This window comes from Notolepis coatsorum (genome assembly GCF_963971535.1).
Source record: "Notolepis coatsorum genome assembly, chromosome: 8".
In the NCBI taxonomy this organism is placed as follows: Eukaryota; Metazoa; Chordata; class Actinopteri; order Aulopiformes; family Paralepididae; genus Notolepis; species Notolepis coatsorum.
The window spans coordinates 165,318-237,406 of NC_140172.1; positions in this window are offsets into that span (position 1 = coordinate 165,318).

Here is a 72,089-nt window from a genome sequence, read left to right on the forward strand (position 1 = left end):
CCGCCTTTTTTTGTTATTTTTATCCTTTATTTTTTTTTGGTTGTTTGATTTTTTTTTCATGGTAGATTTTTTTTGAATTTAATTAACCTGTACGTGCAATTTCCTGCAATATAGAGCCTTCAATCTTGACCAATAAAGCTGCTCTTTTCACTATAAAAAACGTAGTTATGGTTAGATTTATATATTGGGGGGGGATATATCATATTTTTCATATGATCAAAAAGTGGTGGAGCAAGAGCATACCTTTGCTCCCCCAAGTTCAATAGTGGGAGAGCAGAGATGCTCCGAATGCTCTTATGGCCAGGCGTCTATGATTCACTGATACAAAGTAAAATAGTGCAGGGCAATAAAATAGTTAGTAAAATAGAATAAAATAATGCAATAGTGCATTGCAATAAAATAGTTATCATCGTATTTTTTCGGGAGGCCGATAAGGAGTGCATTACAGTAGTCGAGTTGGCTTGAGATAAAGGCATGGATCTGGTTTTCAGCGTCCTTTTGATTTATAAATGGCCGAACTTTAGCTATGTTTCTAAGGTGGAAGAATTAAGTTTTTGTCAACTTGTTGATTGTGATTTAAAGCTTAGACTTAACTCACTCAAATAAATACTCACTCAAATACAGTTAGCAGCTGGATAGACCACAGATGGAAATTAGCTTCTGCTAAATCTGGTGCAAACATATTGTCATGTAACAATGATGAATTGTCAAAAAAAAAAAATAAAATAAAAAAAAATTTAAATAGATTCTGGGCTTTTCAGAAAACATTCGGGGCTTGAGCCCAAGTAGCCACCCCCTAGCCCCGCCCCTGGAGGTTACGTAGTAGTACCTGGGACTGTATATTCTAGGGTGACCATATTGTGATTTCCAAAAAGAGGACACTGCCCAGTGCCCACAGCCTCAAGATACTTAAAGTGGACTCAAAGATGCCTTATCATTTTAATATATTTAAAGTATGCCTCCTCTGTAACTATGGATATAAAATTATTATTTATATAACTAAATTATATCTCTATAACCAAAGTTACTCAACATGCTTTATTATGCCTAGTCATTTGACAAATCTCAAGAAAATAACTTATAAATCAACCTATAAATAACAAAATAGCTATTTTCTTTCAAGCCTTACTAAATATGAATTCATGTTCTAAATAATACCTCTTTCTATATAAAAGATGCACCTTTAAAAAATAAAGCTTCGTATATTTCCAATGTAATGTAAATTATAACAGTAACCTCACAAAGATACAAATTAATAAAGTAACTAATAGTAGTAACTTAAAGTGTAATATATGTGTTAATACTTAATGCCACACAGCGTTACGTATGCCTTTGTTAATCATAATGTTGATGATGCAGTAACGTATGGCTTAGTGTTTGTTGGCTGTAAGTTACGGACATTGATAATAACAGCAGCAGTACTGCACACATTGAAATTGCGATTCTAATTTAAGGCCCGTTTAAAAACCCACTTTTACTCCATAGCCTTCGATGAATCCTGATTGTCCCACACCCTAACCCACACACTCCCATGCAATTTTACCCTGCCCCCTCCCTCTTGTATCTCTTCTTGTGCTCCTCTGTCCCCGGTGTGCTATACTGTACTTTGTGCTCCCCTATCCGCTTGTCCTATTTTTTTAATGTACTGTCCTGTCCTGTTGTGCCTTTTTGTATTTGTGTATTTTATAGGACATTGATTTTATGCTTTGACTGTACTGTACAGCACTTTGGTTGGCTCTCAAGCTTTTAAATGTGCTCTATAAATAAATTACTTGACTTGACTTGACTTGACTAACATTTTCAAATCGATGCAGTTGAATTGTCACCTTAGGTTACTGTTAATCAATCTGTTGGTCATTAATTGTGTCCGTCTGGCTCACACAGTCACAGTACGTTAGCTAGGTGTCACGTGGCTAGCGTTAGCAAGCGTCAGGGGGCTAGCTATAGCTAGCAACAGACGGGCTAATCCACCACACAAATGGCTCCATGATATACTAGTCCATACAAATTCAGTCATACTCATATGGTGCTAATGCATTTTTACATTTAGTCACATAGGCAGTGGCGGCTCGCCACTGGGGGCGCTAGGGCGCCGCCCCCCCCCCCCCCCCCCTGGTAAAGAGAGCAGGAGAAGAAGAAAATGTTTTATTTAAATTTTAATTTTAGACCCCTAAAAAAAAACATGTTTAAAATGAATAATATTTACTCATTTTAAGTATGTTTGTGTTTCAAATGCACAATATAACATTAATATATCAAATATAAATCATTGTTTTGTGATTCACATGATGTCACTGTCTGATATGAGAGTAGACTACCTCTGAGGCTGGGTGAGACGTATCGCGCACACAGTGGGCACACTGGATGCAGCTACCAGCTAACGACGGTATGGACTGTTTAAACTTTACTGGAGTTTCTTTTTGAGTGGATTTAAAAAAAAGTGGATTATGGCTTGTTGTGGACTGGACACAGTGGCGGCTCGCCACTAGGGGCGCTCGGGCGCCGCCCCCCCCTCAGGCCCCTGGTTATATGAGAGAAGAACAAGAAAATTATTTTTTTGTTTTTTGTTTTATAGCCCTATAATTAATATAAACATGTTTAAAATGAATAATATTTACTCATTTTAAGTATGTTTGTGTTTCCAATGCACAATATAACGTTAATATATCAAATAAAAAATACTCGTTTTCCTGAACAGGAAGTGACTCACTTTTTTTTATTTATTTATTTTTTTGTATTTCTCGGCCCGGGCTAGACGCAATATCGCTCTGAGTGCGCGTCACTGTTTGATCGCTGTATCCGTCGCAGCCAATCAGTGCATAACGCGTTGTGCGTTGAAATATGACTATTATGTTGGAATCCGGGCGCGATTTGAAGCGGTCTAGGCAGCAGCGTCAAGAATTTCTGTACCCGCATTTCGCGGAGACGATCTCTGATTGGCCGAATCCAATTTCTATGTTCCAATTCTAGGTTGGTGGTAGATAGTTGTTGTTGTTGTGAGATGCAGCTGTTTGTCTTAGAGCGTGACGTTAAGCTTAGGCACTCTTTCAAAGTTGGTTAAGGTTAGAGTTTGTCTTAGAGCATGGCGATAGAACGCCAGGTAGTTTGCAGTCTGTTCGACGCGGAAATGGACAAAGAAATTAAGTACTTGTGTTGTGTGGTGCTAACTGCTAACAGCTAAAACTTGGCTAACAAGCTATATGGCGGATGCAGTCTGAACAGTGGACAGTGGTCTGGAATACATCAACAGTGGATTATACACTTTATCAAGCCCTCCTGCCCTGGACGTTTCAACTAAACAGTGAGTCTCTCTCTCTCTCTCTCTCTCTCTCTCTCTCTCTCGCTCTCTCTCTCTCGCTATACACAGCTGTCTCCGAGAAATGCGGCTACGGAAATTATTGACTGTGCTTGCTGAGACGAGACAATAATAGGCTAGCGATTCAAAACGCGCTGCTGTGTTGTGAACTATAACATTAATTTAGCTGCTGCTGATGCATAATGAATGAATGGTGAGTTGTTTAAAATGACAACATACATGTGTTAATTATTTTATTGGATTGATCCGAGAGACAGAGAGAGAGATTGCTCCAGAGCATCTCAGAGCATTACATTTTCAACTCGACCTAACGTGAACTGCGACCCACAAGGCTGCGATAGTACCAGCCGCTACTGATTGGACAGCTGATTATCTCGCCCCATTCAACTCTTGTGATGGTAAGTAAGTCTTGTAACGATAGCTTGGATTCCACGTCATGCTGTGTGTGTGTGTGAGAGAGAGAGATAGAGGGGGATACTAATTAATTTCACCGCGGGGGGGCATAATCACCCGGGACAATATAATGGTAACTTGTTTAAAATGACAAGATATACATCTGTGATTATTATTGGACGGATCTGAATGAGAGAGAGAGAGAGAGAGAGAGAGAGAGAGAGAGAGAGAGAGAGAGAGAGAGAGAGAGAGAGAGAGAGAGAGAGAGAGAGAGAGAGAGAGAGAGAGAGAGAGAGAGAGAGAGAGAGAGAGAGACCTGGGCGTGCGTGTTTGTGTAGGGCTATTGGAAACGTGGCTGCATTGACTGACTGTGATCACATATTGATTGATGACAATGGTGATAGTTGTACTCTACCTACTTAAATATTCGTACCTTGTGGTTTCGCCGAAGCTCTGACGTGCACAGTAGGCTACTCAGTCTGTGGTTTCGCCAATGCATGCCTAGGTACATGTTTGCAAAATGTTTGGTATAGCGCCCCCCCTGGAGAAGAATTCACCAGCCGCCACTGCACACAGGATGTACGTTAGCTAGGTTTAAGCGTACTTATACTTCGTGAGCCAACCCCGGGCCCTGTGAGCCGCCACGTGGCTAGCGTTAGCATCAGGGGGCTAGCTAGTAGCTAGCAACAGACGGGCTAATCCACCACAAATTCACTCAGTCATATGGTGCTAATGCATTTTTACATTTACCTGGATTTCCTTGTGGAATGTCTTCAGATGTCGTTTGAGATTAGTGGTGTTTTTTCCCTTCATTCGATGACCACATTTCTCCCCGGGCTGAGCGGGCTCTCCTCGTGTTTCACTTTTTTCAACAATACATTCTGTAGCTCCTTCGAGCTCTATATATCTAAAGTATGCCCAGAGGTCTGGTCTTCGTTTTCTTACAAGCCCATGGGATAATGGATCATTGTTGAGATGACCCTGTTGCTGTTGGTTCGCGGCCGCCATTGTCTGTCTGAGTGAGGGCTGAGCTATTTGATAATTCCAGTATGCCACCTACTGGGCTTTCGACCTCCGTGCTTGTGCTGTGTCAGGGAAAGAATGAAAGGCCCACGCACTGCGTCACCTGCGTGCTTTGGCTGCAGAGACTCACGTCACAGCCGGAAACGGAAATACTGAAATAATAATTCGAAAAGTTATAATTATTTTGTCTCGTCTTGTTTTAGTCAACAATATCAACATACATGAAGAGAAATTTCGTCCTGGTTTTTGTAAATAAAATGTTTGTGTCCTCAGTTGTGGTCAACGATATGTAATTAACTATTTAGTCGCGTTGGCGTCTCGTTCAATAACGTGACGTCACGTCTCGTTTTCGTCATGAAAAAAACCTTTGTTGACGAACATCTTTCGTCATCATTTTAGTCAACAAAATTAACACTGACTGATGATCTGTCACTGTTTACATGTGTTTGTTTACTCTATGATGATCTGCCACTGTTTACATGTGTTTGTTTACTCTATGATGATCTGTCACTGTTTACATGCGTTTGTTTACTACTATGATGATCTGTCACTGTTTACATGTGTTTGTTTACTCTATGATGATCTGTCACTGTTTACATGCGTTTGTTTACTACTATGATGATCTGTCACTGTTTACATGTGTTTGTTTACTCTATGATGATCTGTCACTGTTTACATGCGTTTGTTTACTACTATGATGATCTGTCACTGTTTACATGGTTTGTTTACTCTATGATGATCTGCCACTGTTTACATGTGTTTGTTTACTACTATGATGATCTGTCACTGTTTACATGTATTTGTTTACTCTATGATGATCTGCCACTGTTTACATGTGTTTGTTTACTACTATGATGATCTGTCACTGTTTTGTCAAAACCAATAGTATCACTAGAGAAAATGTCCCCTCCTTTCAAACACGTAGGATAAATTCAAAATGGGGACATTGCTCCCAGTATCCACTCGAAAAGAGGCAGAATAGTCTGAGGGTCTGTTTCCTGTTTGTTTTTATGTTATTCTTTTTTGAATTTTGTCAGTTTATGAAGGAACTAGTCATTTTTATTGTGATTGGGAAGAGGGCTCTCACAGTACTTATTTCTGAAGCCCATTTTTTGTTTTAACTTTTTTTTGGTTAGACTGCTCCGTGACTTACCTGTGAAGGACATTTTTCTTTATAATTTGTCTTACATACAGTGCCATTCTACACTTCTGCTGCCTTGTGTCTGTATATTGCAGAGTCATTGCTTGTCTGTGGGTTACGTGCACATTCTGGTTTTGTGTGTTTTAAGTAAAATTAGGTCGATGACAAGTTTAATGTGTGATTCATGTACCCAGGTAGTGTTTAGAGAAAAATAAGATTCTCTTAAGGATACTGAAGTATCTCTCTGTTCTTAATTTATCTCTATATCTAAGTTCAATGATCGTATAGTTTTCTATATCACCCTTCTCCTGCATTGGTTAGGTAGTTCTCAGATGTTCGGTTCAAGTAAAGAGAGGAGCTGACAACGTGGTCAAAAACAACTGCGGTGTTTATTAATACCACAGCTTAGGAATTAAAACAAGTACATCGTCTCTTTCATTCAATCTAATCGTCTCTTTCATGTGGCTGTTGTCCATGCTCGGATCAGCTAGGGTGATCAGAGTTTTCTTCTTCCGGTGCGGTTCTCTGGTTGTTGTCTTGGTTTCCAGGCCAACACGCGCCTTCTCTCTCGTGGTTCGCTGGTCTGGTTGTCAAGGCAACCTGGTCTCCTCGCCGATCAGGCAGGGAGTGCTTGATTTCGTATCGGCGGAGTCTGCTATGAACCTCGGCTCGGCCATCTGGTCTCAATGGCTCTCTGTGTCATCGGCTCTCCCGTAGCCGGCTTGGCGAGTCTCCCTCTGTCGGTGGAGGTTTTCAGCGCTCCAGCTGCTAGGCGATCTCTGTCATTGTCTGTGTCCATGGCTCTGTGTCTCCATGCTCTCAGGATCCTTCTCGCTGTGTCTCAGGCTCGGCTCTCCAGGGATCCTTCTCCGTCTCCTCTCTCCCGTCACCGGGGGGGTGTCCTCTGAGTGTCTTGCTCGGCTCTCGAGTTCTGTGTGTCTCTCCAGGTCCTTTCTGGTGTGTCTGGTCTGAATGTCTCTCTCCGTCCCGGTGTCTCCGTGTCTCTGTCTCACCTCCATCATTCAACCTGCAGGTTTTATAGAGAAGAGAGAACCCCCCCCCACCCTGGCCCCATCTAGTGCCGTCACCCCAGAGAGCCTGTTTTTCTATTGGCTAGAAGGTCTCCCCTCTAAGTGAGTCATTTGGGTCTTGCGGAAGAGCGTTACAAGGTGACCTTACAGAGGGGACAGGAACTAGTCTTCTCTTAGAATGATCTACCCAAGTGTCCCTGAATGCGACCCTCATACAGATGGAAATATAGTACCCACTCAACCTAACAGTGGGTATCACAGAATGGCCTGTTTGGTCTGCTTAGCTAAAGTAAACAGAACTCGGGTGCTGGCCTTCAGGCCGTCACTTCTTGACTTAAAAGTTAGTTATTGGGCCCTTCATCCCACTTTGTTGTGTGGGGAAAGAGGTTTCATCCTGTGGTCTCAGTACATCTGTATGAAACGATCACCCTTCCTTTGAACTGTGGGACTGTGTAGTCATAAAATCTCTTCTAAACCTTACACAAACACGTTTTTTCTGCTGGTCTCAGCTTATTTGAAGGCTATCCACATTTGTCCTTCCCTGACCTGTATTCAGTGTTTCCCCTCCGTACATCTCAAGGTAGCTTTTGGCCATCTTTCACCATTTAGACTGAGGCCAGTTAACAGCCTTCTTGTTGACTCAAATGTATGGTTAACCTAACAGGTGATTTGGCATGGCTGTGAGTCTCTAATTTTCTAAGAGAAAATAACCTAGTTCTTTTCTATTTCATATATGTGCATAATTTCTATTGTTTAATTTACAGGTTTTATTTAGATAAATATACGACAATCCACCCTTAGTGGGTTTCATAACCCACTATATAGCACCAATATGTTCTAAATTAAACATGTTAAACCATAATTATCATTTTTGCTAATATTTTCAAAATTTCAAAAAAAATCCAAAATTGACCCAAATCGAACTACAAAACCCCTTTCCATCTGTACAGTTACAAAATCATCATTTCACCTACCTCTTCTTCTTGCACAGTTATACACATTTATCAGTTATTATTATGACATCCAGTCTAAGAAAGCTGTTCCTGTTTTTACAAGAAACACTCTTTCAATAATAGCTTTTTTGTTTAGACTATTTTATCCATGTAATTAGCTTAAATGTCTATTTTGTGTAATGGACTCTGCAAGAAAAGATTAATACATCACACCACTAAAATATTAACACTCTAAACATTTGAGGGAAATTCAAACAAGCAACATATATAATTTCTTCTTCTTGAAAAGACCACTGAGGCCTCAATTACCTCCCTGTCAGTTATCCCTATTTCAACCTCCTGAGGCCTTTACTGCTAACTTGTTTTTGACCGTTTTCTTCTTGTTGTATTTTTTGCTAATCACCGCCTCTTCTTTGTTGTATGCAGGTATTGGTACTGCTCCGATTCTCCACAGAAGGAAACGATTTTCCCTCTGTCCTTTTTGCATTTTGGATTATTATTTACAAAACACACAATAGATTGGAAACTTTTATTTTCGCAGATACATCTTTACCGTTCTGCATTTTGACAATACATTTTTCTCCAAATTAATTATCTATGTATTTCACAGCTTCTTACGTTAGCATTCAATCAAATCACCTTTGTCTCATTTCTTTTTGTGCTGTACTGTTTTACTAGATTCAATATCTCAAGATCAACACAACTACCTCCACCCTTGAAAGTGGAATATCCATTATTTCACTATCAAATACCTTGTTTCCCGACAGCTCCTCGGTCCGGACAGTCAGCTCTAGACGAGGCCAATCACCAACAGAACCTATGTGCATGTTCAACAAACCACAGTCCCTTTAAACACACATCACACACACTCCGCCAGCTTTCAACAAGCCGGTGCAGAGTCTCCCATAAGTCAATCATCAAATTCACATGTCAGCACCCTACATGAACACTATTTCGGCCAATTTCGACCAAAAACCTACAGAGCTTCCTATAGACAGAGAAATATGTTTCCCCAACCCTTACCATAACCCAAAAAGTGACACAACCGCCCAGATTCTACATCTGGACTCTTAATGAGCGGAAAACAAACCATGAACCAGCTCCCGTCCATTCCCAGTTTCCAGCTCATTATATCAGACCTCCAACCAGTCTCGCTGTGTCACCACCACCTGCTATCCCTGACCGGCGAGAGATCCCTCCCAGCCAGCCAGTTCCTAAAAAAAATATAGTCAAACAAAAACAAAGAAAATTGTAAATAAACAAAAAAATGAGTGAGTGCCTACATGCTACACACCCATCCAACAGAACTTAACTATCATCTAGAGGCATAAATACCCCCGCAAAAACTAAGACAGCAAAATAAAAAATTCAAAAAGAAATAAAATAAGTAATGAAATAATAATGTGCGTTTTTTTTTTTTTTTTTTTTTTTTTTTTTTAAGTCTACTGGACCACCCTTTGATCAAGGATGCAATCACCACTATAAATATTCCTTTGTTTTTAACTCTGTCCAATATTAAATGTTCCATTGTTCCTGTCTAAAGCCATTAATTTTGTTAGTCTGATTAGCCCAGGCAATATTCAGTTATGTCATCCCTCTATAGCCCCAACTTACCCTGGTTAGTCTTCCAAACCATTTTAGTAACTTGCACACTTAATCAAACCTTATCCATGTATCCTCGTCTCTATCCTTATTCTAATCAGTCTCATTTTCCACTTTAATTTATCAATAACTCTATTTACTCGAGCACTTTTAGCTTTGTTTTCGTGCATTCCCGCTTCGCTCTTATTCAACCTATGACCTATGCAGACACCCCCTATTTACACCCCCTCTGAAAATGTCCCAACTCTCCACATTTCCAGCAACTCCCTTCTCTGATGGACTCTCGCCTTCTACTGGACTTTTGCTGAGCCCTCCACCCTTTGTCACATGACCGAGCAAAATGGCCAACCTCCCCACAATTCCAGCACACAGCCGACGCCGGCCATCCCAGGGGTTCCAGTTTACCACGACTCCCGCAGTCTCTCGGCTGGCATCCCACAGTCCTCGCCAGGTCCACCCCTCTCCTGTCCTCTGGTCGCATGTCCTGTTGCCTGGAGGAGAGAGGGGCATACCTGTCCTTTTCTGCTGCCTCTCCTCGGGCCTTCTCTTGTTGGGAGGGGCCTAGAAACTCACCCCTCCTGCGGTTCTGTTCACCCTGTCGCGGCCCAGTTCCCTGTCCGGGCAACGGAGCACAGGGCACTCTTTGATCACGGCGGCCTAGGTCAGATGCCCGAAGCATGATCTCAACAGCTGTCGCTTCTAGTAGCGCAGCCTTTCTTGCCAGTTCTCGTTCCAATCTCTGAGTCTCATGTGCGGCTTGACCGATCTCCAGCTGTGTCTTCATCAGATCTCGATGAACTGCCTCGTGTTGTTCGAACGCTGTCACAAACGCTCTCTGTTGTCTATAGTATGCTGCCTCTTCCCCCATCTCAGCACTGGCGGTTTGACTTCCCATCGCTGGGCTCCGCCTCTCATCTTGGCTTTGGTGCTGAGGGCAGGGTGGACATGGGAAACGGGTGGGCTGTAGAAACTGTTCGTGTAGTATTCCATACCTGCTGTCGGTCTCAGTTCCAGCCCTCCGGCCAGAGTGGACTTCGTGGGACTGCTGTAACCTCAGTCTCTTTTTCTGCCCCTTGGTTAAACCGCAGTCGCCTGCAATGGACACTCCAGCTTGAATCGGTTCTGGTTGGAGTAACACCGTTATCACTGGTTCACTCCCCTGTATTGGAACCAAAGTCAACATTTCAAGTCCTTCTGTCGTACTGGTCACATGAGAGAAGTCCCAATCAATCAGATTATCACTGGTAAAGTCTATCTGGGAAATGTCTGCAGAGGCTCTCGGCCTTCTCCCCCCAATGGCCTGATCACTAAGGCCCTTCTCCATATTGTTGTTGTTATTCTATTGTTATTGCATCTAACGCTTCAGTTATTCCTATCAATGTTCCACTAAGGTGAACTTCCTATGTTACTGTCATTCACTCCACCCTTTCAAACACTCCTGCAACACCGTTTGAAAAAACAAGTTTCTCTGTCTTTCACTATTTCTACTTACTTGAGTTAAAACACTCACACTGTCAAATTTTTACTGTGCAGACAAGGATTGATAACTGGCTTATCATTCATACTTATACCAAGGCTCATTACAGCCGTTTCCCTAGATGGTTATGGAAATCGGTTAGAGCTCCTGTCCGGCCGAGCACCTGTACAGAAAGAAAGCAAAAACATCCAGACTTAATACAGTGGCATTTCCCTATTATTTCCACTATTGGTTATGCATTGGAAATGTTGGGCAACACTATACTAAAATATTTAGAGAGACACAGTGTGATCTGTTTGAAAATAACGATACAGCTTATCTTGATTGTCCGTTCCTTCAACAGGAACACTGGAGGTTTCCAATCCCCTGTGTGTTCTCTCCACCTGATTTTCTGGGAAACATAATCATTAGTCCCATGCCTATCAATTGTCTAATAATCCTTTGTAAACCTGGCCTTTCATCCGTTCCAATCTCTCTTTGCTTGATGAATCTGTTCATCCTAATCTTATTTCTTACTTTAAATGCCCGATTAGCGTATCGACTAAATGTATTATTCGCTTTTGCTTCACACTCCTCATACAACATCAATTTCATTCACACTCCTCATACACAACCATTACCCCCTCACAACACTTAATAAAAATCAATTAGTGTTGTTACTGCTACCAACCACCAATCAGGGAAAACAATAAACTTTTAGCAACTTAGATCACCAAAACCCGACCGTCACATAGTACAGCTGGCCATGTTAATAAATTCACGGACACCCGCACTATGCCACCGCAATATTCACCCAGTTCCCTGAATACACAAAGAACCGTCAACCTACAGCCCAAAGCGTCCTCCCTTCAGTTTCGAACCTGAACGGAAACACCCCAAACTTCCTACCAAGGAATATCACAACTCAACCTACCACCACCTGCACCTAGACAGGCCAGCGCCCATCCGGTACCTACCTCACATACACAATAACAACGTAGTTCAAATAAACCTACAACCCAATAACCACAACATGCCGCAAAACCAGGGATGGTGAACCACAGGGAGAAATACAAGGAGAGACAGAGGGGGGGCGGAGGGAAGAGCAAAAGGAGGGAGGGATACAGGGATACAGGGACTAAGGGGAGGAAGGGGGGGGGGGGCACACAAAGCAACATTAACTAATACCAAAACCGTCTACACTTAATCAGCAGAATACCCCGTATTGCCTGGTCCCGTTTACCCACAGGACTCCAAACACATCACCATCATCTGCTGCCAACTTTAACTTAAATCAACCTTAACTTCAATCAGACCAAAAGAATGACCATGAATATTCTATCTATCCTTATGTAATCCTATTTTAGCAAGTAACACTATACTAATATAACCAACACTCCAAGCCCACCATAAAGACAATCCATCCTATACAAAACTCCCTTTGCGCACCCGTCATCTCACAAAGTCAAGCTGGGAGATAGGGATGGAGCGGAGGGGGGCGGGGGGGGGGGGGAGGAGGGAGAGAGGGAGGGAGGGAGGGAGGGAGGGAGGGAGGGAGAGAGTGTGAACGAGGGAGGAAGATACAGAGGAAAAAGGGGGGGGGGGGGGGTTTCACGCAAAATCCCATCACCCAACGCCATCATACTTGGCCCATAACAAATACAGATTTATAATCAAACAAGTATACACATTCATCATCAACAACTGAAAAAACCGAATATAAAGAATTTACAAATCCCCACAAATGGTCGCTACTCAAAACCTATAATAATCACAAACGTTCTCTATTGCTCACTGCACCTCGTTAACCTGTGAAGGGGAGGTGTAACTATCAAAGAGGCAACACTGCCCTCCACTGGAACGTTCGCTCATCACCCTTATTGCACCACAGTTCTCACCACGTCCTGCAGGAGGCGCCCACGCCTCCCCCGCAAGTGCGTCATTCACGCCGTACCACACCAAGACGCCAACTTGACGTTCCACCTCAACCACAAAACTACAATTCCCAGAATACCCTACACCGGAAGTCCCTGTCCACCGCCTCTCTAAGATCCCGCGCCAGCCACCAAAGAGTAGCAACACGCGATATTCTCCGAGAGTCCAATCATGCTATATTGTTAGCACAGGTAGCTTAGCATCCTAGCTTCGTTAGCTCAGTACCGCTAGCTCCTACTAGCTTAGCTTAGCATCCAACATCACTCCCCCTAAACGGCCCAGTCTCCTGTTGATCCGAGCGGCACAACACATCGCGACGTTTACACAACCCCAGCTATACCCCGTAACACAACTTTAATCCTATTTAGCCCCCGTTCACAGAACATATATCATTATCCTTATTCTAGTACGCCCGCCCGTTTGGCCCCGCCTGACCGAAATACACAGTATATCAAACGCACCCCCAGCCCCGACGCTCCCAGTGACGTCATCAGCTCCAAAATCTCCGTTTCTTTTGATCGTTACTACATTACTTATAGACCTCAATACCACCGTTCTGAAAATTTTTTACGAACATTACACATCATCCAGGTTCCATCACACTTGCCATTCATTCAATTCACTCGAAAACGCAACACAGCGTCCACACGTTAGTCCCGATGCCCTCAGCTAACGCGGGCAGCTAAACAAACGCCTCTCTTCTCCCGGACAGGGGTGCGGTTTCTCCGCCGCAGTCTTGGCCACCAGTGTTTATAATAATACAAAAAAATACCTTGGCATTCACTCAGAGCTCCTAACATCCATCCATTCAAACACATATACTTAGCAAAACAATGTCCCATTCATAAGCATACCATTCATTTATGCACACATTCATCCTATACGCATTTCCTCGCTTTTTTCACACAATATTCTCCTATGTTCTAATCACATGTGCAGTATCTACTTCCAAAGTGCTTCACTCCAAAGGTTACCTTCCCAACGTCATCCTAACTCCCCATCCTCTCAATCTTAGTAGATTATGCCGGGCCACGATATAACAGCTCCGCATGAAACGTCTTTCAAAGCTCGCCTGTCCTACACGCCGATTCTAAGAGTGAAGCCCCGACGGTCTGGCAAAAAGCAACCAATTAATCCCTATTGTACTCTGTTCTCAGTACTACCCTACACTCCGTTCTCTGTTCTCTTCGTGGAACCAGGCTATCCCTGTACTACACCACGGTTCTCTCATTAAACTCTTTACCTTACCCTATAATCTCCTCTCTAAGATCTGACTACCCCGCATTATCCTTTAATGAACCATTCCGTCACTCACAGTCCCACGTCCCGCTATCTGTGACTAATCCCCGTTCTACCGCTTCCACGCCGGTCCCCTCAAATATTTTTCCTATCCCTAGCCTATCCTCCTAAGCTAACTAAACATAGAGATCTACATCCTCATCCTAACCGAACATCCCCTATCCCCTACGCTTCCTAAGTGCAGCGCCGGCGTGTGGCTGAGACCAGAGTCAGGTTGTGAACCCTGAACCCCGATCCCCTCCAACACCAACTTTATCCTGGTCCATTTACAACTTATTTCTAACCAAAGTAATAGCAACCCCAAAATGCGAGACTGCTTCGACCATTACCAATCTTAAACGCCATCACTACTTACTTGAGCTACATTGGTCGATTATCGATGTGCCTCCAAGCACATCTACTGCTGGTTTAGTGAAAGGTTCCCAGCAACAGCCAAAATAAAATCAGAGATGCAGCCTTTGCTAAAGACATCAGGGAGGCTAGATCACTAAATATCTTCTTCACCTTGTAATGCATTCGGCCACTTTGCACTCACTACATTCACAGTGATTATTGTGTTGTAAATGAGAAATATTGCCTGCATTGCTTTTACCCTTTTTCTTATTCTCTACATTGCTTTTATTGTCTAAGTTATGCTAATGTTGTCTATTTTACTGTATGCTTCAGGCTGCAATTTTTGTATGAAAGGTGTTATACAAATAAAGATTATTATTATTATTATTATTATTATTATTATTATTATTATTATTATTATTATTATTATTATTATTATTATTATTATTATTATTATTATTATTATTATTATTATTATTATTATTATTATTATTATTATTATTATTATTATTATTATTATTATTATTATTATTATATTTCATTAAGTCACTACATTATAGGCATGGGCTGTTGCCTGGAAAGCTATATACAAAATAACAAGAACTTGTTATATACTATAACAAGAAGGCCAAAAATAAAATGACCAAAACCAAAAGCTTCTGTCTTTGTTTCAGAAATTCAGAAATTATAAAAAGAAAATGCAATAACATATTCAATAAATTCCGTTCCAGGAGGGAAAGCCATGCACGACAGAGTCTTATAGTCTAGGTTTGTGTCACGACAGAGCCTTATAGTCTAGGTTTGTGTCACGACAGCCTTATAGTCTAGGTTTGTGTCACGACAGTCTTATAGTCTAGGTTTGTGTCACGACAGCCTTATAGTCTAGGTTTGTGTCACGACAGCCTTATAGTCTAGGTTTGTGTCACGACAGCCTTATAGTCTAGGTTTGTGTCACGACAGAGTCTTATAGTCTAGGTTTGTGTCACGACAGAGTCTTATAGTCTAGGTTTGTGTCACGACAGCCTTATAGTCTAGGTTTGTGTCACGACAGAGCCTTATAGTCTAGGTTTGTGTCACGACAGCCTTATAGTCTAGGTTTGTGTCACGACAGAGTCTTATAGTCTAGGTTTGTGTCACGACAGAGTCTTATAGTCTAGGTTTGTGTCACGACAGAGTCTTATAGTCTAGGTTTGTGTCACGACAGTCTTATAGTCTAGGTTTGTGTCACGACAGAGTCTTATAGTCTAGGTTTGTGTCACGACAGCCTTATAGTCTAGGTTTGTGTCACGACAGAGCCTTATAGTCTAGGTTTGTGTCACGACAGAGTCTTATAGTCTAGGTTTGTGTCACGACAGCCTTATAGTCTAGGTTTGTGTCACGACAGCCTTATAGTCTAGGTTTGTGTCACGACAGCCTTATAGTCTAGGTTTGTGTCACGACAGAGTCTTATAGTCTAGGTTTGTGTCACGACAGCCTTATAGTCTAGGTTTGTGTCACGACAGCCTTATAGTCTAGGTTTGTGTCACGACAGCCTTATAGTCTAGGTTTGTGTCACGACAGCCTTATAGTCTAGGTTTGTGTCACGACAGAGTCTTATAGTCTAGGTTTGTGTCACATCAGAGTCTTATAGTCTAGGTTTGTGTCACGACAGAGCCTTATAGTCTAGGTTTGTGTCACGACAGCCTTATAGTCTAGGTTTGTGTCACGACAGCCTTATAGTCTAGGTTTGTGTCACGACAGAGCCTTATAGTCTAGGTTTGTGTCACGACAGCCTTATAGTCTAGGTTTGTGTCACGACAGAGTCTTATAGTCTATGTTTGTGTCACGACAGAGTCTTATAGTCTAGGTTTGTGTCACGACAGCCTTATAGTCTAGGTTTGTGTCACGACAGAGCCTTATAGTCTAGGTTTGTGTCACGACAGCCTTATAGTCTAGGTTTGTGTCACGACAGCCTTATAGTCTAGGTTTGTGTCACGACAGAGTCTTATAGTCTAGGTTTGTGTCACGACAGCCTTATAGTCTAGGTTTGTGTCACGACAGAGCCTTATAGTCTAGGTTTGTGTCACGACAGAGTCTTATAGTCTAGGTTTGTGTCACGACAGCCTTATAGTCTAGGTTTGTGTCACGACAGAGTCTTATAGTCTAGGTTTGTGTCACGACAGCCTTATAGTCTAGGTTTGTGTCACGACAGAGTCTTATAGTCTAGGTTTGTGTCACGACAGAGCCTTATAGTCTAGGTTTGTGTCACGACAGTCTTATAGTCTAGGTTTGTGTCACGACAGCCTTATAGTCTAGGTTTGTGTCACGACAGCCTTATAGTCTAGGTTTGTGTCACGACAGAGTCTTATAGTCTAGGTTTGTGTCACGACAGCCTTATAGTCTAGGTTTGTGTCACGACAGAGTCTTATAGTCTAGGTTTGTGTCACGACAGAGTCTTATAGTCTAGGTTTGTGTCACGACAGAGTCTTATAGTCTAGGTTTGTGTCACGACAGCCTTATAGTCTAGGTTTGTGTCACGACAGAGTCTTATAGTCTAGGTTTGTGTCACGACAGAGTCTTATAGTCTAGGTTTGTGTCACGACAGAGCCTTATAGTCTAGGTTTGTGTCACGACAGAGCCTTATAGTCTAGGTTTGTGTCACGACAGCCTTATAGTCTAGGTTTGTGTCACGACAGAGCCTTATAGTCTAGGTTTGTGTCACGACAGCCTTATAGTCTAGGTTTGTGTCACGACAGCCTTATAGTCTAGGTTTGTGTCACGACAGCCTTATAGTCTAGGTTTGTGTCACGACAGCCTTATAGTCTAGGTTTGTGTCACGACAGCCTTATAGTCTAGGTTTGTGTCACGACAGTCTTATAGTCTAGGTTTGTGTCACGACAGAGCCTTATAGTCTAGGTTTGTGTCACGACAGCCTTATAGTCTAGGTTTGTGTCACGACAGAGTCTTATAGTCTAGGTTTGTGTCACGACAGAGTCTTATAGTCTAGGTTTGTGTCACGACAGTCTTATAGTCTAGGTTTGTGTCACGACAGAGTCTTATAGTCTAGGTTTGTGTCACGACAGAGTCTTATAGTCTAGGTTTGTGTCACGACAGCCTTATAGTCTAGGTTTGTGTCACGACAGAGCCTTATAGTCTAGGTTTGTGTCACGACAGCCTTATAGTCTAGGTTTGTGTCACGACAGAGTCTTATAGTCTAGGTTTGTGTCACGACAGCCTTATAGTCTAGGTTTGTGTCACGACAGCCTTATAGTCTAGGTTTGTGTCACGACAGAGTCTTATAGTCTAGGTTTGTGTCACGACAGAGTCTTATAGTCTAGGTTTGTGTCACGACAGAGCCTTATAGTCTAGGTTTGTGTCACGACAGCCTTATAGTCTAGGTTTGTGTCACGACAGCCTTATAGTCTAGGTTTGTGTCACGACAGCCTTATAGTCTAGGTTTGTGTCACGACAGAGCCTTATAGTCTAGGTTTGTGTCACGACAGCCTTATAGTCTAGGTTTGTGTCACGACAGAGTCTTATAGTCTAGGTTTGTGTCACGACAGAGCCTTATAGTCTAGGTTTGTGTCACGACAGAGTCTTATAGTCTAGGTTTGTGTCACGACAGAGTCTTATAGTCTAGGTTTGTGTCACGACAGAGTCTTATAGTCTAGGTTTGTGTCACGACAGAGTCTTATAGTCTAGGTTTGTGTCACAACAGTCTTATAGTCTAGGTTTGTGTCACGACAGCCTTATAGTCTAGGTTTGTGTCACGACAGAGCCTTATAGTCTAGGTTTGTGTCACGACAGAGTCTTATAGTCTAGGTTTGTGTCACGACAGAGCCTTATAGTCTAGGTTTGTGTCACGACAGTCTTATAGTCTAGGTTTGTGTCACGACAGCCTTATAGTCTAGGTTTGTGTCACGACAGCCTTATAGTCTAGGTTTGTGTCACGACAGTCTTATAGTCTAGGTTTGTGTCACGACAGCCTTATAGTCTAGGTTTGTGTCACGACAGCCTTATAGTCTAGGTTTGTGTCACGACAGAGTCTTATAGTCTAGGTTTGTGTCACGACAGCCTTATAGTCTAGGTTTGTGTCACGACAGAGTCTTATAGTCTAGGTTTGTGTCACGACAGAGCCTTATAGTCTATGTTTGTGTCACGACAGCCTTATGGTCTAGGTTTGTGTCACGACAGAGTCTTATAGTCTAGGTTTGTGTCACGACAGAGTCTTATAGTCTAGGTTTGTGTCACAACAGCCTTATAGTCTAGGTTTGTGTCACGACAGCCTTATAGTCTAGGTTTGTGTCACGACAGCCTTATAGTCTAGGTTTGTGTCACGACAGAGTCTTATAGTCTAGGTTTGTGTCACAACAGCCTTATAGTCTAGGTTTGTGTCACGACAGCCTTATAGTCTAGGTTTGTGTCACGACAGAGTCTTATAGTCTAGGTTTGTGTCACGACAGCCTTATAGTCTATGTTTGTGTCACGACAGCCTTATGGTCTAGGTTTGTGTCACGACAGAGTCTTATAGTCTAGGTTTGTGTCACGACAGAGTCTTATAGTCTAGGTTTGTGTCACAACAGCCTTATAGTCTAGGTTTGTGTCACGACAGAGTCTTATAGTCTAGGTTTGTGTCACGACAGCCTTATAGTCTAGGTTTGTGTCACGACAGAGTCTTATAGTCTAGGTTTGTGTCACGACAGCCTTATAGTCTAGGTTTGTGTCACGACAGTCTTATAGTCTAGGTTTGTGTCACGACAGTCTTATAGTCTAGGTTTGTGTCACGACAGCCTTATAGTCTAGGTTTGTGTCACGACAGAGTCTTATAGTCTAGGTTTGTGTCACGACAGAGTCTTATAGTCTAGGTTTGTGTCACAACAGAGTCTTATAGTCTAGGTTTGTGTCACGACAGAGTCTTATAGTCTAGGTTTGTGTCACGACAGCCTTATAGTCTAGGTTTGTGTCACGACAGCCTTATAGTCTAGGTTTGTGTCACGACAGCCTTATAGTCTAGGTTTGTGTCACAACAGCCTTATAGTCTAGGTTTGTGTCACGACAGAGTCTTATAGTCTAGGTTTGTGTCACGACAGCCTTATAGTCTAGGTTTGTGTCACAACAGTCTTATAGTCTAGGTTTGTGTCACAACAGCCTTATAGTCTAGGTTTGTGTCACAACAGTCTTATAGTCTAGGTTTGTGTCACGACAGCCTTATAGTCTAGGTTTGTGTCACAACAGCCTTATAGTCTAGGTTTGTGTCACGACAGAGTCTTATAGTCTAGGTTTGTGTCACGACAGAGTCTTATAGTCTAGGTTTGTGTCACGACAGAGTCTTATAGTCTAGGTTTGTGTCACGACAGTCTTATAGTCTAGGTTTGTGTCACGACAGAGTCTTATAGTCTAGGTTTGTGTCACGACAGTCTTATAGTCTAGGTTTGTGTCACGACAGCCTTATAGTCTAGGTTTGTGTCACGACAGAGTCTTATAGTCTAGGTTTGTGTCACGACAGAGTCTTATAGTCTAGGTTTGTGTCACGACAGAGCCTTATAGTCTAGGTTTGTGTCACGACAGCCTTATAGTCTAGGTTTGTGTCACGACAGCCTTATAGTCTAGGTTTGTGTCACGACAGCCTTATAGTCTAGGTTTGTGTCACGACAGCCTTATAGTCTAGGTTTGTGTCACGACAGCCTTATAGTCTAGGTTTGTGTCACGACAGCCTTATAGTCTAGGTTTGTGTCACGACAGAGCCTTATAGTCTAGGTTTGTGTCACGACAGAGTCTTATAGTCTAGGTTTGTGTCACGACAGCCTTATAGTCTAGGTTTGTGTCACGACAGAGTCTTATAGTCTAGGTTTGTGTCACGACAGAGCCTTATAGTCTAGGTTTGTGTCACGACAGAGCCTTATAGTCTAGGTTTGTGTCACGACAGCCTTATAGTCTAGGTTTGTGTCACGACAGCCTTATAGTCTAGGTTTGTGTCACGACAGAGCCTTATAGTCTAGGTTTGTGTCACGACAGCCTTATAGTCTAGGTTTGTGTCACGACAGAGTCTTATAGTCTAGGTTTGTGTCACGACAGAGTCTTATAGTCTAGGTTTGTGTCACGACAGCCTTATAGTCTAGGTTTGTGTCACGACAGCCTTATAGTCTAGGTTTGTGTCACGACAGCCTTATAGTCTAGGTTTGTGTCACGACAGAGTCTTATAGTCTAGGTTTGTGTCACGACAGCCTTATAGTCTAGGTTTGTGTCACGACAGCCTTATAGTCTAGGTTTGTGTCACGACAGCCTTATAGTCTAGGTTTGTGTCACGACAGCCTTATAGTCTAGGTTTGTGTCACGACAGAGTCTTATAGTCTAGGTTTGTGTCACGACAGCCTTATAGTCTAGGTTTGTGTCACGACAGCCTTATAGTCTAGGTTTGTGTCACGACAGCCTTATAGTCTAGGTTTGTGTCACGACAGAGTCTTATAGTCTAGGTTTGTGTCACGACAGCCTTATAGTCTAGGTTTGTGTCACGACAGCCTTATAGTCTAGGTTTGTGTCACGACAGCCTTATAGTCTAGGTTTGTGTCACGACTGAGTCTTATAGTCTAGGTTTGTGTCACAACAGTCTTATAGTCTAGGTTTGTGTCACGACAGAGCCTTATAGTCTAGGTTTGTGTCACAACAGAGTCTTATAGTCTAGGTTTGTGTCACGACAGAGTCTTATAGTCTAGGTTTGTGTCACGACAGAGTCTTATAGTCTAGGTTTGTGTCACGACAGAGCCTTATAGTCTAGGTTTGTGTCACGACAGCCTTATAGTCTAGGTTTGTGTCACGACAGCCTTATAGTCTAGGTTTGTGTCACGACAGCCTTATAGTCTAGGTTTGTGTCACGACAGAGTCTTATAGTCTAGGTTTGTGTCACGACAGAGCCTTATAGTCTAGGTTTGTGTCACGACAGCCTTATAGTCTAGGTTTGTGTCACGACAGCCTTATAGTCTAGGTTTGTGTCACGACAGTCTTATAGTCTAGGTTTGTGTCACGACAGCCTTATAGTCTAGGTTTGTGTCACGACAGAGCCTTATAGTCTAGGTTTGTGTCACGACAGAGTCTTATAGTCTAGGTTTGTGTCACGACAGCCTTATAGTCTAGGTTTGTGTCACGACAGAGTCTTATAGTCTAGGTTTGTGTCACGACAGCCTTATAGTCTAGGTTTGTGTCACGACAGAGTCTTATAGTCTAGGTTTGTGTCACGACAGCCTTATAGTCTAGGTTTGTGTCACGACAGCCTTATAGTCTAGGTTTGTGTCACGACAGAGTCTTATAGTCTAGGTTTGTGTCACGACAGCCTTATAGTCTAGGTTTGTGTCACGACAGCCTTATAGTCTAGGTTTGTGTCACGACAGAGCCTTATAGTCTAGGTTTGTGTCACGACAGAGTCTTATAGTCTAGGTTTGTGTCACGACAGCCTTATAGTCTAGGTTTGTGTCACGACAGAGTCTTATAGTCTAGGTTTGTGTCACGACAGCCTTATAGTCTAGGTTTGTGTCACGACAGAGTCTTATAGTCTAGGTTTGTGTCACGACAGCCTTATAGTCTAGGTTTGTGTCACGACAGCCTTATAGTCTAGGTTTGTGTCACGACAGAGTCTTATAGTCTAGGTTTGTGTCACGACAGCCTTATAGTCTAGGTTTGTGTCACGACAGCCTTATAGTCTAGGTTTGTGTCACGACAGAGTCTTATAGTCTAGGTTTGTGTCACGACAGCCTTATAGTCTAGGTTTGTGTCACGACAGCCTTATAGTCTAGGTTTGTGTCACGACAGCCTTATAGTCTAGGTTTGTGTCACGACAGCCTTATAGTCTAGGTTTGTGTCACGACAGAGCCTTATAGTCTAGGTTTGTGTCACGACAGCCTTATAGTCTAGGTTTGTGTCACGACAGAGCCTTATAGTCTAGGTTTGTGTCACGACAGCCTTATAGTCTAGGTTTGTGTCACGACAGCCTTATAGTCTAGGTTTGTGTCACGACAGCCTTATAGTCTAGGTTTGTGTCACGACAGTCTTATAGTCTAGGTTTGTGTCACGACAGAGCCTTATAGTCTAGGTTTGTGTCACGACAGCCTTATAGTCTAGGTTTGTGTCACGACAGCCTTATAGTCTAGGTTTGTGTCACGACAGAGTCTTATAGTCTAGGTTTGTGTCACGACAGAGTCTTATAGTCTAGGTTTGTGTCACGACAGCCTTATAGTCTAGGTTTGTGTCACGACAGAGTCTTATAGTCTAGGTTTGTGTCACGACAGAGTCTTATAGTCTAGGTTTGTGTCACGACAGCCTTATAGTCTAGGTTTGTGTCACGACAGCCTTATAGTCTAGGTTTGTGTCACGACAGAGCCTTATAGTCTAGGTTTGTGTCACGACAGCCTTATAGTCTAGGTTTGTGTCACGACAGAATCTTATAGTCTAGGTTTGTGTCACGACAGTCTTATAGTCTAGGTTTGTGTCACGACAGCCTTATAGTCTAGGTTTGTGTCACGACAGAGTCTTATAGTCTAGGTTTGTGTCACGACAGCCTTATAGTCTAGGTTTGTGTCACGACAGCCTTATAGTCTAGGTTTGTGTCACGACAGAGCCTTATAGTCTAGGTTTGTGTCACGACAGAGTCTTATAGTCTAGGTTTGTGTCACGACAGAGTCTTATAGTCTAGGTTTGTGTCACGACAGCCTTATAGTCTAGGTTTGTGTCACGACAGAGTCTTATAGTCTAGGTTTGTGTCACGACAGAGTCTTATAGTCTAGGTTTGTGTCACGACAGCCTTATAGTCTAGGTTTGTGTCACGACAGAGTCTTATAGTCTAGGTTTGTGTCACGACAGAGCCTTATAGTCTAGGTTTGTGTCACAACAGCCTTATAGTCTAGGTTTGTGTCACAACAGCCTTATAGTCTAGGTTTGTGTCACGACAGAGTCTTATAGTCTAGGTTTGTGTCACGACAGCCTTATAGTCTAGGTTTGTGTCACGACAGCCTTATAGTCTAGGTTTGTGTCACAACAGCCTTATAGTCTAGGTTTGTGTCACGACAGAGTCTTATAGTCTAGGTTTGTGTCACGACAGCCTTATAGTCTAGGTTTGTGTCACGACAGCCTTATAGTCTAGGTTTGTGTCACGACAGAGTCTTATAGTCTAGGTTTGTGTCACGACAGAGTCTTATAGTCTAGGTTTGTGTCACGACAGCCTTATAGTCTAGGTTTGTGTCACGACAGCCTTATAGTCTAGGTTTGTGTCACGACAGTCTTATAGTCTAGGTTTGTGTCACGACAGAGTCTTATAGTCTAGGTTTGTGTCACGACAGAGCCTTATAGTCTAGGTTTGTGTCACGACAGCCTTATAGTCTAGGTTTGTGTCACGACAGTCTTATAGTCTAGGTTTGTGTCACGACAGTCTTATAGTCTAGGTTTGTGTCACGACAGAGTCTTATAGTCTAGGTTTGTGTCACGACAGTCTTATAGTCTAGGTTTGTGTCACGACAGCCTTATAGTCTAGGTTTGTGTCACGACAGCCTTATAGTCTAGGTTTGTGTCACAACACCCTTATAGTCTAGGTTTGTGTCAAGACAGAGCCTTATAGTCTAGGTTTGTGTCACAACAGCCTTATAGTCTAGGTTTGTGTCACGACAGAGCCTTATAGTCTAGGTTTGTGTCACGACAGCCTTATAGTCTAGGTTTGTGTCACGACAGCCTTATAGTCTAGGTTTGTGTCACGACAGAGTCTTATAGTCTAGGTTTGTGTCACAACAGAGCCTTATAGTCTAGGTTTGTGTCACGACAGAGCCTTATAGTCTAGGTTTGTGTCACGACAGAGCCTTATAGTCTAGGTTTGTGTCACGACAGCCTTATAGTCTAGGTTTGTGTCACGACAGAGTCTTATAGTCTAGGTTTGTGTCACGACAGCCTTATAGTCTAGGTTTGTGTCACGACAGAGTCTTATAGTCTAGGTTTGTGTCACGACAGCCTTATAGTCTAGGTTTGTGTCACGACAGAGTCTTATAGTCTAGGTTTGTGTCACGACAGCCTTATAGTCTAGGTTTGTGTCACGACAGAGTCTTATAGTCTAGGTTTGTGTCACGACAGCCTTATAGTCTAGGTTTGTGTCACGACAGAGTCTTATAGTCTAGGTTTGTGTCACGACAGCCTTATAGTCTAGGTTTGTGTCACGACAGCCTTATAGTCTAGGTTTGTGTCACGACAGAGTCTTATAGTCTAGGTTTGTGTCACGACTGAGTCTTATAGTCTAGGTTTGTGTCACGACAGCCTTATAGTCTAGGTTTGTGTCACGACAGAGTCTTATAGTCTAGGTTTGTGTCACGACAGCCTTATAGTCTAGGTTTGTGTCACGACAGAGTCTTATAGTCTAGGTTTGTGTCACGACAGCCTTATAGTCTAGGTTTGTGTCACGACAGCCTTATAGTCTAGGTTTGTGTCACGACAGAGTCTTATAGTCTAGGTTTGTGTCACGACAGAGTCTTATAGTCTAGGTTTGTGTCACGACAGCCTTATAGTCTAGGTTTGTGTCACGACAGCCTTATAGTCTAGGTTTGTGTCACGACAGCCTTATAGTCTAGGTTTGTGTCACGACAGCCTTATAGTCTAGGTTTGTGTCACGACAGCCTTATAGTCTAGGTTTGTGTCACGACAGAGCCTTATAGTCTAGGTTTGTGTCACGACAGCCTTATAGTCTAGGTTTGTGTCACGACAGAGTCTTATAGTCTAGGTTTGTGTCACGACAGCCTTATAGTCTAGGTTTGTGTCACGACAGAGTCTTATAGTCTAGGTTTGTGTCACGACAGCCTTATAGTCTAGGTTTGTGTCACGACAGAGTCTTATAGTCTAGGTTTGTGTCACGACTGAGTCTTATAGTCTAGGTTTGTGTCACGACAGCCTTATAGTCTAGGTTTGTGTCACGACAGAGTCTTATAGTCTAGGTTTGTGTCACGACAGCCTTATAGTCTAGGTTTGTGTCACGACAGAGTCTTATAGTCTAGGTTTGTGTCACGACAGCCTTATAGTCTAGGTTTGTGTCACGACAGCCTTATAGTCTAGGTTTGTGTCACGACAGCCTTATAGTCTAGGTTTGTGTCACGACAGAGTCTTATAGTCTAGGTTTGTGTCACGACAGAGTCTTATAGTCTAGGTTTGTGTCACGACAGCCTTATAGTCTAGGTTTGTGTCACGACAGAGTCTTATAGTCTAGGTTTGTGTCACGACAGAGTCTTATAGTCTAGGTTTGTGTCACGACAGCCTTATAGTCTAGGTTTGTGTCACGACAGAGTCTTATAGTCTAGGTTTGTGTCACGACAGCCTTATAGTCTAGGTTTGTGTCACGACAGAGCCTTATAGTCTAGGTTTGTGTCACGACAGCCTTATAGTCTAGGTTTGTGTCACGACAGCCTTATAGTCTAGGTTTGTGTCACGACAGCCTTATAGTCTAGGTTTGTGTCACGACAGAGCCTTATAGTCTAGGTTTGTGTCACGACAGTCTTATAGTCTAGGTTTGTGTCACGACAGAGTCTTATAGTCTAGGTTTGTGTCACGACAGCCTTATAGTCTAGGTTTGTGTCACGACAGCCTTATAGTCTAGGTTTGTGTCACAACAGAGTCTTATAGTCTAGGTTTGTGTCACGACAGCCTTATAGTCTAGGTTTGTGTCACGACAGCCTTATAGTCTAGGTTTGTGTCACGACAGCCTTATAGTCTAGGTTTGTGTCACGACAGTCTTATAGTCTAGGTTTGTGTCACGACAGCCTTATAGTCTAGGTTTGTGTCACGACAGCCTTATAGTCTAGGTTTGTGTCACAACAGCCTTATAGTCTAGGTTTGTGTCACAACAGCCTTATAGTCTAGGTTTGTGTCACGACAGTCTTATAGTCTAGGTTTGTGTCACGACAGCCTTATAGTCTAGGTTTGTGTCACAACAGCCTTATAGTCTAGGTTTGTGTCACGACAGCCTTATAGTCTAGGTTTGTGTCACGACAGCCTTATAGTCTAGGTTTGTGTCACGACAGCCTTATAGTCTAGGTTTGTGTCACGACAGCCTTATAGTCTAGGTTTGTGTCACGACAGCCTTATAGTCTAGGTTTGTGTCACGACAGTCTTATAGTCTAGGTTTGTGTCACGACAGAGTCTTATAGTCTAGGTTTGTGTCACGACAGCCTTATAGTCTAGGTTTGTGTCACGACAGCCTTATAGTCTAGGTTTGTGTCACGACAGAGTCTTATAGTCTAGGTTTGTGTCACAACAGCCTTATAGTCTAGGTTTGTGTCACAACAGTCTTATAGTCTAGGTTTGTGTCACGACAGCCTTATAGTCTAGGTTTGTGTCACGACAGAGTCTTATAGTCTAGGTTTGTGTCACGACAGCCTTATAGTCTAGGTTTGTGTCACGACAGCCTTATAGTCTAGGTTTGTGTCACGACAGAGTCTTATAGTCTAGGTTTGTGTCACGACAGAGTCTTATAGTCTAGGTTTGTGTCACGACAGCCTTATAGTCTAGGTTTGTGTCACGACAGCCTTATAGTCTAGGTTTGTGTCACGACAGAGTCTTATAGTCTAGGTTTGTGTCACGACAGAGTCTTATAGTCTAGGTTTGTGTCACGACAGAGCCTTATAGTCTAGGTTTGTGTCACGACTGAGTCTTATAGTCTAGGTTTGTGTCACGACAGAGCCTTATAGTCTAGGTTTGTGTCACGACAGAGCCTTATAGTCTAGGTTTGTGTCACGACAGCCTTATAGTCTAGGTTTGTGTCACGACAGCCTTATAGTCTAGGTTTGTGTCACGACAGCCTTATAGTCTAGGTTTGTGTCACGACAGAGCCTTATAGTCTAGGTTTGTGTCACGACAGCCTTATAGTCTAGGTTTGTGTCACGACAGAGCCTTATAGTCTAGGTTTGTGTCACGACAGTCTTATAGTCTAGGTTTGTGTCACGACAGAGTCGTATAGTCTAGGTTTGTGTCACGACAGCCTTATAGTCTAGGTTTGTGTCACGACAGAGTCTTATAGTCTAGGTTTGTGTCACGACAGCCTTATAGTCTAGGTTTGTGTCACGACAGAGTCTTATAGTCTAGGTTTGTGTCACGACAGCCTTATAGTCTAGGTTTGTGTCACGACAGAGTCTTATAGTCTAGGTTTGTGTCACGACAGCCCTATAGTCTAGGTTTGTGTCACGACAGAGTCTTATAGTCTAGGTTTGTGTCACGACAGCCTTATAGTCTAGGTTTGTGTCACGACAGCCTTATAGTCTAGGTTTGTGTCACGACAGCCTTATAGTCTAGGTTTGTGTCACGACAGCCTTATAGTCTAGGTTTGTGTCACGACAGAGTCTTATAGTCTAGGTTTGTGTCACGACAGAGTCTTATAGTCTAGGTTTGTGTCACGACAGAGTCTTATAGTCTAGGTTTGTGTCACGACAGCCTTATAGTCTAGGTTTGTGTCACGACAGCCTTATAGTCTAGGTTTGTGTCACGACAGAGTCTTATAGTCTAGGTTTGTGTCACGACAGCCTTATAGTCTAGGTTTGTGTCACGACAGAGCCTTATAGTCTAGGTTTGTGTCACGACAGAGTCTTATAGTCTAGGTTTGTGTCACGACAGCCTTATAGTCTAGGTTTGTGTCACGACAGCCTTATAGTCTAGGTTTGTGTCATGACAGAGTCTTATAGTCTAGGTTTGTGTCACGACAGAGTCTTATAGTCTAGGTTTGTGTCACGACATATAGTCTAGGGCTCTACAGTGCAAGCATTTCACTCGCATTTGCCCCTAAAAATAGATTCGTGCAAACCGGAAAAATCATTTAGGAGCACAGTGTGCGAGTAATAGTTGTGCGTAATGGGCAAGTCAAGGCGCAATTGTCATTTAATATTATACACAGAGCAGTGCGGACCTTCACTATGAGAAGCTATGACATCTAGCTATTCAGCCCTGCGTTCGACAGCTCTGTAACAACTCATCTCGTGAGTCACGTTGTTTCTATGTGCAACGAAAACTCCAATGGTTTAACATGCTTTGCATCCTCGCTGGTTCCTGTTTCAATGTCAGTCACTCCTCTTCATACACTGACAAAATGAAAAAACAACACAAACACAATTAATCGATCAATATTTCTTTTTTACCTACTTTTTCTCCTCCTTTTTCTGTGATTTTTCTCCCATCCCAATTTCCTCTCGTGCCAATTCTCCCTCCCCTGTCCTGATCATTGCTCGCATGTGCCCCCCACTGGCGTAGGGAGGATAGAAGCCCATCACATGTCCCCTCCGATACATGTGGAGGCAGCCTGTCACTTATTTTCACCTGCCAGCGCGGACTCTCATTGGCGAGGTGTAATGTGTGGGAGGCTCACACTACCCTCGACATCTCCTGTCCTTGCTGTGCAGGCGCCCTGACCGACCTGTAGGAGTCGCTGTTTACAACGACAGATTACCACCCATCGACCCCCCTCCCGCTAACTCTGCCAATTGAGTCAGTATGACGGCCGGCCCAAGCCAGAGGCAACGCTGACAGCTGGATTCGAGACCGGTGTCTCTTGCGTTGGTGACGAGCACAATGTCCGCTGCGCCACCCAGCCGCCTTCCAATTAATCGATCAATTGTAACAAAAAATACCAAATTTACCAAACGATAACAAATGCATTGTTTGCTCAATCAACAGGTTTATTTATACAGCAGCAACATATTGCATTCGAACAACACTCACAACATTGCATAGTATATTAAACATATAGAAACGTAGAGGCCTAGACATATTAACCGCTGTCGCACCGTCCGATGGAAGGATGTGTGGGCGAGCTCCACATAATATGTGGCTACAAAAGAATTTAAAGCATGTATGTATTTAACAAACTCAAACACTGTTTTATATTAACTTAATAAATATGCAACATTTAGGGCCACATCACACCAGCTATTATTTTTTTTAATCCACTTTTTCTCCTTTTTTTCTATTTTTCTCCCATCCCAATTTTGCTGTGCCAATTCTCCATTCCCCTGTCTTGGACGTTGCTCGCATATGCCCCCCCACTGGTAGGTTGTAGGGAGGATAGAAGCCTTGCATCACGTGTCCCCACGTGCAGAGGCAGCCCGCAAAGACGACTTACATTTACATTTACATTTAGTCATTTAGCTGACGCTTTTATCCAAAGCGACTTACAAGTTCTGTGCGACAAGACAGCAAGAAGGGTATAACTCTATCAGCTGAGTAACAATGTTCATCAAAGTGTTGCGTGTTACAGTGTAGGTTAGTTTATTAGGACAAGTGCATGACAGTAAGGTTAGTCGGGGTTAGTTTTTTTTTTTTTTTTTTTTTTTTTTTTTTTTTATCATTTCAGATAATGGTTGAAGAAGTGAGTCTTTAGTCGACGGCGAAAGATTGGACGGGATTCGGCTGTCCTAACTGGGATGGGTAGTTCATTCCACCATTGTGGGGCAAGGACTGAGAATAGGCGGCTTCTCTTTGATGACCCTCCGGGAGCTTGGATAGGAGTAGATCTGAGGCAGCCAGAAGATGCAGAGCGTAGGGGTCTTGAGGGTGTGTAGTTAGAGACCATTGACCGGAGGTAGGCGGGAGCGGTTCCCTTTGCCGCACGGTATGCTAGGTCGAGGGCCTTGAAGCGGATACGTGCAGCAATGGGGAGCCAGTGCAGGTCCCTAAGAAGTGGGGTGACATGGGCCGACTTCGGTAGGTTTGAGATCAGGCGGGCCGCTGCATTTTGAATGAGTTGAAGAGGCTTGGTGGCAGTGGCCGGGAGGCCAGCTAGCAGTGCGTTGCAGTAGTCGAGGCGGGAGATGACTGTTGATTGGACGAGGAATTGGGTGGCTTCTTTTGTCAGGAAGGGGCGTATCCTTCTGATGTTGCTCAGGAGGAATCTGCAGGTTCTGGTTGTCGCTGCGATGTGAGCAGAGAAGTTCAACTGGTCGTCGAGGACAACACCAAGGTTCTTGGCGGTCGGCGATGCGGTCACAGCTGCATTCTCGACTGTGATGGAGAGGTCGATCAGGGGGGAGGATTTGGCCGGCAGGTGGAGCAATTCTGTTTTGCTTAGGTTCAGTTTGAGGTGGTTGGTCGTCATCCAGGCGGAGATGTCGGACAGACAGGCCGAGATCCGCTCAGAGACGTGGATATCTGAGGGAGGGAAGGAGAGGAAGAGTTGAGTATCATCGGCATAACAATGATATGAGAAGCCATGAGACGTGATAATGTTACCCAGTGATTTAGTGTAGAGGGAGAAGAGAAGGGGTCCTAGGACCGAGCCCTGGGGGACACCCGTCCGGAGGGGGCGGGTGGCCGACAGAACTTCAAACTGGAAATGGTAACAACAGATGAGGTGCTCAAAAAAACTGAGCGCCCTCCAACAGAACAAGGCCACTGGCCATGACAACATCCCCTCCAAATTCCTCATGGACTCAGCAGCCGCCATCACCCCAGTCATCACACACATAATAGACCTCTCCCTAAAACAGGGACAAGTCCCCAAGGACTTCAAAATTGCGAGAGTGACCCCTCTGCACAAAAAGGGCAGTAAATTAGACCCAGGCAACTACCGCCCTGTTTCTATTCTCACCTCCACCTCGAAAACCATGGAAAACATTGTCTACGAACAGGTTGAAAAGTACTGCAGTAGATTCCCAAGCTAAATAACGGTTCTGCTCTGTATCAGAACCGGGTGGTTAGTACTCTGCGTTGTTTCAATAACTCTAAAGCTCTGGGAATTACTTATTATCTTCTCAGCGGTGCAGGCGGAGAAATCAGGAGGAAAAGGTAGTTAGCAACAGCTGTTTAATCAAAGTTAAGAGTTGTATACAAATTACAATAAAGAATGCTATAAAATATTCAAGGTACCGGAGCACTATGCCGCTCTCGTCCTATCTAAGAAATCAGATTTAAAGAATGATAGTTGATAAGTTGTTGATGGTCTTTGTTGTCTGGCTGACAACCAAAGTATAGTTTTGTTTTCCCTCCAAAAGCGATGTCCTTTGTTCTCCTGCTGACCTGCCCGCTTGGTGTGGATGAGATGGTAAGAGGTGTTGTCCTGTGAGTTGGGTTTCCAGAGTGTCTCTCCCCATCACAACATCCCATTTTATCTCAAGGCCCAGCGTCTCGTTGTGATGACATCATAAGCTGTGGTTTGTCCAATCACAGCCTCTCTATGTTTGAATGCAAACGGAGGCGGTCCTTACACAGTCAACAATATATACTTTCATTTGTTTCATTCAATCTATCAATCTACCTTAATACATTGCATTATTGATTTCATAACATATATATTTGAATTGTAATTGATCACCTAAACACAGAGATATTATACTTGAACACATTTCTTATCATTATTACCTATTTTCACTTTAAGTGAAAACGAATTACCTAGTTTAAATATGACTTCAGAATTCTTACCCCAATATAAACAAACCTATTCTATTTATATTTTAACTTACATCATCTGATTTTACACAGTTTATACTTTTAGCTTTCATTTACTATACATTCTTCCATATCAAAAACTAAGTTGTTTATGAGGTGTGTGTGTCATGCATGTGTCCTCTGTGTGTGTGTGTGTGTGTGTGTGTGTGTGTGTGTGTGTCTAAATGGGTTATCAGACCTTTGATGGTCACATGCAGCCATCAAATACCAACTGCATGTGACCTAATCATTGTCTTTGGCAGACCAGTTGGCCACATTGATGTCTCCTAAAAGGAGACACATGTTTCTCTAGAATTTCCTGCCCTTTGTTCTTACACACCCCCTAAGGGGAAGTAAGTATTACCCCAGCTGCCACTATATGCAAATGACCTCCTGGAGTGAACACCAGGTCTTGGTAACACATTCTATGAAACTATAGTTAAGGGCCAATTGTTTCACTTCGACTGTTTCTACACATTAGTTTGCTTTGAAATCCTATGATGATGATCTATGTCCCAAAATCTACCACATTTCCACACTCGGATAGTTTATCTATCCTTAATATGTCAAACATAGATATCATATTAGGATAAAATACATATGGGTTGCCACACTCAGATCCTAAAATTCAACCTAACATTCGTTTTCTATATCTCTTTCTTATATGTAATTATAAATTCAAACACCTTTATTAGCAGTTTCTGTTTTTGTGTCCCGTGTACAGTCTTTAACAACCTGTTTTCGTACCAAGATCAATTTCCATTGGTTTCAACTGTGATTTGTCAAATTCTGACTTGTAGAGTGAGGAGCGGGGTCAATGCCTTCTAAATCGACCTGGCCTCCTCCATATCGCTCAGAGCTGGTGCAGTTCACGACTGCTGAATGGTGCCACCCATTCTGGGAGGAGGAATTAGAAAGCAAATTGCCTTTCTATCACACCCCGTCTTCTGTCGAGAACATCCTGACTCGTGTTGACCTCTATTAGGGGGTAGGACCCCCTGCTGTATTTTTCTATTGCTGTCACAGCGGTGGGGAGGTCGTCGCTGGCTGCTCAACCCCCGTTGACCCTTGGATTAGTGGAAGAGGTTTGCTTTTCTCCCCCTCCGCCTGGTCGTTGATAGGGGCGATAGCAGCTCCCCCCTTTCGCTTGTAGACCCCCTGGTCAATGGTTAAGGTCTTGCAGCCCGTCTGTTGACAGCCGGAGTTGTTGCTGAGGCCTAGCCGCCTGTCTCCTCGTTGGTTGCCTGTCGTTTCCCTCTGAAGCCTCAAGACCCGGTCACTGCGTTGGCCGGAACTCTCCCGGCCTGAGAGGTAGACTTCTCCTGGTTCTTCTCTAGGTGCCCTGCAGCGTTGGAATTCCCCATGGACCTTTGGGTAGACACTAGCCAGTGTCTGGTTCCCCAATCTCCCATTTGTATCCTGCAGTGAATATAGATTTCGCTTCGGGACAGTGCAGGTCACTTCTACCACAACAATTGATTGAGAATCCATACTTTTCCTCCCTCAGACACTCTTTACTGGTCTGAGTTTTGACAACTTTCTTTTCCAAATCATTTATCTATATATTTCATGGCTTCTAGATCATTAATTTTCAAAATTCTGAAAAATTCACATGGCTCTCATTATATTATGCTGTCAAAACAGTATACTCCACCACCCTTCGATGTGGAATATACATTCAAACATCGTGACCTTCGTCCCCGGACAGCTGCACCCCGGCCCGGACGGTCAGCACTGACACATCCACTCTCCCAGTAATCCTGTGTGTATGGCAACAAATCACAGTCCGCCTTAAACACACATCTACCACACTCTCCGCCAGCCTTCATCAAGCCCACAGAGTCCCCCACAAGCCAATCATCAATTGCACATGTTCACACCCTACACAAAGACTAACTTGGCCAATAGCGACCAAACCTATTGAGCTTTATTAATGTACAGAGAATCATGCTTCCCAACACTTTCACCAATCACGACACACCCCCAGCCCCTAAAACCGGGTATTCAATGGGCGGAGAACAAAAATCCATGAACCAGCTCATATCCATTCACTTTGTTCCCAGTCCATTTTATTTTATATACTACCCTGTCCTGATGTGTCGAGATCACTCCCAGCTTGCCAGGTACCCTAAGAAAAAATATATAGAAAGAAAGGAAACAGAAAACAAAACATACAAAGAAAAACCATGCCAAACCAATAAATGGAAAAATAAACCAAACTTGTGAGTTTTTTTTTTTTTTTTTTTTTCAACTAATTTTTAACCTATCATCTAGAGGCTTATGCACCCCTGTATTAACTAAGAAACAAAAAAGGGAAATCAAATGAATAAACAAAATGAACGCTCCCGGCCTAAGTCAGGAATTGCAGGTAACACACCAGAAAAGAGAAGTTCTACAGAAAAATAAAAGTAAACATCTATTTCTATTACTCATAACTGTTAATACCCATCTATCAATACTATAAAAAAACTAGAAACAACTATGGGTCTTTTTAATCTCCCAATCATGCACTCCACCCTTTGACCAATCTGAATATTGACCAAGCATGGATAATTTACTGACCACTAGCTTCCGCATTGTCAATATTAACTGTTTAACATAATTAGATTTTCTTGTTAGTCTGATTAGTTCATGCATTTGTCAGTCACTCATACATCCGTTTTTAGTAACTTCCATTCATAATCTAATCACCTAGCCCCTCTATTTATTTTTTATTCTATTTTTATTCTAATCTAATTAGGAGCATTTTCTATTATTCAATATATCCCACCTTTACCCTAGTCAGTTGCATATATTTTTTATTCTGCCGGTGGCCTCTGCAGACATGACCTTTGAAAATTACCTTTCACTCCACAGATCCAACAACACTGGCGGTATCCCCCTTTGGGTTGTGGGACCCGGCGGGTCGCCCTCCTGTGATCGGATGGCCCTGGGGGCATCGGGCCCAGAGCATGTCCTGGCTGTATGCCATCATCGCCATGGTTCCCTGGAGCCTGTTCTGAGGAGAAAGCCACGTACCTATTTGGTTCAGTCACAGTTCCTTGAGCACATTCCCGAGAAAGGTGTCCGTGAGTCCCGCACGGCCAACATCCATTCGGATTCCTGCCTCTGCCTCCACCTCTTCCTCGTGGTTGCCACCCGAATGCTCCTCTTGACTTTTGTTGTTGTTTCGGCGCATGACCCCCTTGTGGCCCCAACTGGGCCCGTCTCTGGCCATCTGGTTCTCCATTGGAACCTGTCTCCCCTCCGGGCTGTGTGGACTGGATTAGGCCTTGGAGGTATTCCACTCAGGGCCGCCTGGGAGAAATGCGAGGCCCTGTGCGAGATTTAACGCGAGCCCCCCCCCCCCCCCCCCCCCAAAGGTAAAAAAAAAAAAAAAAAAAAAAAAAAAATATATATATATATATATATTTTTTTTTTTTTTTTATATATACAGTCAACATATTCTTAAATAATAGCGCTGCCCGAGGCGGGGCATGATACAGTCAACATATAGCAAAAGAGAGAGCGAGAGAGAGCTCCCGTTCTACAGTCAATATACAGTGTACAGAGAGAGAGAGAACATGTGTTTGTCATGTGTGTGTGTGTTAGAGAGAGACTAGAGCATGTATGACAGATTCAAAAGGACAAAGATCAAAAGAGAGAGAGAGAGAGAGAGAGAGAGAGAGAGAGAGACACATTGGAAAGAAATTGAAATGCTATTTGGCCCTAAACAGAGAGTACACAGTGGCAGAATACCTGAGCACTGTGACTGAAGATCCTTGAGCACAGCCTAGCCATCGAGAAAGGCCGCCATAGGCAGACTGTGTGTGTTAGAAAGAGAGAGAGAGAGAGAGAGAGAACATGTGTGTTTGTCATGTGTGTGTGTGTTAGAGACTAGAGCATGTATGACAGATTCAAAAGGACAAAGATCAACACTTAAATCCAACAAGAAGAGCAGGGTATACCAGAGAAACCAAAGCAAGGAGCCAATGGCCGACATCAGCTAAATAGGCTAGCCAGGTACTCTGTGACACCAGGCCACACACAGCTTTGGCCAATGGCCCAACGCTACACAAGCTACACAAGCTACACAAGCTACACCATTCACACACAGCACATGTCGTATCTCCAAATGTTGTGAAGTAGCATATGTTTTGCCTGGAAAAAAACATTGTTATTAACAAAACATTCGGGAGGGGAAGGAAGTAAGAGTGGGGTAATGTCATGACATTTTCATTAATCTTAGTTACCTGCACGAGGGCGCAGGGCGAAAGGCCGCGCAACACAGGTCTCCACGTTGACGAAAGGCCTCAGCGCGCCTCCCTCCACCTTCGCTCCCCACCCCTCCCTCCTGGTATAGTACGGGGGGCCACGGCTCCGGCCGAGGAGACTGGGTGTGGGGAGGACGTGGTGGGCCGACAGCCAGCCAGCCAGCCCACACATGGCGTCTGGCTAACAGTTAGCTCAATCAGGCACGTGGCTCTATGTAGCTGCATACAGCCAGGTGCTCTCACCACCAGCAGGCACACACCGTTAGCGTTAGCTACTAGTAGTATTAGCTACAGTAGTCGACCAGTTTGGCTCCAGAGAGAGAAAGACAGATCCACGGCGGGTATATAATAATATGTTGACTCACGGTCACTCACCATAACGCAGTATCAACGTCACGTGGAAGGAGACTTTCTTGGCCCCACGGTGTAATTTCTTCTTCTTCTTCTTCGAGTACTTTCCGGCAGACTGGACACCTTTCGGCGTATTGCTTCTTTTGAAAAGACATCCACTCGCCTCGCCTCGCTCCTCTGGATAGGTTAGCCGTTAGCTAAGCTAGCTACTAGCCGGCGACAGCATCATGGCGACTTGGCCCACGGTGTAATTCTTCTTCTTCTTCTTCTTCGAGTACTTTCCGGCAGACTGGACACCTTTCGGCATATTGCTGCCTAACAGATTTATCTGCTCACAAGTTCTCTTCTCCTTCTTTTGAAAAGACATCCACTCGCCTCGCTCCTCTGAATAGCGCTGAATTATCTACCTCGTGTGTCTTCTTCTTCTATTTGGTATTACGGCGGTCGGCGGACGGGCCGGAAACACTATCCTAAAATCTGTAGAGCAGCAAATCCGCAGAAACCGGAAAACTGCAGTCTGCAGAGCCAGGAAGTCAGACACATTCTACAAACGTGTCTAATGTGAAATATATAAGCATATAAGCAAAACTAGATTTTAGGTCTGTGATGAAAAAGGGCCTCGCGGGAAGGGGGGCCTCGCAAAAAAATTAAAAAAAAATTAAAAAAAATAATAAAAAATAATAAAAAAAAAAAAAAAAAAAAAAATTTTTTATTTTTTTTGTATTTATTTTTTGCGAGGCCCCCCTTCCCGCGAGGCCCTGTGCGACCGCACTGCTCGCACACCCCCTGAGGCGGCCCTGATTCCACTACCTGTCTAGCCTCGGCTAGCTGTCGTTCTAGAGGGAGGCACGTCTTCCCCTCTTCCTCCACCCTGGCCCTTGTTGACTGACTCCTAGTCATCGGGCCACATCCCTCAGTTTGGTACTGATGGTGGGGGTGGAGAAAACCTGGGCACGAGACACAGGTGGGCTGTAGAAACTGTTCATGTATTATCCCATACCTGTTGTTGGTCTCCGTACGGCCAGCGTCAACTCCCTGGGACTGCTGCAACAACATCGCTCTCCTCAGTTGCTTTCTTTGTCTCTTGGTTAACTGGCAGTCACCTGCAACGGACACTTCAGCGTGGATCGACTCGGGTAATACAGTTGTCTCTGGGTCGCTCGCTGCAACGACTCCCTGTGGCGGAGTAAAAGACATTATTTCCAGTCCCTCCGTCACACTGGACACTAGCGGGGAGTCGATCACATTCCAGTCAATCAGGTTAACGTCACTGTTCAATTCGGTCAATGTAATGTCTGCAGAGGTTATCGGCATTACCCCACTACCGGCATTATTTCTTTTCATCACCTTTCGTAATCTCTTTTTCTGTTTCCTGATTTGGGTGCGCATTCTATACCGGCCTCCTATTTTACATTTAAATACAAGGTTCTGTAATGGCCTGAATATCTTTGGCCATTTTTTCGTCACTTTTATTGTGACATCTCCAGTCGTTGAAATAGACAGATTGTCTACTCTTTCTATGGTTAGTGCATCTAACCCTCCAGTTGCTCCTATCTGTGTATTTTCCATTCTCACCTTTCTTCAAACACTCGTAATACCACCGTTTGGAAAGCAAGTTTCTCTGTATTCAAACTATTTTTACCAAACTTGAGTTAATTTCACTCACACTTATATATTGGTGCAAACAGGAATTGATAACTCGCTGTGTGATACTATACCCCCCGACTTTCAACAGTCTCTTTGATTTCCCTGTTGGGGTTCGGAATTGTCAGCGCTGGCCGTCCGTCCTGGAGCAGCTGTGAAGAGAGAAGAAAAAACATACACTTAATTATCAGTGACATTTCCCGTTCACAATCCATAATTTATCTTTAAGGATGGAATGTCGGGCATCTCCTATACTAAAAATCACTTGAGAGCATTTGTGCAATTTTCGTTTTGATTTATCAATGACACAGCCTTAATCTTTTTTCAGTTGTCTCCATTGGAAAACCAGAACTCTCAATCCCGTTGTCATGATCCTCCTTAACACAACTCCGGGGAACTTATTTTGCATCAGCCTTCTCCTTCTGTTGGTCAATCAGAAATTTGTAATTTACAGCCTATCATTTCTAAACATCTGTATTGGACATGGTAATTTAGGTGAATAATCTCACTTTTACTCTAATTGTTCTTTGCAAATGACTATGTGTATAATTACGCTTTATCTTCGCTTCTATGTGTAACTATATTTATTTCTGTCCGTGAAAGCCTAACAATGTATTCCGCTCATATTACATTATACATATCAGTACCATACATATTTCACACACAATTACTATATTACCCCCGTAACACCTAACCATTTAGGTGTTAAAACGCGCTTCTCACGAGAACAGAAATCAATTTTCAGTGTCTTATGTCACTGAAGTCCCCGTGCATTTAGAACAGTGTCACACAACCCGTTCATAAACACAGGCGCCGACACCATCCCCACATTGAAATCCCCGCCGACCAATGACATCCCACTGGTCAACTCGTCCTGTGGCCCATGGCGTCACCCCCAGTTTGCAACCTGGAACGCGAAACCCCGGGCCTCCTACTCAAGGATATCCAAAATTCATTCCACTCACAACCACTGCCACACACATACAGCACCTCTGACACCAATCAACCACCGTAACCACCGTCACCCAAATAACCACACACAATATAACCCAATGCGCGTAGTGTGGCAGCAAGCTTTTGACGAGTGCACGCATAGCGCATCCCCGTTAATGCGCGGTGGCAGACAGCGAGCCCACCCCCGCCACGACGTCCAGCAGTCCCCGTACCCCCGCTAAAATAAAAATGTGCGCAGTGTGGCAGCGAGCATCGACGAGTCGCACACATAGCGCATCCCCGTCACCGCGTGGAGGCAGACAGTGAGCTACGATGATCTGTCTACCCACACCCCCATCACAGGCGCAGCCGAGCAGAGTAAATATGCTCTGACTTACGGCCCACCAACATGAACGCCACACAAAAAACACTGACACGGAGTCCACCGCGTTGCCCCGTGTCAGCAGCGCTACATTTCTCTGTTAAGTCAAGAAACCGGAAGGTGGCCGGAGACCTGGAGAGAGCCAGAGAGTACGGCCCCATCGCCGGTTGAGTACGACATCATTGCCCTAACGCCAGCCAATACCACTACCAGCACTAGAAATTCCCTAAAAATAACAATAAAACTGAAAATGGAACAACAACATACACTAAACAAGTCCCAAACTCAACCAACTGCCTTTGAACCCTACAGTAAACAGCAATAAACAATAAACCCAGCACTACACCGCGTTTGAAACCCATAAAGAAAACACCATACTATATACAGGCCCAAAACTAGGAGAGAAAGAGAGAGCGTTTCGGGGGGGCCGAGGGGGGAAGAAAATATGGAAGAGAGGCGGCGTGGGAACGAGAGCCCTCGTTCATACCACACCACATCACAACATAGTCTGTGCCCATACCCATGAGGGGAGTGAGGGGGAGGGAGTGAGCGAGAGGGAGAGAGCGAGAGGGGGGGGGGAGAGAAAGAGAAAGGGGGGAGGTGAGAGGGAGAGAGGCGAAAGGGAGATGGAGGGAGGAGAGAGAGAGAGAGGGGGGGGGTGAGAGAAGGAAAGAAAGAGAGGGGGGGGGGCGAAAGAGAGAGGGAGGGGGTGAGAGAGAAAGAGAGAGAGGGAGGGGGGGGTGAGAGAAGGAAAGAGAGAGAGAGAGGGGGGGTGAAAGAGAAAGAGAGAGGGAGGGGGTGAGAGAGAGGGGGGGGGGGTGAGAGAAGGAAAGAGAGAGAAGGAAAGAAGGGGGGGGTGAGAGAAGGAAAAAGAGAGAGAGAGAGGGGGGGGTGAGAGAAGGAAAGAGAGAGAGAGAGAGAAGGGGGGGGGTGAGAGAAGGAAAAAGAGAAAGAAAGAGAGAGGGGGGGGGGGGGGGTGAGAGAGAGTGTATGAGGGGGAGGGGGGGCCAAGGCCCCACAATCCACCACCAGATTAAAGCACAACAATCTAATCTCACTTTACCAGTACACCAACCCCCTAATGAAAACGTTCTGTGAGCAGAACCCAAAAATACTTATCCTGTCCTCTGCTGTCCCCTACCGTATTCCCAAATAAACTCCACCTTCCCCTTAACAATGGACGCTTGGTGCCCCTACTAAGATGGACGCCGGCGCCCCTACCAAGATGGACGTCCCATCGCGAGACATCCCGAGAGCCCCGTCATACCATGACGTCAGCACTGTTAGCTTAGCATATTAGCTTCGTTAGCTCCGTCGCAGGCCGCTTCGTCGCAGGCCGCCAGACCGCGCACCCTTATGACGTCACAACCGGCGACCGCTTTAGCCGTTAGCGCGGCTAGGTAGCATTAGCTTAGCTTCTCCCATGATCCCATAAAAACGCTCCCCAATGACCCATCGACCCGTTTCGCCGCGCGGGCCGTCACCTCGCAATGTTAATATAACACGACATTCCCCACAACAGAACCCTAATCCCCTCAAAACGCCAGTGTAGTGATCTAAACAGAAATATAAAAACATAACAGCCTATAGGCCGCCACAAAACACTAGCTTGACCCCGCCGACGTCACCACCGGTGAGCTCAGAACGACTTCCGGGTCCCCGCAACATACTATCCCGTTCACCTAAAACATTATACAACTATTTTATAGAAGTCCAATGTGAAAATTTTTAAGTGCCTAACACATCCCCGTAATCCCAAGACACTATCGATCGACCTTATACATTTGAACCTACGCCTATTTGTCCGCCGCATCCTCCGGTCGCCTCAGAGGCTAATACAGTAGCCAACTGCCGCTGCGTTCCACGGGCCCCGAAAAACCAGCGTTATCATTACATTTCCCCACGGCTAACCGGTGACTTAAATTACATAATAACACAACAACATTCTCATACGTACCACCAATCATACCTAACCATAGCCATTCTCCAACCATTCAATCATACACGCTTCCTAACTACAAATAAAAATACAAACCTCCATTCACGCACATATTATCGTCTCTCGAACGTCGCACGGCAGCGCGACTAGTAAACACGAGACCAAACGTAATCGCACACACTTTTATACTGAATGTTTAAGCTTACCATAGCTTCATAATCGAATTCCCACTAAGTACTTATCAGTCATCTCGACCGAATTGTTTTTAAGTACTTATTCATTATTACAGCGTACGCAATCAACTAACACGCCGGTTTCGCTCAAGATTAAAAAGGGATCTCCGGACCCAATTCGATAATATGCCTAAGGACGAACATATATCTTCATTTAATTCGGCCGATTGGTTCCCGCAGATACGTCCTGTCTATCACGCGATCAGTCAGCAAACCATTCATTATTGAGCCTTCCTGAACACGCCGGCCCCTACCTTCTATTAATTACTACGTGTAATCGCACAAACCACGTTCCCTGATCATGCAGGTGCCAAATCATCTTTACCATACCTGATTTGCATGTTCTAAATAGCAACAGAGCCCTTCTTATACACAGCTCTCTCCCCATTCAGAACAATCAAATCTTAATCAACCCTTACCGCGCCCTCTTCCTGAGAATAATTTTTAGGGAATTTATATACTCAGAACGCGCCCCTGTCGCACACACCAGATTGCCGCGCTTCCTAGCCAGAAAAGCCTTTTATCTGCCGTCATGCGACGCTAATACCATTACACCATGATCAGATAGTCTGTGCACCCAATACGTCATCATATTACAACAATATGAGGTCTTTTAATTACTTCACATAATTCTACATGAAGCAATTCCTTTTCCCAACCCCTTGTTGTTCGAACAGAACAGCCCATTCTCCTCCAACACTCACCTCTCTCTCAGGAACGAAGCTCCCGCAGCTGTGTCCCCGTCGTCCGCTGATGAGGTCGATGAGTGAAGGGGAAAAAAATTCTCTTCCTGGGCCGCCGCTTGTTCACGGGTCGCGACACCAAAATGAAGTAGATTCCCAAGCTAAATAACGGTTCTGCTCTGTATCAGAACCGGGTGGTTAGTACTCTGCATTGTTTCAATAACTCTAAAGCTCTGGGAATTACTTATTATCTTCTCAGCGGTGCAGGCGGAGAAATCAGGAGGAAAAGGTAGTTAGCAACAGCTGTTTAATCAAAGTTAAGAGTTGTATACAAATTACAATAAAGAATGCTATAAAAGATTCAAGGTACCGGAGCACTATGCCGCTCTCGTCCTATCTAAGAAATCAGATTTAAAGAATGATAGTTGATAAGTTGTTGATGGTCTTTGTTGTCTGGCTGACAACCAAAGTATAGTTTTGTTTTCCCTCCAAAAGCGATGTCCTTTGTTCTCCTGCTGACCTGCCCGCTTGGTGTGGATGAGATGGTAAGAGGTGTTGTCCTGTGAGTTGGGTTTCCAGAGTGTCTCTCCCCATCACAACATCCCATTTTATCTCAAGGCCCATGGCAAATGGCAAATGTGACTGCAACTTGTTCCTGTTCGCAGACGACTCAGCCCTGCTGGTCTCTGACAAGAACAAGTTACAGGTTGAAAAAACCCTCAGCTCAGAACTCGGCAGAATGTGCACCTGGCTCGCTGATAACAAACATCATTACACCTGGGTAAAACAGAGTCCATTCTCTTCGGATCAAATAACAAACTCAGCAAGACCGACGGCTTCTCAGTTACAGTGGGTGACAATATTGTCACAAGGAAAGATGAAATTACATACCTGGGTTCCATCCTAGAGGCAAATATTTCCTGTGACAAAATGGCATCCAAGGTAATAAAAAAAGACGAACTAGATTCTTGTACTTGATCTCCTCTCTGGTAAACAAGAATACCCTGAAGACTCTGGCAGATACACTATACGACTAAGGTACCCATGTACATGTCAAAATACTTCCCAAAGGTCAGTGAATACCACGACCACAACACCAGAGGAAGCTCAACAAATCATGTTAAACCCAGATTCGGCTCAAACAAGGGACTAAACACGTTTCGCAATTATGCCACATCAGTGTGGAATGCCCTACCCAAAGCTGTGAAGGAATGTGAATCCCTACCCACATTCAAAACCACTCTCATTCATGCACCCTTATCTTCCAGAGGAGGACAGTTTCCTTCTGAAGCACAACTTAAGAAATGTCTCATCCTTCCAGTCGGGACCATTTGTCACATAGTGAGAGGTTCCACAGCTCAAGCAAACCCCCACCAATTGGTACAGGGCATGTATTTTGGTTTTGTTCTTCTCCTTAACACTTTAATCGCCGGGAACGCCGTAACTCGTCTTTGCTCGCCATGCTCATTCTGCCGAATACGCCGTAACTCGTCTTTGATATCAATATTTCAAAAATCTGTGATCAAAATCATATTTCTCCTCCGGAGACATGAGATGTACTGGTGAGCTCCACTCAACTGTCTAACGGTTCAAGAGCGCCATCTGGTGGCCGATCGGCAGATCGGCCAAGAGGGAGGGGCGCGCCAAACAGGAAGTGCTCATCCATATTTCGTCCGGGCACTCGCGATCGTTAGCCGGACTCCATCTCAACACACTGGATAATCAATCGCTCGCCCTAACTCAATAAACAACGTTATTTGGACGTATATAGTATTATACAACTTGGAAATGGTTCATCTATATCAACATCCCATAATCGAAAACTGTCTACTCCAAGCTGATCGTCCAACGGCGCGAGGCACATACGGTGAGTTTCAACGTTATTTTCTAACGTGTTCCATATAAACTGCTCTGATGACCATATGACCATAGCAAGCTACACTACAAGTTACTCTCGATTAAATATAGCTCAACTACAATGGAAGCTATCCCCAGAGAAATGTAGCAAGCTACACTACAAGAACACGTCAAAAATAGCTAGCTACATCGGCACTACTTTTTTTTTTTTTTACTTCGTGACCAAGTTTCCACCAAACAAATAGGCAGGGAAAAAAAATCTCAGTTTGATTATTTATTATAAAACTGAAACAAGCCCTCGGTCTGGCTTTTTGTGTCATCCTTTTAACATGAACTTGTATTACACACTTCTTCAATATCTGAATTGTTTTACTTCATTTTACTAGTATTATGCTACCATGTATATACTACTACCAACTATGCTAATATGTCTATACTACTACAGTATGTACTCAGAGTATAACACTCAAGCTTGACACTGACAAACAATACTACTTATCCTTGGCCGCTAGATATGTACCACTACTGACTTGTTGTACACAATTTGTAAGTTGCTTTGAATGAAAGTGTCAGCTAAATGACCAAATGTATTTAAATATGTAACTCACAAAACATTCCATGGCCCCAAAATCATGTGGGGACCGCCCCTGGGGGTCCTGTCCCACAGGTTGAGAACCACTGCTTTTCCCTCTTTTTTCTTTTCTCCCCCCCAATAATATTGTTCATTTTCTGCCTACAGTGAAACATCATGATAGCAGCTATCTTAGTTAAAGCTGTTGACAAAGTGTACTGACTTGTGTGCTGTTTGGGAACAATTGATTTTCATCAGCTCACCTGAATGACGTGTCTTCAAGTTAGTGCTGGCGTTTTTTCAGTCAAACTCATAAATGTGTCCCAGATAGGGCCATGGAGAGTCATTGTTGTTATTGACATCATCATCTTCATCAATGCCATCGAACCCCTCTGCCATTTCGCAGATTGGTTCTTGTTCATGTAATCCGTTAAATTGCATTCATTCAATACGTCTGTGTTTTGATTTTCACTTCCTGCTTTGCGGCTGGAGTCCCGCCCTATCCTGCCTCTGATTGGCCTACCCATAACGTTTTGGCCTACCATACCCAATCGTGAGTCGTCACTCATATCTAAACAAACCAACCAATCATAGTGGGTTTTTTACGTGGTGTTTTTTTTCTCCTCGCAGATATTCTAGTCTAGACTGTTTCTCTCGAAAGTAGCGTGTAACGTTTCTCGTCGCTACGTTACTACTTCGTTCTATAAATAGCTCCGCTACAGAGACCGCTACCCTGGTTAAAAAGTAGCGAGCTACCAGCACGCTACTGAGAATTGTAGTTAAGCTATGTAGCTTCGCTACTTGTAGCAAGCTACTGCCCATCACTGCATATGACCCACACTAGACGAATGATATAACGTTGCCCACGGAATTATAAACGACCCCCCGCGCATCCGGTCAATATCAGATGATACGTAGTAACTTCTAGAAGTACCTCCAGTTGAAATTTTTCATCTGGCACCGATCGCTACCAAACTGTATTTGATCATCAATATAATGCATTTGGGGCTATAAATCAAGTTCTGGAGAAAGCTGCAGAAAACGATAAAAACATACTTATACTATATACCATATACCATATTTTAGACCATATTTTAGTATGAATATGTGAATGAAAAAGTATAACGTTGCTACACCCTGAACAATGGATATAGGACATTGAATGGGCCATAATAATGTCAATTTAGCAATAGAATTTAAAAAGTTATAGCCCTGCAAAGAAGGGGAACTTCTCCATAGACAAATAGAGCTGGCTAGGGATGGTAAATTATGAATTTAACCATGGCGATCAAAGTGTTAATTGTTATGCTATTGTTATGCTATTTTTATGCAAAGACAAGTAGCCAGGTGGGTACTTGGCGCACGGCACGACGAGTCAAGTGAAAGTTGTGGAAGGCATTTTTGTGTGCACGTGTGCCCGTGCTTCTGCTCAGAAAGGAGGGGGCACGGCGTGCCAACACGTCCCATGGGCACTGCACCACTGAACGTGAGTCTAAAGCAGGATATGCACCAGCATCTGAAATGCTATTTCCTGAGGGGGTGGGTATACTTCATGACTTGATAATTATGAAAAAGCTACCACTCCGGAAGGGCTATCATACCAAAATATCATCTACATATATATGTACGTTTCGTCACCTTGAGTGGTACCGACAAGTGAAATGTTGGCCTCTGGCCCGTGGACTAACTACTTGGATGTTGGCCTCTGGCCCATGGACTAACTACTTGGATGTTGGCCTCTGGCCCATGGACTAACTACTTGGATGTTGAATGCCATACAATATAATAGCCTGGTAACCTACAGTGCTCTTTTGATGGCCTTGTCACCCCCTTTCAAACTGTGTTGATGCCCCAAGGAGGCATTACGGTTCTATTACGGTTCTATATGTGTGCAAGGTGTATGGTGACAATTTGGGGGCGACAGTGGCTCAGTCATCAAGGTTCCCTGTTCGATTCCCGCTTCTCCTTGAGCAAGACCCTTAACCCATAACCGCTCCCGATGAGCAGGTTGGCACCTTGCATGGTAGCCTCTGCTGTCTGTCTGTGTGAATGTGAGGCATAAGTTGTAAATTGCTGCATTGAAGCATCCCTGGGTTTCTTGAAAGGCGTTATATAAATCAAAGCTGTTATTAGAACCCTATTATGCCAACATCAAGGAGGCATACAGCTCCTCACCACTACCACAGCTGGGCCGGTCGGACCACAACCTGGTTCACCTCAACCCCTGTTATGTGCCTCTGGTCAGGAGACAGCCTGTGACCAAAATAACTGTGAGAAGGTGGTCGGAGGAGGCTCAAGAGGCACTACAGGGCTGCTTTGAGGTCACATACTGGCAGGCACTCTGTGAGCCCCACAGAGAGGACATTGATGGGCTCACAGAGTGCATCACAGACTACATCAACTTTTGTGTGGACTCCAATGTTCCATCTAGGACTGTTACCTGCTACCCTAATAACAAGCGATGGGTCACTAAGGTCGGACATCAAAGCCCTACTGAACGAGAAGAAGAGGGCTTTCAACGCAGGCAACAGGGAGGAGGTCAAAAGAGTTCAGGGGCGTCTGAGAATCAACCTCAGAGAGGGCAAAGACAAATACAGGAGGAAGTTGGAAGGTCAGCTGGAGAACAATAACATCAAACAAGTGTGGACTGGAATGCAGACAATAACCGGCATCAAACCAGCGGGGGGAAGGGGAGTGGATGGAGATGTGGACCGGGCTAATGAGCTAAACCTGTTTTACAATAGGTTTGATACAGCGGCCCCGGCCAGTCTGGCCCCCCTCCCCCCCGACACTACTCCAGTTGCCCTGCCCACCCCCACACCTCTCAGCCCTTCAACTCGAGCAACCCCCTCCCTCCCCCCAACTGCCCACGCCCCCTCATCTCTGGTGCAGCCTGTCTGCCCCCCGCGGCTTGAAGACCCGCTCCTCCCCCCAACACCTGAGGCCCCCACAGTATGGCTCTCTGCAGACCAGGTGAGTACACAGCTGAGCAAGTTACACGCAGGCAAGGCTGCAGGTCCTGATGGGGTGAGCCCAAAGGTACTCAAAACCTGTGCCTCTCAGCTGTGTGATGTGCTCCAGCTCATATTCAACATGAGCCTGAGGCTGCAGAGAGTCCCGACACTGTGGAAAACCTCCTGTGTGGTCCCTGTCCCTAAGTGCCCGCGTCCCATAACGTCCAAGGACTACAGGCCGGTGGCTCTAACCTCTCACATAATGAAGACCATGGAGAGGTTAGTCCTGGAGCAACTCCGCCCGGTGACCAAACCCCACCTAGACCCACTCCAGTTCGCCTACCAGCCCCGACTGGGGGTAGAGGATGCTGTCAATCAATGTCATCATGTTCTTTGACTTCTCCAGTGCTTTTGATACCATAAGGCCTGGGCTACTGGGTGAGAAGTTAGAGGCGATGCAAGTAGAGGCCCCCCTGGTGTCCTGGGTTGTGGACTATCTGACGGGCAGACCACAGTATGTGCGCCTACGGAGCTGTGTGTCAGACAGACTGGTCAGCAACACTGGGGCCCGTCAGGGGACAGTCCTCTCTCCCTTCCTCTTCACTGTCTACACCAACGACTTCCACTATCGGTCAGAGTCCTGCCACCTTCAGAAGTTTTCTGATAACTCTGCGATAGTGGGATGTATAAAGGACGGTGATGAGAGGGAATACCGGGAACTGGTAGTGGACTTCGTCACATGGTGCGATAAAAACCACCTTCAGCTAAATGTGGCGAAGACCAAGGAACTGGTTGTGGAGCTGGGGAGGAGGAGGAGTGCACCTGTGACCCCCGTTTCCATCATGGGAGTTGATGTGGACATGGTTGAGGTGTACAAATACCTCCGTGTGCACATCGACAACAAACTGAACGGGTCAAAACATGCAGAGGCACTGTACAAAAAGGGCCAGAGCCGACTCTACTTCCTCAGAAGGCTGAGATCCTTCAATGTCTGTACAAGGATGTTGAGGATGTTCTATGAGTCGGTGGTGGCGGGCGCCTTCTTGTACGCTGTGACCTGCTGGGGCAGTGGACTGAGAGCAGGGGACACAACCAGGCTGTATAAGCTGGTCAGGAAGGCCAGCAGCGTAGTTGGGGTGGAGCTGGACTCTCTAGCGAGGGTGGCGGAGAGGAGGAGCCTTGCTAAGCTCCAGGCCATCAGGGAAAACCCCACCCACCCACTATACACAGACTTGGCTGACAGGAGAAGCATGTTCCGTGCTAGGCTCACTCTACCCAAATGCAGCACTGAACGGCACAGGAAGTCCTTCATTCCAACAGCCATCAGACTATACAATGCATCACTGTGCCTCACTGCATCACTGTGCACAGAGCGACTAGCGGCCTCCAGGCTCCACAACAGGGGGCAGCGACGGCTGCCAGACATTGACCTAGGACTAATAGGAACCCAAGGAGGACAATAACACTACCTGATAGAGCTGCCGCGATTACCGCATTACCGCGGTATCGCTGTTACATCACGGCCACCGCAGAGTAGGCTGAATACCGCGTCACTGCTGTTTTTTATAATAATAATAAGAAATTACCCTTCTCTCGTTGGGCTTGCGGCTCTGCAGATATACCCTACTCATCTATCGAGGTTCCAAGCGACCCTATTGGGTACCAGAAAAGTCACGTGAAACATTGCAGACCACTGATTGGTCAGAAGAGAGACGCGTCACACGTTGTAGCGCCATGCAGTGTGTTACCACCAATCGGCAAGCGCGTATTAGGTTTTTACTTCCTGAATGTCAGATCATCACAACACGGCTAATAACGTTAGCTTTAACTCTCCGCCGGAGTGGACTACGATCGCTCCTAAGGAGTACTAAACGAGACATAATGATTTTACTGTCTGCAACGAATGTTATAATAAAAGCCCTTCGTTCTATACACTTGTCTGATTGAAAACTTTATTAACAGACCGCAGAATGGGACAACTCAGCACGCTCTGAGCAAAGAAAGGAACTGAGATATGAATAGAGTATTGCTTGCCTTGCTATTGTCCGGTAAATACGCTGATGTTATTGAACGTATAACTATATGTGACCCGACGTGACCAAACCCGATTTGATCCGCTGAGAAACAAGTGCCAGAAAAGGAACAATTGTCTTGCTCTTCAGAAAATCGAAAAAAATCGAAATCTGTTTTTTTTTACATCTTTGAAATGTCAATAATGTGTTCTATTATTTGCTCTTATTTGCAAACTTAAATACAACTTGTAAATGAGGTAATTATTGTTATATAGTTCGACAGTATTGTCTCTCAATACTGTGGGAAAACTACAGGTGAGGGGATTTACGTGTGGGTCTGTCAGCTTAACAGGTACTTAAGAGGTGTTGAAACACACACAGCCAAACGCTCTCCTTTCTTAGCAGGGAGAAGAACAATGTTTATACACTTTATCTTAATGTTATAAGTTATAGCAACGCAACAAACGCAGTGTCCTGTCCATATAAAAAAGATTAAAAAAAAACGCGAGTCCGCGCGGGTGTATTGTCATTAAATTAAACAACATTAAAACACATTTAGAATGTCACGAATTTGATGAGCGAACGAATTTAATTCGAGTGAATTTATTGCAACCTAATGGTATAAGAAGTAAATTCATTCAATAGGGAAACTCAAAGAAAATAACAAACAAGTTATTATTATTATTATAGGACGCGTTGGTTGTTGTTGTAGACGAACGCGCGCTGGCAATTCATTTGATGACAAGACAAACGTCTTTCTGGGTCTGCATCCCCTTAACAATTGTGTGTATTGAGCTGTACTGTATTATTGCAACTTGGCTTGAATCCACAGCAATAAGCCAGATAAACAAAATTGTATTAACGCGATCCTCCGCCGTTTCCTCTCTCTCAGTGCTCCACTGTCCGGCTGGCTGCTCTGCCTGTCTGTCTGGCTACTCTGATCCAATCACATTCAGCGTTTCTCCCCCCCACCCACAGTCTGCGAATCAGAGCAGAGTAGGGCGGGTTTTCACGGAATGGAAAGTCTCTTTGCTTGTGAAGAGTGGCAGAAACCTTTCACTACCACACTACAGAAGGTTAACCCTTTCACTGCCACACTACAGAAGGTTCACTTGATTGATTGATTGAAAACTTTATTAACAGATTGCAGAATGGGTACAATACAGTACAGCTCAATACACACAATTGTTAAGGGGATGCAGACCAGAGAAAGACTTTCATCTTGTTTACATCAGGATCCCCCATTTTCAATTCATCATAGAAAATAATGTTATGAATGCCCGAAAACATTTGTGATGTCACAGTATAATGTCATAATCAAACATTCTAGAACATTTGTGTATCTATTCAACAATTCTCTCACAGCTACAGAAGGTTAACCCTTTCACTGCCACACTACAGAAGGTTAACCTTTAAATCTAAACATTTAAATGCTTATTGATGTAGCCTTTCCTTCAGCCAATACCTTGACCCCCAACATTACATGGCTTATGTGAGGCTTCCAACAAACCTTTCACTACCACACTACAGACGGTTAACCCTTTCACTACCACACTACAGAAGGTTAACCTTTCCTTATAATACATTTACATTTAGTAATTTAGCTTTTAGACTTACAAGGCAAATACTTCAACTGCCACAACAACTTGCCACAAGACAGAGTCATTGCCATAACAAAAGAGCCTGATGCAAGGTGTTAATGTCCCCAGAGAGAGGGGGGCCATGGAATACAATGCATTCTGGGTAAGGTTGTAGTTGATTAAATCACAGGTGTGAACCTCTCCACAAGTTCGAAGACCATTCATCTCTGAATGCGTTTACTGATATCTCCATGATTCATAGGATGTAGCTTGAAAAATATCCCACCAAAATGTTCAAGTGATGGCTTATTTTTAAGGTATGAATCTGTACTTTCACAATATGTAAAAAAAAAAAAATGAAGATCCCTCAACATGACCCTGAAGTCCATACCTGGTCACATATAATGTTAATGCCACAAAACGAATGCCTTTATTATAAAGTAGTAACTTTATAGTAATAATAATAAGAAAGGGTCGGGGGGGTTAGGGGTAACCACCCCTGCCCGCGACACCGAGTGAACGGCGCATGACCAGAGGGTAAACTTCGAATCCATGTTTCACTTTCAATAACTAATGCGTGCTTGCCGAATCCCAAACAATATTCATGCTGCAAAGTCATCCTCTAAAAATAGACATTTAGACTAGAGGCAGGCTATATGCTATAAAGAGTAGACTACTACTAAAAAAAAATGCATTCAAACTTTTTTTTTAAATTTTTTGTGTGCATGCGGTAATAACCGCGGCGGTAGGAAATATTTTGCAAATTTGTGCGGTAAGGAAATAATCAATACCGCGGCAGCTCTACTACCTGATGCATACTGCACCTTATGTGACACTGTGAATACTGTGAATATATATATATTTCAGTTAGTTAGATAGTTAATTATATTGACCAATTTGTTTACACTGCTGTGTTGTTTTTTACTACCTGCCCCCCCCCCTTCCCCCATGCTCAGTATATTTTTACTGTATTTATTTACTGTATATTTTATTTCATTTTTATTCTATTTTACTCTACTCTTATCCTAGGCAACTTGATTTGATTTGTGTTATTATTCTAATTCGTGACCTGTCCTGTCTAAATGTTTAAATGTTTAAATGTTGAGCGATTTGCAGTGTACAATTTCCCACGGGATAATACTAGTATTTCTATTCTATCATTTTAATGTCTTTATTATTTAATTAATAAAAAAGAAAAAAAAGTTGTAACCTTTTGTTTTGTTTTTTGTGTAAAGCACTTTGAGCTGCAATCTGTATAAATAAAGTTATTCTTATTTTACATTTATTTTCATTTAAATTAAATTAAATGTATTGTATTTTAAGACTTTAAAGAATGTCATGTTTTTAGACATGTCTATATTATTCAAATGGGAGCTAAATATATTATATTATAATTTATATATTACATTACATTACATTATATTATATCATACATATTATTTATATTATTCAAATGGACCTCAAACATGTTCCGTTGTGATGTCACAGTATGATGTCACAGTATGATGTCCATTGTGATGTCACAGTATGATGTCACAGTATGATGTTCCGTTGTGATGTCACAGTATGATGTCACAGTATGATGTCACAGTTTGATGTCACAGTATGATGTTCCATTGTGATGTCATAATCAAACATTAATCTAGAACATTTGTGTATCTATTCAACAATTCTCTCAGAAGATCTCAGATATCAGAAGACAAGTGAACAGCGCACTTGTTGTTTCTGGCTATTTGTCTGTAAAAAGGAAACAATGTCCTGTACAATCCTTAATGAGCTGCGTCTAGCGGGAAGGTTCTGTGATGTGGTTATTAAAGTCAACAGCACTGAGTTTAACGCCCACAAGGCAATCCTGTGTGGCTGCAGCGCCTATTTCAGGTAAGTTTAGCTTGGTTCAGGTTAGCTTGGTTCAGGTTAGCGTGGTAGGGATGGATGTTTCCGTCATCTTAGACGCTTCAATGAATTAATTTGAGTTGAATCATTTACTTTGACTGTGCTATAAGGCTGAGCCTGAATGTTCGAACATTCATTCGTTACGTTGGCATTCCAATTATAAATCAAAATTCGAATTTTTTATTTTTAATAATAATAATATATTTTCTATTCATTCTGTTTAAACCAATGGGGTTTTTCTTCACAGTTGCAGATAAAGATTAGGCTACACAAGTATTATAGTATTAAGATAACTGCTGAGTTATATTCATTAGAGAAAGTTGATTTAATAAAAAAAGGGACTCATTTAATCAGATTAATCACTTTATTCTAATTGAGGATTTAGTTTGAGGATATTTATAAAAAAAAAAAAAAAAAATTATTAAAAACAAAGGTTCGACCATTCGTTTGAAAAACCCTGACGAAGTTCGAATCCCAAAAACAGGCTTTGTGGACAGCCTTACTGTGCTAAGACCCTATACTGTACTTCTCCTGTAGAAAGATATTCTACTGTACTTCTACTATGAAAATATACTATACTTCTACTGTGCTAAGACCCTATACTTCTACAGTGAAAATATATATTAGTACACAGGACAGAATGTTGCTACTGTTTATTCATCAGATATCTCTATATTCTGCATCCGAAAGAACCCTCTTCACTCGCTGGAGCGACTCAGAGAAACCAGTCTACAGTATCCCTGGGGTGTCTGCGGCTATGATGCAGCTCATCATAGAGTACGCCTACACACATTTTGTGCCAGTGACAGCAGAGAACGTGGAAGAGCTTCTTGTGGCTGCAGACCAGCTTCTCGTCACTGGCATAGTAGGAGCGTGCTCTGACTTCCTAGAGGGCCAGCTGTCTCTGGAAAACTGTGTCGGCATCTGGAGGTTTGCAGACCTCTACTACTGCCCTGACCTGAGGTGCAAGGCCCATCTCTTCATTGTGTGCCACTTTGAGGAGATGCTGCGCGTCTCACAGGAGTTTGTGGAGCTCTCCCTGCAGCAACTGGTGGACATCATTGAGAGGGATGATCTGAACGTGAAGAGCGAGGAGACAGTGTTCGAGGCCGTCCTCCGTTGGATCGACCACTCCCATGAGGAGCGTAAAACACACATCCATTTGCTGCTGCCCAAGGTAACTAATTGTATTACTGTGCATTACATTAAAACAACACTAGGTTCCCTAGTACAGTGGTTCTCAAACATTTGGGTCCAAACTGTTCCCTAGCAACAGAATTCTAGTGAAACTGTCTACAACCGCTGTCTAAGTTGTACTTGCTTGTCTCTTCCCAGGTTCGCATGGGCTTGATGAAGCCTGGCTACTTCCTGATCAACGTCCAGAACAACCCTGTGGTGAGGGACAGCCACGACTGCAGGCCCCTCATCCTCAGCGTCCTGAACCCCCCTGGCTCTTACAAGCTCCCAAACCCCCTGACGCGCCCACGCCTGCCCCAAGAGGTCCTATTGGCCATCGGAGGCTGGAGTGGCGTCTGGGGGAGTGGTTCAACCAATGGCATGGAGGCTTACGATATCCGAGCCGGTGGCTGGATGGATGTGAGCGTTGAGCTGGAGAGTCCCCGGTGCTTCCACGGCACCGCTTATCTCCACGGTCTGGTCTACTGCATCGGCGGCAAAAACGGCAGGGAGTATTTGAACAGTGTGAGCAGGTTCAACCCCGTCACTTGCAGCTGGCTGCAGGCGGCTCCCATGCACTCACGCCGCAGTCGCGTCAGCGTGGTCGCATTGGACGGCTGTATCTACGCCATGGGTGGGTTCGACGGACACGTGCGACTGAACACCGCCGAGCGCTACGAGCCTGAAACCAACCAGTGGACATTGATTCCACCCATGCTGGAGCAGAGGAGCCGCGCCGGGGCAGCAGCCCTCCATGGCAAGGTGGGTGGAACTGAGGAACACAAGGTGGTAGATTAACACAAGGTGGGTGGAACTGAGGAACACAAGGTGGTTGATGAACACAAGGTGGGTGGAACTGAGGGACACAAGGTGGTAGATCAGAAATGTCTTTATTGCCAAGTAAGCTTGCACATACAAAAAATGTGTCTGGTGCATCAACATTAACTGACAATTAAAGTAGAATGAAATAAAATGGAATATATAAACTAAATTAGAATATTCTTTCTTATTACAGGTTTACATCTGTGGTGGCTTCAACGGGACAGAGCGTCTGCTCACAGCTGAGTGCTACAGCCCAGACACCAACCAGTGGACTCTGATCGCCCCCATGAGCAGCAGGCGTAGCGGACTGGGAGTTGCTGCGTACGGAGGACAAGTCTATGTGGTAGGTGCACACGGAGACAAATGCTTTATACTAGATATGTTTATAGATATGTATCATTTGACTTGCAATGCTGCTGTGATGCCCTCATTTCCCTAAGTGGATTAATACAGTGTCTGCCTGCCTGCCTTAACCATATACTAAAACATTCCTCTCATGTGTCCTGTCCTCAGGTGGGAGGGTGGAACAGAGTACACGTCCTGCGTAGCGCGGAGGCCTACAGCCCCTTGACTGACTCCTGGCGCGCCCTGCCCATCATGCTCACGCGCCGCAGCCACTTTGGCATCGGGGTGCTGGACGGCCTGCTCTTCGTGGTCGGAGGCTTCAATGGCTTCACCACCATCTCCAACGTGGAGTGCTACGACAAGAGCAGTGACAGGTGGACTGTAGCCAAGTACATGCAGATCCGGCGCAATGGCCTAAGCTGCTGCATAATAAATGACCTGCCTAACATGAGCCAGTACACCGCTCCCTGTGGTGCCCTGCACTGGAGGTTATTGCATGAGTACTAGTGAGGCAGTGCTTCACTAGTATACAGAAAAAAAAGAAAAACTATTATTAATATACATATATATATATATATATTTTTTTTTGAATATTATTTTTTATTGAAATGTTTTCCTCTGTGAAAAAAAAATCCAGTGAATTTTTTATTTTGTTTCAAGTGATACACAGCTCCCAATCACTTACATTGGCTAGTGAGGCAACATTCCTTTGTGGCTTCACTAGCTAATATAAGTGATGGCAGCAAAATAGCACCTTTGATGTGAAGTGCACACCCAGGGAAGCCGAACCTCACTCATTAATTTGAATGGTGCTTGAATGATTGACATTTCTGACACTTTTTTACACCAATCAGAGAACACTGTTTCCTATCCCATGCTTTGAGAGGGCTTGGAGAGCCCAGTCAGTAACATTACTGTGTAGGCAGTAGCACTGTAGGCTAAATGAAACTTTGCACCAAAGGACCGAAGTATAAATCAGCAACATGGAGAGGACTTATGCATCTGGATCTGAAAAAAAGTTGAGGATGAAAAAGTAAGTACAGTGTTTGTAAAAGCTTGGATGCTAACAGTAGCTAGCCAATTTTGTTAGCTACCTTTAGCTTAGCTTATAATATATCATTGTGATGTAATATTATTACATCACAATGATGATCACCAAGCTAACTTACTGTACACAGTAGGGCTGGGCAATTAATCGAAACAAAATCGCGATCTCGATTCATAGACCTATGCAATCTCATTTCTAAATTATGACGATTTTGAGTTTATTAAAAAAAAAAAAAAAAAAATTTACTTTTTAAATGATTTTATTGAAGAAATAAGAATCGTGAAAGAATCGTGATCTCAATTCTTAGAGAGAAACATTGTGATTCACATTTTAGCAAGAATCACCCAGCCCACAGTTAAGTGTTTAATGAGAGATGGTAGATTCAATACACCAAGGTAACTTTACACAGTGTTTAATGAGAGATGGTAGATGGAAATGACTTCTATGTTGCGATAACTTCTCTGTATCATGTTTAAATGTGTTTGGGGGGAAATGTCCAAGCTGGAAAGTAAGCAGTATGGTAGTAATAGCCTATCAGACCAATATATATGGAATTACTTCTTAGTCATTTTCCTTAATAGTTCTTTGCTGGTATGGCAACATATTAGATTATATTGAAAGTGGTCTTAAAAAGGTCTTAAATGTAACCTGTTGAAACTAGCAGGAACCCTGTCCATCAACATCCACCTTCAGTGAGACCATAACACCTGCCCATCATGAAGATGACGTGTCACCCACCTCTACAAGCAGCAGTATCACCATCACCACTAAAGGTTTGACCTCACAAGACCCTGCACTATGGCCAAGTGTCATAAGCCATACCCAACAATGTGGTATCAAGGGGACCAATACAGGTCAAAGATATTGTTTTCCCCCAAAATCCAGCGAACATGGCTTCTGTATTAAGTTAGCACAGACTCAGTCTTCTGTTTGATATTATAAAAAAAAATGAATATGATGAATAAATGCCTCGTAGTTAAAGAAAGCTTGAATTTCTGACTTCTTTATTACATATTTTTTTTAATCTCTCCCGTCCTCCCCAAATTTTGAATGCACCAGCCACCACTGCCACAACATACAGATATACAGTACTGTTACATCCAGACATTTATGACGTACAAGATATAAAAATATACAGTACCGTTTAAGAGACAGTTAAGAGACAGAGTTTCTAAAAAGAGAATATATACATTGAGGGGGAAGAAACTGTACATTGGAGGGGGTTGTGGGCGGGGGGTTATGACATTTACCTGGGCCAGTTTCGAATTGCAGCCTCCCGTAGGTGCTCTTTGAGAGCGTTTTCTAAGGTGGGTAGGGATTCACATTATTTTACGGCTGTGGTTAGGGCGTTCCACATTGTTGTGGCATAATTGCGAAACGTGTTTAGTCCCTTGTTTGAGCCGAATCTGGGTTGAATATGATTTGAGGAACTCCCTCTGGTGTTGTGGTCGTGGTATTCACTGACCTTTGGGAAGTATTTCGACATGCACATGGGTATCTTAGTGGTGTAGTGTATCTTGTAGACCAGGCCCATTGCAGGTTGCTGTACTCTGTCGTCTACTCTAAGCCATCCTAGGTTGTCAAAATGGGCAGGGGTGTGGTGGGTTTTAGGAGTAAGGTCAAGCAGTATTCTGACCAGTTTTTTTTGTGATGTTTGTAATCTTGTTTTTAGTGCCTTTGAGGTGCTTTGGTACCATGAGGTGCAAGCATAGTCATAGTACCCTGGAATGAGTGCTCCTGTTAGTCTTCAAGGTATTCTTGTTTACCAGAGAGGAGATCTGGTACAGGAATCTAGTTCGTTGGTTGACTTAGTTTTATTACATTGGATCCCATTTTGTCACAGGGAAGATTTGCCTTTAGGATGGAACCCAGGTAGGTAATTTCATCTTTCCTTTTCCTTGTCACCTTCACCTAATATGTTTTGATCTGGTCAGGTGCGCTGTCACCTAATATGTTTTGATCTGGACACGACCAAGGTACCCATGTACATGTCAAAATACTTCCCAAATGTCACAATACCAGAAGGAGCTCCACAAATCATGTTAAACCCAGATTCGGCTCAAACAAGGGACTAAACACGTTTCGCAATTATGCCACATCAATGTGGAACGCCCTACCCAAAGCTGTAAAGGACTGTGAATCACTACCCACTTCCAAAACCACTCTCAAAGAACACCTACGGGAGACTGCAATTCGAAACTGGCCCCTGTAAATGTCCCAACCCAACCCCCTCCAATGTACAGTAAATGACGAAGTATGTTTTTGTCAATATTCCAATGTACAGTTTTGCTTGTACAGTTGTACAGTGTCCCCCCCCCCCACCCCACCCACCCAACCACCTCCAATGTACAGTCCCCCCCCACCCACCCAACCCCACCAACCCAACCTCCTCCAATGTACAGTTTCTACGTCAAATGTATATACTCTCTTTTCTGAACTCTTTTTGTATCACAAACAGTACTGTATTTGCAAATCTGGTATGTCATAAATGTATATATGTAGCAGTACTGTCTATCTGTATGTCATGTATGTCATATGTTATGATGAATTGAAAATGGGGGACATTTATTAGACCACTCCAAAAGAAATCCTAAGAAATCAGCCAAAAGTGGTGATATTTCCTTCTAGTACTTCTGACAATATCTCTTTTTAGTTTGTGTAATGCACATGAGTACTTACACCCCCAACCCAAGCAGATTGCAGATCACTCTCTCTATGTGGAGGCTACCATCTCTCCTCACTGAGAGACACTTGACACACACACACACACACACACACACACACACACACACACACACACACACACACACACACACACACACACACACACACACACACACACACACACACACACAGTAGTTCCTCTCCCTTATTTTACTAGTCATTTTGTAATATTTTGGTATAATACTAATGTGATGAGGTGGGTTAGGTTGGATGGGTGTGGGGGGGGGGGGCTTATGTTTCATTATGTTATGTATATTTTTTTGTATGTTTATTGTTGGTTTTATTTTTTAATTATGCTGTTTGTTTGTATTTATTGTTTTGTGTGGACCCCAGGAAGAGGAGCTGTTGCCATTTGTAACAGCTGATGGGGATCCAAATAAACTCAAACTCAAACTCTCAGGTCGCTTTCACACAGGGGCTGTTTGGTCCGGACTTTCGGACCAGAATTCGATAGTCCGGTTTTTCGGGTTTGTGTGAATGCGTGTCGAACTCGGTTCACGGACCAAACAGGCGAACTCTGGTCCGCCTGAAAACGTCGGTCTCGGTTCGGCTGCAAAACAAGCACACTGCATCTATCTCTCTATCTATCCATCTATCCATCTATCCATCCATCTATCCATCTATCCATCTATCCATCTATCCATCTATCTATCTATCTATCTATCTATCTATCTATCTATCTATCTATCTATATATATATCTGTGCATCTTGGGAAGAAGGAAGAAAAAACGCTGCTTATTATATTATTAATAAAACAGCTACTTGTGGGCACTCATAAAAACACAGTGGTCTACAAGTTGTTTAGCGAGAGGATGGTGGTAATGTGCTTCAATAGAACAATGGATCAATGCCATGTCAAAACTCGCGTGTGGAGGGCTCGCAGACAGTCCACACACAGACACACACACACACACGCGCCCGCACACACGGGCTCGCAGCCACACACACATTTCCACTGTCCAATAGACAAGCGCCCTTTTCGACTGCGTGACATTGTTCAGAAGGTTCGGGTGCGCCTCACAGATTTCTATGTGAACGCAGGCGAACCAAATGAAGAACGCAACAATGTTGCAACTTCACCACCAGAACCGCACCGAGTCCACCAAAACTATATGTGAAAGCGACCTCAGCTGAAAAAAAATATATCCACTGCAAGTTATATTGAAATTGCAATATCAGCCAAAGCGATCACAATATTATATTTAGCTCAAAAAGCTGAAGGTGAAATGATAAAAGATTATCTGTGTAACCGTGACAACAGCTTCAGGCCCCCCCCCCCTCTCAGAGACGAGCTGAGCTACCATCCACCTCCGTCATTAACCCTTCCTTTATGTAGCCAGAGACACAGTATCATCCACCTCCGTCATTAACCCTTCCTTTATGCAGCCAGAGACACAGTATCATCCACCTCCGTCATTAACCCTTCCTTTATGTAGCCAGAGACACAGTATCATCCACCTCCGTCATTAACCCTTCCTTTATGCAGCCAGAGACACAGTATCATCCACCTCTGTCATTAACCCTTCCTTTATGCAGCCAGAGACACAGTATCATCCACCTCTGTCATTAACCCTTCCTTTATGTAGCCAGAGACACAGTATCATCCACCTCCGTCATTAACCCTTAGAGACACAGTATCATCCACCTCCGTCATTACACCTTCCTTTATGCAGCCAGAGACACAGTATCATCCACCTCCATCATTAACCCTTCCTTTATGTAGCCAGAGACACAGTATCATCCACCTCCGTCATTAACCCTTAGAGACACAGTATCATCCACCTCCGTCATTAAACCTTCCTTTATGCAGCCAGAGACACAGTATCATCCACCTCCGTCATTAACCCTTCCTTTATGCAGCCAGAGACACAGTATCATCCACCTCCGTCATTAACCCTTCCTTTATGCAGCCAGAGACACAGTATCATCCACCTCCGTCATTAACCCTTCCTTTATGCAGCCAGAGACACAGTATCATCCACCTCCGTCATTAACCCTTCCTTTATGCAGCCAGAGACACAGTATCATCCACCTCCGTCATTAACCCTTCCTTTATGCAGCCAGAGACACAGTATCATCCATCTCCGTCATTAACCCTTCCTTTATGTAGCCAGAGACACAGTATCATCCACCTCCGTCATTAACCCTTCCTTTATGCAGCCAGAGACACAGTATCATCCACCTCCGTCATTAACCCTTCCTTTATGCAGCCAGAGATACAGTATCGCTGGGAACCAGGGCCAGTGGAGGAGGAGGAGGGGGGGGGGGGGGGGGGGGGGGGTCCATTAGCGCCAGATCTATCGCCGGCATCGAGAGGTTACAGCTAACTTGGGCGAAAAGGCGTTTGCTATATTAAAGCCTCAATGCATGATTTTTCCGGCACACTCACACTCACACTGTGTCGAGAGCGGCCCGCGGATTGGTTCCAGGTGAAGCAGGCTGAAGCGGGCTGGTTCCAGGTGAAGCAGGCTGGTTCCAGGTGAAGCGGGCTGTTTCCAGGTGAAGCGGGCTGGTTCCAGGTGAAGCGGGCTGGTTTCAGGTGGAGCGGGCTGGTTCCAGGTGAAGCGGGCCGTTTCCAGGTGAAGCAGGCGGAAGCGGGCTGGTTCCAGGTGAAGCAGGCTGGTTCCAGGTGAAGCAGGCTGAAGCTGGCTGGTTCCAGGTGAAGCTGGCTGGTTCCAGGTGAAGCGGGCTGGTTCCAGGTAAAGCGGGCTGGTTTCAGGTGAAGCGGGCTGGTTCCAGGTGAAGCGGGCTGGTTTCAGGTGAAGCTGGCTGGTTCCAGGTGAAGCGGGCTGGTTCCAGGTGAAGCGGGCTGGTTCCAGGTGAAGCGGGCTGGTTCCAGGTGAAGCGGGCTGGTTCCAGGTGAAGCGGGCTGGTTCCAGGTGAAGCGGGCTGGTTCCAGGTGAAGCGGGCTGGTTCCAGGTGAAGCGGGCTGGTTCCAGGTGAAGCGGGCTGGTTCCAGGTGAAGCAGGCTGGTTCCAGGTGAAGCGGGCTGGTCACACAGGTGAGACTGGATGTTGGGAGGGGCTTGATTTCAACGTTAACCCTTTGTTGTGTTAACTACACACTCAGGGTGCCCTATGAAGCTGTAGGTAATACCCTGCAGTACCATGTAGTATCTACAATTAGCTGCATTGCTTTTGTTCTGTCTATTTTACTGCTGTGGAGCACTTTGATCTGCAATGCGTGTATGAAAGGTGCTATACAAATAAAGTGTATTATTATTAGTGCTGTCAGGTGTTACGAACTGGCTCAAGCTCGCAACAAGAATAGGGAGACACAGGCACAATTTAAGAAATAACAAAGAATTTATTGTCAGTAATATAAAGGAGCAGCCAATATATATGAGTATCAGTGTGTCAGAAGTGTGTGGATAGCATATCAAGTTTCTTTAATAGTTGTCATACAGAAGTACAGAATACTTTTGTACAAAATGCTTCTTACTTACTCATATGACATGGTGTATGTTTAAGCATTACATCACGCGCAGGAGTGGTTTGTGAACAATAAACCATGCCTAGGGGTGGTCGTTAGACCCCCCTAGGCATGGTTTATTGTTCACAAATCACGACTGCAAGTGGTGTAAAGCTTTTATACAACTGCCACATTCATCCAACCTTATTTCTATACAATAAACACACATTAATCGAAGATTTATTGAAAAAACCATCCGCCAGAAAAAGTAGTTCCCACAACTACAAAAAAGACAATTTGCCTCCATGTGGAAGCAGATCGGAAGTGCATCCAACCAACTAACACATCCAACTGTGTATTATTGGAATGATTGAGAGAAGTTGCCCCATGTGGAAGCAGCTTGAAGTGCATCCAACCAACTAACACATCCAACTGTGTATTATTGGAATGATTGATTGAAAATGTTATTACCAGATGCAGAATGGGTACAATACAGTACGGCTCAATACACACAATTGTTAAGGGAATGCAGACCTACTTTCCATAGAACTTCATTCTTAGATGCTTCTATAGAAAGTAGGTAAAACAAATTAAAAAGTTTTCTTTGCCCTATAGGAATTTTTTTTTTCTTCGCCCTATTTTTTTATTTATTTTTTTAAACCTACTGTAGAGGGCCTAAACTTAACCAGTTGGAAACCAAGCGTATAGTAATAAAATTAGCAATCAATCAATCAACTCAATAGGCCATGCTCACTTAGAACAGCGCAGCACCCAGCTCTCTCTCAGTCTGACCCGCGTTGCAGACAGGAGTGTGTGTGTGTGTGTGTGTGTGTGTGTGTGTGTGTGTGTGTGTGTGTGTGTGTGTGTGTGTGTGTGTGTGTGTGTGTGTGTGTGTGTGTGTGTGTGTGTGTGTGTGTGTGTGTGTGTGTGTGGGGGGGGGGGGGGGGTGTGTGGCGGTGGGTGGAGACTAGAGCTAGCGCTGACAGTCAGAGAGGAGGAAAAAGAAATTGAAAAAAAAAAAAAAAATTAATCAATCAATCAAATCGCGATTTTTCTTTTGTTACACAATTATTCAAGACCCATCAATTACATCATCCAACATTGTTTAAACGACTAAGACATTCGCTGTAACAGAATCGCTTGAAATTTAGTCGTTTAGTCGCTATCAACATATCCATTTGTAAAGATTATTGTCCACCTTCTTGTGATCCGGCGGATTGATGTGATGTGATTCGGTTGTGGGCGGGTCCTGGGCCAGCAAGCGTGGACTGATCGCAATATATACGTGTAAATGGACTGTTTCAGCCAATCAGAATCGAGAAATTTGCATGCCGTTGTATAATTGTTCATTGATGTGACAGTGTCTGGCAACATACTGTTTGTGTTCTTATTATTTATTTTTTATTTTCTTTGTGTTTGTGATTTGTCTTGATGTGTGTTTGTGAAACTATAAAAGCTGAAAATAAAATATTATAAAGAAGTGTGTGGATGAGTGTATGTGCAGCATGAATGTGTAGGTGTAAAAGCAAAGAAAAGCAACCAAAACAAATGAACCAAAAGTAACAGCCAAATGACCAAAGAACCAAATAATCAACAAACAGCAACCAGACAAACAAAGAACCAAAAACAAATGGGGAGTTCGCCGGAGATCAGAGGCAGCCTCTCTCTGATATCCTGCTGGGACACACCGGCCCAGGTGTGCACCAATTAGCTGACGAGCCTCCCCCAGCTGTGCTCTGCCAGCCAGAGCAGAGGAAGACAACACAGTGTGGGGGAGGGTCGTCACACCTCCCCCCCTAAGACAGGTCACTGTTCTCAACCCAGACACCGTATTACACTCTTTAATAAAAATTACATTTCCTCCAAAAAGTGACAGCTGAACATGGGTCGCATAGACATGCCCGCCAACTCCCCATCCAGCCACTCCACCCCAGCCTCAGCAACTCCGGTGCGCCAGACAAGCCCTTTAAGAGTAGAGGGAGCCCCAGCCTCAGCAACTCCGGTGCGCCAGAGAAGCCCTTTAAGAGAAAAGGGGTTAGTAACCGGAATGGGCAGACAGACATATTTAAACACATGGGTGAAAATTTGGATTTTTATATATTTTTTCCTCTTCCTCTCTCTCCACTTCACTCCATTCTCCCCTTTTCCCTCAGTCATCTGTTGTCTGAGCTGCTCCTCTCTGCCACCTCCTGCCTGAGCCTGGTCAACAACAGCTCGCTGCCGCTGGAGACGATCAATCTCCGTTTTCACATCCTTCTGCAGGTTATCCAGCTGTCCTTGCAGCTCAGTCAGCTTGCCCTCCGATTGGCTGAGGGAGGTATTGAGGGCGGAGACTTCCTGGTTGTGGCTGAGGGAAACAGACAACGGGACAGCGGGCACAGGAAAAGTAACATTCTCTTGTGTTACTGCACAGGCTGGCAACACGTCTGGGTCACACTCATTCTTATGTGGCTCTCCCACCAGCGGTGCCGAAGTACCCACTAATGACGGTGGCACGTCACGCTTACCAACCAAGTCATTACCTAAAATCACTGCTACTCCTTCAACAGGCAACGAGGGCCGAACTCCCACGGACACCACCCCCTGTACCAGATCTGAGGAGAACATGAGGTTATGAAGGGGAGCCGACACAACTCGTAACCCCATCCCACGAACCCGTACATCACGACCTGTATATGATTTGGGTGAAAAAGGCAATGCTGATCCCACAATAAATGAATCCAACGCACCGGTATCTCGCAGGATTTTAACAGGTACAAAGGAATCACTTCCCACAAATGAAACATGACCCTCCGTAATATAAGGAGAATAACCGCTTTCAATGTCTGATATTGTAGCTGTTACTGTCGCAGGTCTTGTATGCCACCTAACTGCATCAATGGCATCAGCCTTGCTACCAATACGAGCAGGTGCAGCCAACGCGACAGGTCTCACCTGGCCATTTTCATTTGAGAATTCCGCCTTTGCTCTGCGACTAGGGCACTCATTCTTCCAATGCCCTTCACGCTGACAGTAATGACAATTGGTACTATCGTCATTCTCCTTCCCAGAACCATTATTAGGCCTAGAATAAGCCGATTCCACGTTTTACCCAAAACTTCTGTCTGTGCGTGGAGAAAATCTATTCTGCTGCTCTCTCTGCTCTGCTGTCGTCGGTCAGGGATATTTGTGGACCTGCCATTCCTCTGCCTGAGAAGGCATTCTCAGAGAGGAGGGACTTCAGCATCTAGGTAGGGATGTAGCAATAACCGGTTACTGTGATTACCTTGGTTAACTAGTATTAGCACTTACTGTACCTTTTCAATATCAGGATAACCGTCAGCTAAGTAATAGTATAGTATAGTATTATGCTATTGTAATGGGGGGCTACCTGGTAGATGACCTCACTCTCTTCTGACTGGGTGATGAGGATCCCCAGGGGCAGGCCGCCTGCACAGCTGTGCGTCAGGAACCAGGAAGACACGGCAGTGTTGTCTGTCCATGTTACCGGATGCCTCCATAAAGGCCATCTCTCCACTGAGCTTAAGGCCAGCATGAACCCTCTTTATCAGAGGAGAGCAGATCACGGCAAGGAACTGCCTACCATCCCCTGTCTGGCTCACTTTGGCACAGTCACTCCCACCCTGAGCAGTGTACAGTTCAGCCTGCCTCTCCAGAGCCTCTCACAGTCACTCCCACACTGAGCAGTGTACAGTTCAACCTGCCTCTCCAGAGCCTCTCACAGTCACTCCCACACTGAGCAGTGTACAGTTCAACCTGCCTCTCCAGAGCCTCTCACAGTCACTCCCACACTGAGCAGTGTACAGTTCAACCTGCCTCTCCAGAGCCTCTCACAGTCACTCCCACACTGAGCAGTGTACACTTCAACCTGCCTCTCCAGAGCCTCTCACAGTCACTCCCACACTGAGCAGTGTACAGTTCAGCCTGCCTCTCCAGAGCCTCTCAGAGTCACTCCCACACTGAGCAGTGTACAGTTCAACCTGCCTCTCCAGAGCCTCTCACAGTCACTCCCACACTGAGCAGTGTACAGTTCAACCTGCCTCTCCAGAGCCTCTCACAGTCACTCCCACACTGAGCAGTGTACAGTTCAACCTGCCTCTCCAGAGCCTCTCACAGTCACTCCCACACTGAGCAGTGTACACTTCAACCTGCCTCTCCAGAGCCTCTCGCATCCCCTTCCCCTCTGAGCTTCCATACTCTGCCTTGAATATCTGGTGGTACAGTCTGTTAAAATAGAACATGACACACAATGAAAATCTAACAATATGACATCAGTTCATGTTGATTTGTCCCAATTTGAGCAATTTGTAATGTGCCGTGTCAAAAATACAAGGCATGAAACATACAACACATATCACGGTAAAACAGGTACAGGATGTCGTCTCATGTGAAAGTGTACACATCACCACAAACAATATATGGGCTGACTTTGTGATGTCAGTACTATCCAGTCATCATACATACGTATAGCAGAACCGCAGGTCAGGACAGATGGAGCGGTCTGCTGAGGTGTAGATGTACTCGTCCCCATGTTGGACCTGCAGATCACACTTGAACACGTCCAGTGCAGAGGACGGCGAGTGTCCAGACTCCAACAGCTCGGTGAGCTTCTCTACGGCTCCGCTGCCCACATCCTTGTGACGCACAGCAGCAGCCACATGGATGTTGTGATTGTGGATATTGCTGATATACACGCTCATGGGATAGACGGGAATGTGGGGATCAGTGCTCCTGGTGTGGTAAAACATATTGTTAAACAGAGAAATAAAAAACAAAAAATATAAAATTTGAATTCCATTTGGAATGTAAATGGGTTTGTGTGTTGGTTGTCCACGGGAGTCCACAGGGAGTCCACAGTGTGTCTGGGTTTGGTGTTGTGCTGGCACCTGTAGTCTCTCTGTATAAAAATTATAAGATATTTATTTTACCAGAAAGATCCTCCCAAGATGTTGCTTTGTCATGAACCCAAGTAATGAGTCAAATGATCCAGAGCCATCATATATTTGGAGACAAATATGATAATATCAGCCATAAATGACCTTTCAGCTTGTTACGACCCCTGTGTGTCTAAGGGTAAAGGGCTGTAACATAACAGTTGGTTGACAGAGAAGATGGACCAGGTTTGAAACAACAATGATATTTATTGAATAGAGGCAAAGGAAGCACATGTAGCTCAGGGGTGAGCCCAGGCCAAAACAACAAACAAACACCACTATACTCCAAATAAACACAATCTAATCTATGGTAAAAGAGATTACATTACCTAAACTACTCTTACCTAACCAAAACAGGAGAAAACAATGTCCAAAGGAAATGGCAGCTCACCCCATCTGTGCTTCCTGAGAAAGAGAGAAAAACACATTAATTATACAGAAACAAAAGCAGAATATATACAAAAACAAACTATAAGTAACAATGCTCTCTCTGTGGCCATACACACACAAGGAAATTACTACTAAGCACCAAAGGCCAATAAACGAAATGCAATACTGTCAAAGTTACAGGTTTACCAAAAACACAACATGCCTAGCCTCATGCCAGAGAGAGAGAAAGACTGAAGTGAGAAGCCATGTTTTAACAGGTGTGGGGTGATCCATGATTGGGTGGTGTGGATTGAGTGTTGGAGTCTGAAGCCATCCACCAATCGGTGCTGTATTGCAATAATGGAAGAATTGACCAATGGTGAAGGGAACAATGGCTGGAGGGAGGAAACAAACAAAATGGAGAACACACACATGGAGACACACACTGGGGAATATATACATTGGGATGTAACACCCCCATACATAAGACAAAAAACATGCCTACATAAACTACCAACTAAACATGTTTTTTTTTTCTTTAACAACGAGATAACATCCCCGAGATAACATGCACTCCAAAACAAAGAGCTATGAAAAAACTAGCAGCAACATAAAACGAGTCCACAGCAACATAGACCGAGTAGACAGCAAAATAGAACAAGTCGACAGCACGAGAGATTCAACTCCGAGATAGAGCATCCGCCAACACATTCTCAGACCCCTTCTTATGCTTTATGCTGAGGTTATAATTTTGCACTATGAGCGCCCAACGCATGAGGCGCTGATTGTGGTTGTACATCCGCGACAGAAAAACCAATGGGTTGTGGTCGGTGTATACTACCACTGGTAATACGCTCGAACCGACATACACCTCAAAATGTTGCAACGCATACAACATAGCCAAAGTCTCCTTTTCAATAGTGGAATAGTTTAGTTGATGTTTGTTAAATTTCCGGGAGAAATAACAAACCGGGTGACTGACACCATCATGATCTTCCTGTAATAACACCCCTCCAGCTCCCACCCCGCTGGCATCCACCTCCAGCTGGAACGGCAGGGAGAAATCTGGAGCAGAGAGAACAGGGGAACTGCATAAGAGAGCTTTAACACTATCAAATGCATTTTGACAATCAGCTGTCCACATGAATGGTTTGGACGGGCTACACAGGCTAGTGAGAGAAGTGACGACAGAAGAAAAGTTCCGGCAAAAACCACGGTAATACCCAGCCATCCCAAGGAATCTACGCAATTCCCGCCTAGTAGTAGGCACTGGAAAAGTTGTGATTGCAGATATTTTTGCATCCATCGGACGCACTTGGCCTTGTCCTACCTGCTTACCAAGATAGGTAACCGTAGCCTTGCCGAACTCACACTTAGCAAGGTTAAGGGTCAGGGAGGCTCCAGCTAAGCGGTCAAAGACAGTTTGCAAGGTTGTCATGTGGTCACGCCAGTTGGTCGAATAGACAACCAGGTCATCGAGATAGGCATTACAATTTGAAACACCAGCCAGGACTAGGGTCACCAGTCGCTGGAAAGTGGCCGGGGCATTACGCATTCCAAAAGGCATTACAGTATATTGCAAAAAATTGTCAGGAGTAACAAACGCAGAGATTTCCGAGGCACGGGGGGTCAAAGGGACCTGCCAGTAACCCTTTAACAAATCTAGTTTGCTAACATAGGTGGCAGATCCAAGGTTGTCAATACAATCTTCCATGCGGGGCAGTGGGAAGGAATCAGGCACGGTGACAGCATTTACCTTTCGGAAATCAGTACAAAATCTAGGAGTTCCATCCGATTTGGGAGCTAACAAGCAAGGTGAACTCCAGGGACTGCAACTTGGCTTGGCTAAACCATGTTTTAACAAATAGTCAACCTCCTGTTGCATCATGGCCCTCTTGGTGATGTTAACACAGTATGCATGTTGCTTGATAGGCACAGCATTGTTAACTTTAATATCATGGGCCAATACAGAAGTACAGGAGGGAACATCACCAAACAGAGCCATGTAGGCCTGAATCAAATTTGTGATGTCCTCTCGCTGCTCCTCAGGTAAGTGTGCTAAGTGAGTGGGCAGGTTCAATAACATCTCAGTGTTGGACAATCTAGCACCCTGATGGGCTGCATTGCGCAACTCCAAGCCATCTACGTCCTCACCACTAACGTCAGGAGAGTCCGGAACTATTGGAGTTGAGGCAACAGCAGAGACGGCCAGTCCGGCTGTCTGGTCTGAGGTCTTCACCTGCACACTATCTCTGGAAAAATATGGTTTAAGCATATTGATGTGGCAAACACGAGAGTGACGTTTACGATCAGGGGTGCGAACCACATAGTCTGTATCACTTATCTTCTTGTCTATTGCATACGGTCCGGAAAAACTAGCGGAAAGAGCAGAACCAAGGATAGGTAACAGGACTAGAACCTTATCACCTGGCTGGAAAGATCGAGAAACAGCTTTCTCGTCATAGTGCCGTTTCATAGTTCTCTGGGAAGAAGAGAGCGCTTCTTTTGCGAGAGAGCACGCTTGATGCAGTCGCTCTCGAAACTGGCTAACAAAATCTAGAACATTAGTGGGTGTGCTGGCACCCTTTGACATGAACCGTTCTTTAAGAACTTTCAGAGGCCCTCTAACAGTGTGCCCAAAAACGAGCTCAGCAGGACTGAAACCAAGAGACTCCTGTATGGTCTCTCGCGCAGCAAATAGAACAAGGGGGACACCCTCATCCCAATCTTTCTCTGTGTCTAAGCAATATTTACGCAGCATGGACTTTAAGGTCTGATGCCAACGTTCTAGAGCCCCCTGAGTTTCAGGGTGGTAGGCACTGGACACTATATGTCGGATACCCAGGGACTGTAACACTTGCTCAAATAACCTAGACAGGAAGTTGGTGCCTTGGTCCGTTTGTACTACCTTAGGCAGTCCAAACGTGGAGAAGAACTTCGTCAAAGCCTTAATTATTACAGGCGCTGTAATTCTGCGAAGAGGGATAGCCTCAGGGAAATGGGTGGCGGTACACATTATTGTCAACAAAAACTGATTGCCGGCTTTGGTCCTTGGCAACGGACCAACACAGTCAACTATGACATGTTCAAATGGTTCACCGACCACTGGTATAGGACAGAGGGGAGCAGGTGGAATTACCTGGTTTGGCTTTCCGGTGATCTGACAAGTACTACAGGTACGACAGTACTGTGCTACATCGGACTTCAAACCGGGCCAAAAGAAATGTTGAAGTATTCTGTTGTATGTTTTAGTGACTCCCAAGTGTCCAGACCAAGGGTGGTCATGGGCCAAGAACAGTACATGCTGACGATAAACTGCAGGGACAACAATCTGATAAACAGTGCTCCAGTCTGGTACCTGATCTGGTAGCCCTATCTCCGATTGTGCATGCTCTGCCAGTCTAGTACCATGGGACCTCCATGTACGCATCAAAACTCCTTCATCCACAAAATAAGAATGCAACTCTCTCCTCTGTTCTGTTTCAAGAGAAGAGAAACATTTTGCAAGAGAAGGGTCAGCCTTCTGGGCAGTAATTAGCATTTCACGAGTAACGGGTAACTTCAAAGCGTCGGAACTAGTTACAGTTGTCTGTGGGGGTACCTTACTATGAGTCGGTGGTTTGTCAGCGGTATCAGAAGTTGGAGCCAGCAACTCCTCCCTGACAAAGGCTGAAGCAAAAACAGAGTCAGACAAATTAATTTCATCACCTCTCTTTTTCAATTGAGCCCGAGTGACAACACTTGCAGAAAAAACTTCAGGGAAGTTCTGTGACAAGTCATCAGGCAGAGAATCTGTGTCTGGGTGATCCAACACTTCCAGCACAGCGTTCACCTGTCCTCCAGCTAAATCATTTCCCATGATAAAGGAAATCCCTTTAACTGGCAAGGAAGGTCTCACCCCTATTTTAAAGAAACCAGTGACCAAATCAGATTGTACATGAATACAGTGTAACAGGGCTGGCACGAAACCCATCTCAATACCTTGAACTAGGACACTAGAACCACAGGAAGATTTCTCAGACAGAGGTAGTACATCAGAGAGGATAAAGGATTGTGAGGCTCCAGTATCTCGTAAGATCTGAACTGTACACTGAT